General features: G+C 35.7%; 2 protein-coding genes across 10 annotated transcripts; both read right to left on the bottom strand.

Annotated features, from left to right (window-relative positions):
• Positions 1-26,966: 26,966 nt before the first annotated feature.
• LOC149528227 (uncharacterized) lies at positions 26,967-70,242 on the bottom strand. Of its 9 annotated transcripts, none has more exons than XM_089811056.1 (9): positions 70,094-70,242; positions 69,181-69,280; positions 66,161-66,392; positions 65,882-65,954; positions 65,606-65,785; positions 28,134-28,231; positions 27,853-27,944; positions 27,521-27,697; positions 26,967-27,396 (listed from the first exon to the last, which is right to left on the bottom strand). In XM_089811056.1, the coding sequence occupies exons 1-9, from the start codon at positions 70,119-70,121 to the stop codon at positions 27,363-27,365; spliced, it is 1,014 nt and encodes a 337-aa protein (XP_089667182.1). In that variant the 5' UTR covers positions 70,122-70,242; the 3' UTR covers positions 26,967-27,362. The 9 variants fall into 9 exon arrangements, with proteins under 9 accessions (XP_089667182.1, XP_089667179.1, XP_089667185.1 ...); XM_089811053.1 differs by having other exon boundaries at positions 26,967-27,275; XM_089811059.1 differs by having other exon boundaries at positions 66,215-66,392.
• Positions 55,556-57,541, bottom strand: LOC149528228 (uncharacterized). Its single transcript, XM_089811052.1, has 4 exons — positions 56,780-57,541; positions 56,336-56,634; positions 55,796-56,193; positions 55,556-55,690 (listed from the first exon to the last, which is right to left on the bottom strand). The coding sequence occupies exons 1-4, from the start codon at positions 57,517-57,519 to the stop codon at positions 55,670-55,672; spliced, it is 1,458 nt and encodes a 485-aa protein (XP_089667178.1). The 5' UTR covers positions 57,520-57,541; the 3' UTR covers positions 55,556-55,669.
• Positions 70,243-72,089: the final 1,847 nt, after the last annotated feature.

Below are 72,089 nucleotides of genomic sequence, written 5' to 3'. Positions count from 1 at the left end.
ATGTTGTAGACACCCTCCATAACCTTCCTGGCCTTATTTCTGGTCACAATAAAAACCAAAGAACACTCACTTCCTTTACATAGGCTAATTAGGCCTATTAGCTTCTAGGTCTAGTAACCCTATTTTGCACCAATACCCTAAATTCCTCCAAACAACCCCATGAATAACCTTAGGAATTTGAAAGCTATCCCCTAGCACTCCAAGATTCCAAATTTTCAAAGCTTCACAACACCCATAACCCCATTCAACCTTAAACCCTAGTTTCTAGCATGTTTTATAGGCCTCCAAACCAGTCAACACTAAAAAGCCTCTAGAACTCTTCAAAACTCAAACCAACCTTCCATTCCCCTTGTACTCTCAAGGTAGCTTACTAGGGCTTCGAGGAACATTATTCGTTAGACCCAGCTTGATCATGGGTGTGCTTTGTACCAACTTCCATAAACTATCTAGGCTCACATACTCCTAGCAGTCAGCCTAGGGCATCACTCCATGGCTTGGAAACCAATCATAAAAATGCAAAACAAAACCAAAACAATATGTACACTACCTAACCTATCACCCCACCAAGTTGTTTCATGCATTTTCCACCGTGGGTGATTAGGTTAGAGCCATTTTTGTACAAACAACCCTGTGAAGGTAGTTCTTAGGCCGATCAACAAGAAAATGTTATAACTTGCAAACCTGGGGACTTTGACACAAGTTTGAATATGAAAAAGAACCAAGAAACACTAATCTACAAAAATCATAAACTTGATCTATGTGCCAATTTGTACACAGTTGCACTACACCATTAAGCAATGCGATAAATTGTTTGTACAGTAGTCCCACACGTACATAATCTGATGGTAAGACCTTCCAATCTTCAAAATATGATCTTCCATGCTCATATACTCGAGCATGGGTAGTTACAACCTCCAAACTACCATTTGCAATTTCTTGCAAAATATGCAAAAGTTGCTCAAGCAACTTTTGAGCAATTTTTGCTCCTTAGGACTTTTTGGCCAAATGGGTCCAACTAGGACCATTCTAGGACCCTAGATAAGATACCTAGGACCTATTAGGCAATCAAAGACCTTAATTACCCATCCCTAATCATATTTGAGCTATTGAGAAACTTTTGGCGCAATGAGCAACTTTTTAGCAACCTAGGACCTAATGAGCAACTTGGCTCTTACATTTGGATTAGTTGCACTCCAAGGACTTGTTGGTGCTCAAAATTTCTTTTCCATTTTGAGTACCTAGTCCAAGTTTTGAGCCCTTATGGACGCTCTCCATGCTTATATACCCGACTATTGTATTAATGCCTAAGTGGTGTTTCATGTTTCTAACATCCTTCATTCAACCTATCCATATGTTTTGTAATGATAAATTGACATTTTGAACCATTCTGCGAAGTCTCGTTTTGAGCTAGTGCCAATCCTGCATTTTTTGCCGAAGTGTCAAACAGTGACAGGAGGGCATGTTCGCCTTTGAATATATTTTACCCGATTAAGATGCATGACTCGCCACTTTGAGAATATTTAGTATGCATAATAGAGAACCTATGTTCCAATTTTCAAGTCATTTCGAGATGTTTTGTCTAGGTTTTGAACCTCTCAAAGTTGGTCAGTTACCTCTATTGTAAATCTGCATTTTGTTCATAATTTTGGGTAGCCCTGTTTGACAGACTATAAGTTTTGACCAGTTGACCTAAATAAGAAAATTCTTTTTGCATCATATTTTAGGGCTCAAAGACTTTGTATGCTCCAGATTTGAGCTTATGATGAATCCATTTGATCAATTTTCAAATGTGATTCCATTTGCAAGTTTTAAGGTTTCACTAGTGATCAGAAGTGCAGATTGATTGGGAGCCCTGTTTGGGATGTCATATCTTTGAGTTCGTGATTGGTGGGACTGAATGGTTTGTTCTTTTACAATTTACTCTAAAAATACTACAAGTTTGTCAATTTTCAATTCTTGACGAATCCATCTACATATTTTTTTGGGGCCTTTCCTTTTGCAAAAAATACTATTTTACTGATGTTCACTGTCCTGCAATTCCAGGTAACCAACTTCAGACCTTCACCGAATGTGTCTCGCGATTCCTCATGAGCCCAAAATGTAGAAGTACATTCTCCTCATGACAACAAACTAATACCCCAGTTTTCAGATCCTCAAGTGCCCATTTTCCCAGTTTTCAAAGTCAATTCCAAACGCATTTTCTAGTTTTCTGATAGGTTTATCTGCAGGCAATTTTGAGTGGGCATATTCGAAGGTCAATATCTTTTGATCCTGATGTCGGCATGTGACAAGATTTTGTAGGCCTGTTGAATGTGTCAGATAAATGATATATCCAGAGTTTCAGAGCCCGACCAGGTGTTTATGATAGTTTTTAAAGCCAGGCAACAGGCCTCTTGACACAGATTTCACAGTGGTGCAGAAATGTTTTAAAATAAGTTTTAATGATCAATCAATGGTCAAATTTGATTTTTGATAGTTCGAGATGATCGATGGATCATTTTGCAGAATCAGTTGTTCAAAAATTAAAAAAAAATTTAGCCGGACCCGCTTTGGGGCCCGACTGATTTCATCAGTTGCTCAGAGTCTTGACAGTAATAGCTTTGCCAATGTTGCCTGTAGAAGTGATTGAAATAATCTTCGACTATCTGATTTTAAAGGTGAATTCATTTTAATATGTTAGTGTTGGTGAAGGGTCTATGCTTTAATGATAATCTTTATTCTAAGATTGGTACACACCTTTTACAAAGGCTTATATAACAAATTATGGCATTAGCTCTAATATATATGCATTCTCCTGTAGATGGAATCATGTATTACTCTCGAACTTAACTCTCAACCTACATGTCCAAATTTGTGCCATATATTTCGGGGTATGATACAAACTAAATCTCAAATGTTTTGAAATAAATACTTGGAGAAAGAGAAAAGCCCATGGTGATGTATGAACCCAGGAAAATGTAATAGTCTCGAGAGAGGAAATGGCAAGGCACGTACTATATTTTACTTTGAAGCTGGATACCTATGATCAGAGGCACCATCAGAGTAGATTTGCCCACATAACAGGGGTAGAAGGTCCGCGACTTTGGAGGTAATACAGAGGGCAATGTCGAATATGGGAAGTTTGAACCATTTTTATATGCCTTCCAAATCTTCTAGCCACCTTTTCCATTATCTTCATGGACCACGAGCCATGAAGAGTTTGTAGCAGACAGCCCACACATAATTGAGACCCCACATTCTGAAGCATCCACAATATAATAGAATACAGCAGAGGCGACATCTTTTCAGCTCACTCCACGCCCACCCACAGCAAGTGCAACCAAACGCAGGCAGAGGAGGTGTCAATAGAGGCTCCACGTTTCTTTGAAGGAGAAAAACATTAGGTAATAAAGAGAAAGCCGTGGCTTTGAAGGAGAAAAACCACTTTTCAATGCCGCTAACCAGCATGAAGAGTAGTCGGTAATGTCAGAGAGGAGAAACAGTCCACGGGATGGGCCAAAATGGCATAGCCCCACGTTTTGACATAAAAGGGAGGCCACAGCGTTGGAAGCATATAGAGGAGGATGCCAATTGAAAACCTTGGCAGCAGGGGACGCCAAAGGGAACTAGAACAGCTATAGCAAGGGTCTTTATTCTAGTTTCACCCACAAGAAATGGGCGCCCCACGCCAAGATGAAGCGGTTGCACTCCAAACATCAGCAACCCATGGTAGCAAGTAAAAAAAGGGAGGCTGCGATTTGTGAAGGAAAGGCTGGGAACAGCCCACGTTTTTTGAGAAAAGCTGCAGTTACAAGAGGCAGCAGAGGATGGAGACACCTGTAGCAGACAAGGCAAACACTCCACACCTAAACAAAAAGAACGCCTACGGCTCATAGCATCCACGTCTAGGGGGGAGCTTCACCCACTGAGTCAAAGATATAAGCGAAAGCCGTAGATTTGGCAGAGGTTCCACGCTATTTGCAGGGGTATACTCCACAACAGAGGAAGAAGGCGGATATGTCTGCTGCTTTATCCCACATTGTTCACAATAGTATTTTTATAATGTTTAAATTCGTGTGAGCTCGATAATTTGACCTTTTCAAGACATGCTCCTTTGTGGAATCCACTCAGCGTGTGGTGGGCCCACCCATAGGCTGCCGCGAGATCAGCAAAATTTTGAATGCCCATCGCGTGTTCAAGGAACAAATTTTGAGGATGCCCGATGTTACGATGGATCGTAAGGTCGGGGATCGAAATATGGAGACCCACGATCTTACGAATTTGTCGTATGATCATAGAAGGAAAAAAAAAAGGCCCCCAATGCTAGGATTGTCGTAGAGTCGGGGCATAAATTTTGAAGCCCTCCGATATTTCGATCATTTCGTAAGATCATAAAACTTTTTCCAAATGCATAAGATGTTACTAAAACGGTCGCCGTATGGTCGGGAGAGTCAAAATTGATGGCTAAGATGTTACGAGAGGCTGGTTTGAAGAATATATTCATTATAATGTTATATATTAAAATGTTTATCGATATTACGATTAATATCATAGTTTTAAATTTTGAAGTATTTCAAAGCGTGGGTACATTTCAACATTTGAAAATTTGACACTTGGCATTGTGGAATTGGAGGAAAAAGGAAATGATTTAAAAATCAAAATCCTAATTGATTTGAACGCTCAAATTTTAAAATTGAAAGATTTGAATTATTTTTAAAGTTTATATAGTTTATACTATGTGAATTTTTAAATTTTTTCCTTTTACATGCTTTGTTTAGTCCGGGAGGCAGATTTTTGAAATGGTCTCAGAAGGGCGTTTTTAATCCGGAATGTATAGTGTAATATACAGTTGGAACTGGAAAAGAGTGAATTTTTCATTTTTGAAGTCAAATTTTGAGCGGATATAAGCTGGAAGCAGCTACAAGAGGTTTTCTAATTTCGGGGGCTTCATAGTGAAATGTGCAAATTTAATGTTGCAGATGAAATTGCAATCAGATATAGACATAATTTCATCAAATTTGACTTCTCCAGCAATTTGAACGATGAATTAAATATTTTTTGAAGGTGGTTGAAGAAATTATGTTTTTTGGCAACAACACAAGTGAATTTCACGGCAAAGGGCAGAAGTGACATGTTTAGATCAGATTTGAAGCTTCAGTACAGTTTGTGATGAATTCCTGATATTTGCTCTATGAGATATTTTGCAAATCAAAAGGGAATGTATCAGATATTTTGGCATCATTTATAGTTTTCAAGTGTAGGCAGTTGAAGGAAGTTCAGTTTTAGCAACTTCAAATTGAGGATATTTTTAGTGGGACAGATGTCAATTCCATATTACATTTCCTAAAAGATCCTCTCTCCTATATATCTTCCTTTGTTGTTGATTGTAGGGGTTCCAATTCTTTGGAAATTTTAGGAGGATTGTGAGACCAATCTGGTTCCAATTTCCTGAGATTTTTCTCATAGTTGTGATACCATTTTCTTAGTGCTCTGTTGTTATGAACAGAATATTGTATTCCTTTTGAGGTAGTTGTTATATTACACAGTCATTCTTCATGTATTTTCTAAGTTTTTATATGCAGATGATGTATTGGTTTCAATGAGATTAATGCAAGAGTTTCATTTTTCTTAGTTTCATTCTGATTCTCATCTCGTTCTTCTGTTATCTATAATGTTTTGTGTTTGAGAACGAAGAGCTTGAACTCAATTACAATCCCTTAAGGTTGTATGTCATGGTGAATTTGTTATTGGAACAAAGATCTATGTAAGTGCTTGTTTACATTGACAGTGTTACAGGTTATACCAGAAGGATTTCATCATAAGTATGAGAGTTGTTATAAAGATTGATGTTTATTTGCAAGTCAAATAGATAGATCATATGCCTGAATATATGAGTATAGTTTAGGTATCCATCTGCATGTTAGGGTTTAGTTGATGCCCAATGGATAAGGGACTGGTCAGCTTTAAGGATACATGTTCTTTGTTGTTGCATACCAGGGTTATGCTGAGAGATCAAAACTTAAAATGAACATCAATTTCCCTTTTTATGTATTAAAGAGCTAGAAGTGTAGGTCATGGCTTATTTGTGGTTACTTTCTTTGGTTGTAATTAGCTACTGCAATCAAGAAGTTTATTGGCAGATCATAGAAGATAATTGGCCATTTTTGCTATAGGGGATAGTCTTGCATAGAAGAATATCAAGTTAATAAGATGGTATCCCTTAGGTTTGCCTGCCTTGGCTTAGCAAAGCCTAAAGTGAAGTGAGTCCTGTTGACTCTGTTAATTGGTCTAGAACTAAGATTTAGCCTTGCTAAATATAGGATTTAGCTCATCCTTAGGCTTGTCCCTGGTCTTTGTTTCCTGGTATCAGGTTTAAATCTACCTGATATGTTCTCTATCGGAAAGAACTCCAACAGGACTCTTGAAACTTATTAAACACACACACTCCTAACTAACCTCTAATCACTCCAAAAACCAAAATTAGGGAGCTGTGCTACACCACTTACAATGTGGACCAACAAATTATATCAGAGCCTAGGTCCTCTAAAGCAAAGAGTCTAACAAATCGAGGAAAAGATCATGATGTTTAAAAGAGAAGCACCAAAGTTTTCAAAGGAAAACTATAGCTCGTAGTGTAGAAAGATGAAGTTGCATCTGAGAACTCTTGGAGATTCCTACTAGACCCAAGTGGTGGTCAAATGCGTAGAACCTACTTCTCCACTCATATCTAGCTAGATCAAGGAGACATATACTTTATGTCACCAAGTACAAGTCAATATGCACTAACTCTATGTTGTTAGTGCATATGGACTTGGACTTGGTGACATATACCAAGTCAATATAAAAAACATAAGAGTGTATTTGGTGACATATACTTTATGTTGTTTATTGATGATTTTTCTAGAATTATGTGGATTGTTTACTTGAAGGAAGAGGCATAAGCCTTTCATATGTTCAAGGCCTACGAGCAAAGGTTGAAAGGGAGATCGGTAAGGCATTGATGTGCTTGAGATTAGACTAGGGTGGTGAGCTCACCTCACAAGAATTTAAGAGCTACTACCAAGAGAACGAGATTAGAAGGCATATGTCAACTCCTAAGACACCACATCATAATGTTGTTGCGGAGAGTAGAAACCAAACAATCATAGATTGTGCTAGGATATTGATCATTCAGAATAATATTGCACAGATCTACTTGAGTGAATCTATAGAACAATGGTGTACACCTTAAACAGGATATAGGTAAAGAAGGGAACTAAGAAAACTTCCTATGAATTATGGTTCAAGCATTCACCTTCAGTGAGTTGCTTCAAGGTATTTGCAAGAAAGTGGTACACCAAATGAGATGAATACTAAGGGATGTTTGAGCCAAAGAGTGATGACGTTTTCTTTTTAGGATAGTAAGTCGAGAGCAAAGCGCACTGGTTATCTTATGTGATGGTGTTGTCACATTGAGGATAGCTGAAGGAATTCAAATTTGAATTCTTTCTTGTTGACGAGGAAGGTTTCTAAGCGGAGCTCTTCAAGATGGGGATCTCAGTCCTTGGATCATCTCTTTCTGTTCTTTCCAATAGAGTGGTTTGCATTGGTTTTCCACCTTTTTGGTCCCACCATATTATCCACTTGATCCATAAGTCTGGTCTGACGTCTAATCTGGGCAACTACAGGACTATTATGATCAGGCATACCTTTGTCAAACTCTATGCCACAACGCTACATATCACTCTCACGAGACAGTTGGAAAATTTGGGATGCAGGGCTAGAGGTCAAGTAGGTTTCAGAGAAGATTTTCAGACTACTGACCATATTCTCACCCTTAGGGCCATTATTGAGGATGCTCAACACCACTCTGCAAAATTTTACTACTGCTTTGTTGACTTTCACAAAGATTTTGATTTGGTCCCTGAGCGGCGTTATTTTAGCAACTCGGAGATATTGGTGTTCCTGAGATTCTTCTCATTTGCCATCATGAGACTTTATGAGAGTGTTGTTGGATGTCTTAGGAATCCACAGGGCCTTATTTGACTTCATTCATAGTTCTATAGGTGTTAAGTAGGGTTTCCCTCTTTCCCCTATGCTTTTCAACATCTACATTGATGGGCTTAAGACTTTTCTAAGGGGTGTTTCACATCCTGAGGATGGGTGTTACCTTCACGAGGTTCGGGTGTCCACCCTTCTCTTTGCTGACAATGTGGTGCCTCTATCCTCCTCACTTGATGGGTTACAAAAAAATTTGGATAGTTTGGCCTCCTTTTGTGATTCTTAGCAATTGGTGGTCAACTTGGGTAAGAACCGAGTTATGATTTTCAATAGCTTGAGAACCTCATATCACCGATTCTTTTTTAGTGGGACCGAGATCGAGAGAAGCTCCAGCTACACCTATTTGGGAATTTTATTTTTAGGACCACGTTTCAGTTTGAGACTAGTCATGATGCCATGGGTAAATAAGGGGTTGGGTTCACTGGCCTTGCTTGAGTGATAGTGCTTCAAACACTATTTCCAGAATACTACGTCTAAGATGTCTATCTTATACTCCCTAGTTAGACCTACTGTCCTTTATGGTTCCACCATCTAGGGACCCTCCCTCTTGACCACTGATTGGGCTTTGATGGAGAGAGTTTAGACTCTCCTTCTGTGGCACCTCATCCATTGTAAGCCGACTACTCCTACCAGTATGATCTTAGCCAAGTTCGGTGCTCATCCCTTCAAGCTCTGCACAATATTTGATCTAGTTTGGTTACTTCATAGACTTAGGGGTTTTGCAGACTCTATTGATGGCAGATATCGTTATTCTTACCTGGCTTACTATTCTTCATCTTTGATTGTTGTCTCGGATCTAACTGGTCATGCTTGTTGTTGGTATGCTCAAGTTTCTAGGCTCCTCAGCATTGTTGGTATTGATATTGATCACCTTTCCCCTTTCCAATATTTATTGGATGCTCCTACTCACCTCCTTCCCCCTTGGTCGAAGTTGAATAAGATTACCAGGATGGACATCTACAAGAGGTATATCCAAGTGAATTGGGTCGATTCACCAAGGGGTTTATGTCCTCATATGGCCTTCTATGCGAAGCATTTTATTGACATCCAGGATGGTATCATTGTTAGTCTCTACTACTCTTCTCGCTAATGACCCCATGTCCTACGCATCCAGCTGGGTTCTTTTAGAGCAAGTTCTCACTGTTTTTGTATTCAGACAGATCATTAGACTAGCAAAGTTGAGAGGATTTGTTAGTGTTGTGACATGGATGTGGTTGAGAATGAGATACACTTTATATTCTATTGTCCCATATACTATGCGATTAGAGGGAGGTTTTGTTTCTTATTCAAAGAGTGCAGGTCATTGTCCTCCTTTTTTCAGGTATGATGACTAGTGGTGCCTTGCTCTTTTTTTTGCAGGAGGCTCTTCATCTTCAGGATTTCACCCTTTGGGAGTTGTCTGCCTCTAGGTATACATCTCTCCATCTGCTTATCACTTCCTTCAACCGGGTTACCTCTCTTAGGGGAACCAAGTAGCCTCGATGCTCATCCACAGATACTCACACCAAATCGAGGAGACCATGTAGAGACCACTTGCACCATCAACAGTAGCATACCTCCTCTACTTGGCACAGGCCTTAGATTTCTCTACACATAGCTAGCTATCCCTTTGTTTTGAGTTACTTTTTCATGGTTACAAACCGCTAGTTGTGCAATTTTGTAACCCCCATCTTTCTTTTCTTCTTGCTTATGTTTTGTTTTGTTTTGTTGTACTCAAACACCGTTTGGTGGTCTGGCTGCTTTCTAGCCCTTGTTTGTATTCTCAGTCCCTTAGACCCGCTTGTGGTCTCCTGTTAGACATTAATAAATTATCTTATCTTATCTTATCTTGCAAAGCAAGCCATCATGGTCACATAACATCCATGACTTTTGTTCGTACACACTACATCTAACAAGAACAATGCATGACAATAACAAGAGGACAAGCTAGAAATAGGCTTGAGGAGTCAAAGTTTGAATTCGTAGATTATGGTTTCAAAGTAAAGCAAGAAGATACCATAAAAGAAAATGATGCTTCAAGGCAAAAGGTGGGATTACAAACTACAAACTATAGAGTGAATAGAAAGAGTGACACAGAGTAGAGTTAAGCGTAATCTCAAAGTGAGAAAGATGACATTGAGAAGTCATGAACAAAGTGTCAAGAAGAGTGTGTTGTGGAGAAGCCAATGAGCTTGATCAACAAAAGTGATGAAGCATACAATTACTAGGAGAGCCAAGCACATGAGCGATCGAGTTTGAGTTGCAGAGTTGAGTGATTGCAAAGCAAGTTACAGACAAGAAGCATCAAAGAGACCTATATTCATGCTAAGTAAAAATAGGTATTCAAGTTAGATCACCCATCTATTATTTTCAAATCACTACAACAGTAAATCCTATTGAGGGTGGACCCTAATAGGGTCTTTGTATTAAATCACCTAGCTAGGTGGCACATTAGTTTGTGTTATGAAGTCCTTTAACTAGGTTATTCTTAATTGGACAAGACTTTCATAGGTCTCATCTAAATATCTTAACAAGGTGGCACCTAGTAGTGTCTTTGCAATTTTCTAACAAAGATAAGCTCTTGACTAGGCACACTTCAAGAGAGTGCAAATTTTATGAGGATTGACTCACACACTATGGTGTTTATCCTAGTTGAGTTTCCACAAGACAAATATTGTTTTATGTGATGTTATGATTTTCTTTATTGATTTTCTTGATCTCAACCAATTAAGTTATAGCTAGCATTAGTCTTTAGACTAGTGTAAAGATAGATAGGTGAGAAAAAGTTGAAGTTAACTAGAGTATACTGTTTCACCAGCCCCCCTCCTCTCAGTATACTTAAATGTGTGTGGACCAACATATCTACAAAGCGTGGGCTTCATCAATAGTGAGGAAGATTCAAACTTGTAATATGTTAAGATTAATGGTAAAATTTCCATATTGTTGTTGTATGTTGATCAATTATTTCCCACAGGGTCAGAGAAGCTCATATCAACTACAAGCGAGATCTTGTTGGACAACTTGAGATGAAGGATTTGGGGTGATGCACTACTTTCTAGAGAGAGAGAGAGAGAGAGAGAGAGAGAGAGAGAGAGAGAGAGAGATTCATGGACATGAGAAATACTTAATTGATATCTTGAAGCAATTTAGGATGGAGAACTGTAAGTCCATGGCTAGACCACTTGTGACCAATTGGAAAAAGATTGATGCTTCTAATCAAATAGACCCTACTTTATACAAATAATTTCTATGATCTCTTATGTATGTAGTCAATACTAGACCAAACATTTATTTTGTAGTGAACTATGTTAATCAATTTATGGTTGAACCTAAATGTTTGCACTAGATAGTTGTAAAGCATGTTTTCAAATATCTTTGAGGCACAATTGATTATGGATTGAAGTATGTTCAATAGGATGGAGTGAAGCTCGAGGGGTTTATTAACATAGATTGAGTAGGCAGTGCAATTAACATGAAGATCACTTTAGGGTACAATTTTAGTTTGGGATTGGGAATTCTCTTGGTACAACAGGAAACAAAATTCAATTGTATAGAGGTGTTTAAAATTTGTGTATATGGAAGCCAACATGGCTACATGTGAGGCTATCTAGCTTCGAAAACTTCTAGTTGGGCTCTAGATTCTACAATCATTTACTATAATAAGAGTTGTGTCAAACTCTCTGAGAATCCAATATTTCGTGACAAGTCAAACCCCATTGAGATCAAGTACCACTTTAGCATAGATTGTGTGGAGAAGGGTGTAGTGAAAAATCCAATACATTCCTACAAATGAACAGATAGAAGACATCCTATAAAAGGCTTTGGTGAAGAATAAGTTTGTATTTTCCTTAGGGATAAGTTGGGTGTTTTACAAATCATCTTCCTTGCTAAGAGGCAGTGTTGATTTTTTTGTTTAGCTCAGAAGGTGGAGTGGAGTTTCTTTAAAGAAACTCGAGTTGGATATTTAGCAACAACTTTGGTTTTTATTCTTAAAAGGAATATTCCTAAGTTTGTGAGGTTGAGTAAATCAAAAGTGATTTTATATATGATTTAAAGCATAAGAAAGAAAGATTCTTTTCTTGCAAGATAATTAAAGTAGCTCAGCTCTATATATGTAAGATTTGTTGTAGCAAACTTATAATGGATTGAGAAAAGAATGTCAACTTTTGGGTTGAATAGAAGATCCAACATTTGTAGGTTTTCCCCCATACCAGGGTTTCTTGGGTATATTTATTTTATTATTTTTTTGTGATTGGCTTTTGTTATTATTTTGAGTTCTACAGTTATTTGTTGTTAATTAACCCAAAGTATTTATTGATATAAATCAAATAGATTTCCTATTATTGTGTAATTAATTTGTAGCTAGATTATGAGAACACGAAATTGGCTCAGTGAGAAAATGTGAAATGATTCGACAGTCTGAAGGAAGGTAAATTAACTTGTGCATTGAGCTCTCCTTTTATTGTCCACCTTGGAACAACATGCAAACAACGGTCAAATCTTAACTGCCAAGTCTGATGTGTTGCGTAAATCTCTAGAAATTCATAGGTTTAGTCCTTGTTTTGCCTGCCTAGTGTGTTCTTTAGGGTTGATTTCCATAAACACTACTTCACACTCTCTCCCTTCCAATCAAATGGGCCCAAATATGTTTTTGTTGGAGGGAGATCTATCTTGGATGTTTCATCTTCTAATCCAATGTCATTGCATAAATCTTTAGCAATTCACAAGCTGAGTCCTTGTTTTGCCTGCCTTGTGTGTTCTTTAGGGTTGATTTCCATAAGCACTACTTCACACCGTCTCCTTTCCAATCAAATGGGACCAAAAATGTTTTTTTTGGAAGGGGATCTATCTTAGATCTTTCATCTTCTAACACAACATCATAATCATGAATTTTTTTCTTGACTTTGAATCTTAGATCTTCAATCAAGGTATCTTAGGAATACTTCTTACTAGATTTCTTCTGAACTCTTGATGGTTTATCATGAACTCCTTATTAGCTCCCTAGCAAAAGGCCAATGTCTAGCATATTATACTTATAACTTGTTGAGTGAGATTTAAATTATTTTTATCAGCTCCAAGAACTTCTCTTTAGATATTTTCATGGTAGTGGTGACCTATATGGCAAAAGATCAATGTCTAGCATATTTTTCTTTTAAATTGTTGAATTTTTTTTTATCATCTATAAGAACTTCCCTTTGGAGATTTTAAGGGTAATGGTGACATGTATAACAATAAGTTGAAAGAACTGTCTTTGAATATATTTGGTAAGCAACCTCTTCTTACATTTTGAAAAACAAATAAAGAGTTGTAACAAATAAAATAGCCAAAACATTTTATTAACTTTATTTAGACTTGAACTACTAGAGAGTATTCTTTAAGCCCAAAATTTTCAACTCATAGAAGCTTGACAATTTATGAAATAATAAAAGATAAATTCTCTAAAAGAAACATTTTTAATTGTAAAATTTAATTATGAATTGCATTAAATTAGAAGTTGATATTTGAAAATTGAAAATGTAAGTACTCAAAAAGTTTACAAACTGTGACTTAAACAATCAACAAACCCAAATATAGTTTTAAGCTTCAATAAATTACCATTAACCCCAAGTTCCCAACTCAAAAAAGAAGAGCGACCAAATTTCTTTAGAAAAACCATTAAGAAAACATGGTTAATACTCTAAAAATCTTGTGAATGGCACATATGTTATTATTAAGGCTTGAAGAAGACATATACAAGCAATTTCTTCAAGAGCCACAATCATTTGAAGCTTAAATTTTTAGGTTCTAAGACCTTAGACCGAAGATGATTGAAGAATTTAGACCAGTATTAGGACTAAGTTTTAAAATTAGCACACATCACTTCCTAGAAAGAGTGTTAAAAATAAGCTTGAAACTCAATTTTGACTGGAACATATTCAAATTAAAGAGGGAAGTGAAAGATCCTGCAAGCTTCTCTATCCACAGAGTAGGTTTTCTAATGAACTCACTACTTAAAACGAAACTGAGATCTCAAATTGTTATTTTCAAGCAAAATAATTTTAGTCATTTAGGCCTCTTTTGCTCCAAAGTCTTGAAGAGCAATCTTGCAATAATGTTAGTTTTATCCTTATAAAACAAGTTCCACCAAATAGATGTAGAACATAAGATCTTATTGTCATCCTTATTGTAGATGGACCAATTTCTTAACAAGCTCCCAAGCTCTCCAAATACTCTTAATTAGAATCCAAGTGGGTCACTAAGAATTTTCCAAACAAGGAGTCATGAAGATGAAGAACTATGTAGAACTAATTTATGAGCATCCTAGGTGTAAGGGCAATCTTGCATCACCCAAAAATATTGTCTAATTTTTTAAAAGTGCTTATCTTTGTGAAAAATTGTTATTTTTGGAACTTGCTATTTCAGTAAGTTGTTTGTTTGAGCTTAGAATGTTCTAATTTATTTCCTAGAGAATTACGTTGGTTAAATCAACCTACCAATAAAGTTTTATATCAAGAGCAAGTCCAGTTTTGAAAATATTAATTTATTTATTCCTACAAAGGAGTAAAAAAGTTTTTTTAGAGGCTTCAAAAGGGGTTCAAACCTCAACTAGCTAACACTTGACAAATAGATGTTATAGAGAACTTCCTTCCATTTTTAAAATTGGGTTATAATGTCAAATCAAATCAACAAGTTAATAGTTATGGGCTTCGAAAGTTACACTAAATAGAATAGAAAAACGAAATTCTTTTAAACACTCGTTTGAGTTCCGAAATTGATTGAGGCCTACTTCACTATAAGAAAAGATTAAAAGTAATATTATAGGGATAGTCAGCCTTGAAGTTTAGGGTTAGAATTTCTAGAATCTTCTAGGGTCATTAAAATTATCCTATATAAAGAAGGTTGTGGGGTTATCTAGGGGAGTTTTGATGGTGTATATGATGTCTCTCACTTGCAGATTATTGTGATGAAAACGTCCATGTAGTTGTTACATGTCATATTTATGAATATTGTAATTCATTTCATATAAGATGATAGAAAGAAAGTTTCATGTTCTTATAATTGCTTGGCAACTACAATTTGTTGTTTATTTATCTATTATGTTCTGTGTGTTTGTGTTTGTAAGGGGAGTTCCCTTCATAAAAAAACATAGATTGCTTTGGAGAGGGCAATTGAAAGTTATTTGTCACGAGTGCTTTCCAAGGTTAATTGCCATCTAATATCTTTGAAAATCTACTTAACAATCAGGACACACCATAGCGTTGCCTATCCTTCAAACCTAAGCCACTTGCAATTAAAAATATTATTTAATGAATGATTGAGGAGGTCATTCTTTATTAATTGCTTTAAATTAATTTACTTTTAAATTTGTAATGTTAGTTGAAATTTCCACCTTTTATTTTGTACAAAAGTGTGTTACAATATTATTTGAAATCATTTTATAAAAAATAAATCATAGAAGTCATGAAATAGCAATATCATAATTTCTTTTTAGATATAACATCCAATTAAAAGAAAAGAACTTGAAAATTCTAAGAGGGTGGAGCAAGAATATGTTTAAAGTAGACAAAGGTACTAATGAAGATGTAGATAATGAGCTAGACATAGACGAGGTGATTGTCCCTTACAAAGATGACAACATTGAGAGCCTCATGGAAATTTGGTTAGAGGCATAGAAGATGGTGGTGCAAGTGTGGTGGTTTTCTACATTATTGATTTCATCTTGTTCTAAGGCTACTAACTGCAGACATGCTCTTTCATGGGTGCTTTTGCTTCCCTATCCTATAAATTCTTCGCATTTGGATGTGGATGGTATCCTATTGGTTATTATCATTCCTTGTGTCATGGGGGGTCTTGAGTGACCTCTCTTTGTTTTAGTCACTAGGGCATCCATGGACACAAATGGATTGAGTCTACAAGATGCAAAAAGCTCATGAGATAGTTATGAAGGGGAGTTGTTGAGGGTCAATGCATTGTAGTGGTTAGGCATGTGATGTTTGTTGACCCTACTATGTGTGGGATAGTTGCTTGGGCTACAAGAGTGGATTCCTAGATTACCTTTTCAATTGAGGATTTTATTGTTGAAATTCTTCCTTAGGTTCTACCTATTGTTGATTTTATTCCTACACTAGTCATGTGGATGGAGTTGACACACCAAATCATCACTCTTGACTCTCTTAATCATAGCTCAATTTCTTAGTTTAGGAGCTCACTCATTGGAAGATTGTGTGGTAATCAACCCTACATTAGTATTGTTAGAAGATAAGTACTTGAGAAAATGGAAACTAAGGGGATAGGTTGAGGTGGTTTCTTCATTCAATATTTTTCTCTTATTTTCAATTACTGATCTAGATAATTTCTCAAGGATCCTTCTAGAAGGTCCCTCTACAAATTCCTATTTATCAATCAAAAATGTCTAATTAAAATATTTTGCAATATTAATTAAATGTTTTTGAGGTACTTAAATATTATTTATATTGAAGTTAAATGAAGTTATGGTAGTTCTTAATTAATATCAACATTTTGTTAGAGTGCATAAAAATATAGTAACATGGAATATAATATTTGATAGAGAATTAATAAATAGGAAAATTAGATGTAACAAATATGCAAAAAAATTATTTTTATGTTTAATTAATATGTCAATATTAGTAACATCATCATTTCAATGCTTCATATAATTGTTTAACAATTAATTTTTTAAATATTATCAAATACAAAACAAATCATTTCAATAATGGTTCACAATAAATATTAAACAAGTTTTTATTATTGAAATGGAAGCCTATACATGATTCAACATGATTGCTTGCTCATTTGCAATGCTAGAGTGGAGTTTATGTCCAAGTTTATCAATTGTAAAGAAATAGCCAACAGTGGAGTTGTTAAAGAATCATTCAAAATATAATATGCATAAACCTACAATGGAGATAGGATACATCAAGTCCTCCTTTAAATTCAAACTAAATGAAAAGGGTGGAAAATTGAGAACAGATTTCAAGAATTCTATTTTGAAAAGAAATAAGATTAAACATTGTCAAGCGAAATGAAATTAAGAGATTAGTTGTCAAAGCCTTCATGATGACGGGCTATGTTTAAATCTTGCAGAAATAGGTTACATGGTAAAAAAGCATATAAATTTAAAATATTTATTAGGTAAACTACCACATTCAATTTTAAGTGTTGCATATCCTAATGGAAGAGGCCACATGCAAATCTTAGGTGAATTTAAAAGAAGAGAAACTCCTTGGTCATAGTATCTAAGCTATAGATCACTTTGTAAAGAGATAAAGCCTAATAAAAATTTTAAAATAGGTCTCATTTTGTAGGGTCATTTGAATATTTTCTCAAACATTATTGGTTAAAAACTTTAAGAATACTCAATTTTGACATGCAAAATGATTGATGATAGTTTCTTGCACGAGAAAAACATTGGACAAAAGAAACCAATGAAGGTTTAAAAGTATAAGGCTTTATGAACCATAAGAGCATGACTCTCAAGGAGAACATGGAAGAAAACCTACAAATCCAAAAAGATGTGCCAGAACGGATTTGGACAGCATAATAAAGACATGAGGGCTTGTGGAAAAAAATTCAAAAGACGTAAAAGGGCCCTTGGTCTTCTAGTGATGTTGAATGACTCACAAAGGGCCCACCAGGGATGAAGTCTTGTTGAGTGCAAGGACCCTGACATCAAAAAGGAATGAGGTCGGGATCGTGCCCCAGGCAAATTTGGCAGAATGAATGCCCCTCAGTCCTTGGCTCTTAATCGAAGAGGCCACCCATAAGGCTGAACCTTTAACAAATAAAACTCAAAAGATGAGGAGTCAAAAGAAAAGAAATAGAACAAAAAGCAAGATAAGTCAAATAAGATGCTAAGCCAAAGAATTTCAGAGCCATCAATTTTAATGTGCAAAATAAGTGATGAAGGTCTCTTGCATTTGGGAATCATAGGATGAAAACAAACTCATCAAGATTAAGGTATACAAGGCTATCGGAACTACAAGATCATGAATCTCAAGAAGAGCATGGAAGAGAACCTAAGAATTCAAAAATCATGTGCAAGAAAGAATTTAGAAAGCATAATAAAGATATGAGATCTTGTGGAAGAAGCTCAAATGACAAGGACCGAGAGTCAAAAGAAATAGAACAAGAAGCAAGTGAAATAAGATGTTGAATCACCAAAGGTTATGACATATTACCATCTCCATCACTATGAAGCAAAATCATGAAGACATGATGCAAAACATTACAAGAAAACATTGCACATGTACTTAGCATCAGAATAACGATTATACTTGGGAACTAACAATGCAACAACTATAAAAAGTTGTTTCAATGTAAGAGTGGGCAAAATTGTAGACATATATGGATTGTGTATCGATAGCACAAATGCGTCACCATCAAGATAATAACTAACGAAGATCTCACAAAGATGTATAGATGACTTTTTATGGCACTAAATATCTATCATTTTTATTAAGCCATTAGTTTAACTTTTTATGTTTTTAGGACAAAAAATGTTAAAAGAGGACCATGAGTCAAGTCATTGCGGAAAGAAATCTCTAAATAATGCAAGGGGTCAAGAACCAACGAGCATGGCTCAGGTCTTTTTGAGTAGCTTTTCTAAGATTACGCAAGTGGTCTGAAATTTCTAATGTGATTTAAATTATGTGAAGGGTCACAATATGCTAAATTGATTTATATGTTTAGGTTCTTGTAGGCCTTCTAGAAATGAGTTATATTCTATTATCTAGTTATATTTTTATAGACAACTTGGCAATAATCAGAACAAATCATTATTTCCACCAATGCCATTCTAAAGCTTCATTTCTCTATTGCCTATGAAACCATGCAATGAGGGACACACCATTGTTGTATAGATATTGCATGATTTATATCAAGCATACATCCTACATTTTCTGAATCCAATTATTGTAGGGAGCAAGATACTTGTCATGTTTTATAATGTTACTTGAAGAGCAAAAATATGTTTCATAAAGTAACTAATCTCTTAAGTCATCAAATAGCTTCCCTTAAGACCTGTTTCGTAAAGTAACCATACTCTTAACGTTAAGTCATAAAATAGATTTAGAATAGGTTGTTTCAACTTTACAATGCTTGCACTTATCTTTCAATATCCAGTGGGTATCACTAGCACCACAATTGAAAAATTAATTAGCATATGTTGCAAAGCTCTTAAATGAGGTGCATGTAGAGTTGAATGGGATGTGGCTGCAAAGTCCTTGGCTTGTAATATAAACACTTATTATAAGCTTCAGTATAAAGATAACATAGTCTTTTATTTATAAATGATTATTTGAGTTTGTTGGTGTTTTAAAACTACTGAACAACAAAATGCTCAATACTAAAGTGATATTACTCACACAACCTAAGGATTAGCCAATTCCTATTAACAATTACATGTGTAAACCATTTGGACCCAACTTCAACAAAACCAAGGATGGCTTTCTACTCTTTAGGTTCTACAAAACCAAGGTGGATATACCAAGGGGATGATTTAGGCTAGATACTACTATATGAGAATTATATTAGTTTCATTTTGATTCTCATCTTATATCCTCAAACACATACATGATTTTGACATTTTAGATAAAATACATCCCATATAACAGATTTGGTCACAATTATTCTATAGATTTGCAAATATTCCCAACAATAGTGGCTAACTAAGGCTAAAACATTCCATGCAAACAAGTGTTGACCACCTTTGAAAATCTTCAAGAAAAGTAAAATAAAGTTGATTGTGATTTTAGATTTGAAACTTCTTCATGATATACCTATCTGCAGATTGAATTAATTTGATCAGTGTCTATTCCATTGGAATTCAGAATCTACTCCAATTTATAGATCTAATTTGTTGCATTACAACAAATACTATCAACAATTCTTACTGGAATTCATCCTTACAGACATCCTTTCTATTATCATAGCAATCTCATCAAATTCATCAAAGCCTTTACTTAATTCATTGAATTAATAGCAGTAATAAATTGGCATACAACCTAAATGAATTGCATTCAATAGAACAAGCTTTACTCATACAATCTCAAAATAACTAGGTAACAGCAAAGGAGACAAAATTCAAGAAAAATTGATATCGAGACAACTCAAATTTGTATTAATTTTCCTTGAAAATTGTATACAATTGTAATAAACTCAAAATGACTCTAGGAAGAAACACAAAGATCACACAATAGTAATGTATTCTAGGAAAATTTACAGAGGAGATACATCATAAAGTTTACTCAAAGACTGGACCGAAAACATCCTAAGTATAAAACTAAAAATGCATTAGAAATCGGACCCTTCTCTAGCCCTGGAATCTCACTTATATAATGTGAGATGCAACAAGCTTCAAGCGTAGAGAACTGACAAGTGTCCTTTTACAAAAGATATTTACAATTTGCTGCCACAAAAAGACAAAATTGTGTGTAACAAAAAAACTTAAATGTCACTATATTCTTTTGGTAGGCCCCTTTTCTATTACATCTCTTGGAACGATGAAGCTTTATGATTTGATTCTCTAGTTATTCTAAATCTTTGGAATAAGTGGCTATGAGGCTTGAAAGGTTGTGTCCTCTTCAATTACCAGCAAGTCTACTTTAACTTGGGGATTCTCTTTGTCTTCATCATCAACTGTTAAAGTAACAATTACACTTGCATCTTCTTCTGCCTCGTCACCTTCTTCCATCAATTATGTAGACATAAATTGTTCATTCCATTCATTGTAAACAATGTCATCAGGCCAATCAAAATTTAGGATATCCCTTTGTACAGTTACTAAAGAATTTCCAATTGCTTCTATTTCAACAAAATCTTTTCTAATGGCATTGTAAAATAGCTACACTTTAACCAATTCCTCATTGGTCATTGCCCATGATAAATGCCCAGTTTCATTTATTACATTATTAAATCTTTGACAAAATATTTCATCCAGCTCCTTTTTCCACTCTTCCTTTTCCTTTACTTTATCAATAGTTTTGAGAGCACTAGGAAATAAATCAAACTTTTCAGCTATGTACTTTGAGAAACAAATTGTCACTCTTATTTGAAAAGAATCCTGTTTGTCATCAAAATTTTCTAACTTTTCTAACAAATCAAAAATCTTCTCTATCTGGTGACAAGATAGCTAGATGATAGATACATACATGATGGTAATATCATTGTTTCTCTCAGTCCATTTCTGTACAATGGGTTTCATACTTTTTCCATTTCCTTTCAATTCATCCCAGATGGCTGCAGTCTTTGCCAACTAGTCAAAAAATGTTGGCCATTCTATCCTATCAATTAAATACATTACACCTGTCTTATTTTCTCTTCATATTGATTATTCAACTCTACATGCAGTGCATATAACTTATTCTTTTCTTCTTCAAATTCCTCTGCAGTGTAGAATTGTGTCCTCTCGGGAGTCTCTGGTATCTCAATAATAGGAGTTGACTTAAAGGGTTCAATACGTGGCCTTGGGGGGTATACAATCCTAAATCTACTAGACTCTCCCCACTTCTCTTTTCCCAAATTGCTTCTCCATTTGAGATACTTGGTTTTCCAATGATTGTATCTGTTTACCCCTATCTTCATATGCTTTCAAAACTTCCTCAAATCTAGCATTGAGTTGCACAAACCTATCATCTTCTTGTCCAGACACCACAGTGCCAAATTTCATCATTTCTGATGCCATTCCAAAAATTTGTTTGCTGCCAACCTCACCAGCCCTGAATACTGTTAGTGCACCAGTATGCTCTACAGTAGAGATTTCCTGTATTCTGGTTTTATCTCTCTTCTCAATTGACCAAATTACTAGGGCTTGGTGGTCATCACTGAATTTAACTCCCCTATGGGCCTGCAAAATTTCTTCCTCTATTTTATACTATACATCCTTTTCATGTCTAATTGAATAAAAAATCATAGCATTAGCTATCTCCCACTCTGGCAAAATTAAGACTCCTGGCTACTTAACCAATTGTCTCCTAGCCTCAGGTGTGAACTAGGCAAAGTCACTCAAAACTTGGCCTTTACCTCTTCCTAAATAACAGAGTCTAGTTTGCCAGGTTGCTCTGTTTTTATTTTCTCACATGTTTTCACAAAAATTCCTATATTTTTTCTCCACAAAAATTGTGCAAAGGCCCTAGATTTAACAAAATTTTCATCATTAATAAATTTCTCAGAAGCCTAAGCAATTATTGGATCTATCTCCTTACCTTGATAGTCAGCAATTGTAAGGTCCAAGGAGGGTGCGGGAGGCTCTTGTGGTTCTCCACTTTCCAAGTCTGTGGTGGTAACAATGACATCCCCTTCTCCACCAATTTGTCTAAGTTGTTCCCTTAAGGATGCTTCATCATCTATCTGGATTGGGGTCTAGCTTGGGGAGTACTCTTCTACATGAGAAGAGGATCCTTGTTCCAACTTTTGTCTCTTTGGGGCACTAGCTGCAAATGGGCTTTCTGGCCTTGGTCTTCCCTGAAGGATAACTGTTGTACATGTTGTACCATCACATATCCTACCCTCTTCTGCAAAGTATATTGACCAGGAGCTAATATGTTTCTGCTATTTATTCTTCTATGTACCTCTACAGCTCTGTTTGGATAAGTTTTGGCATATGTAGCCTTCTTCTCATTCATTGTTTGTATTATAACAACAAAATTGTTCATCAATGCATGCATTTTAGCTCCCCCAATATTTTTTATCTTTCAGAGGATCATAATTAGGGTCAAAAGCATTAATGAATTCCAAAGTCTTGCTAAATACTATCCATTTCTCTTTCCTTAATTCCTGCTCCTGTAAAGAGAGAATATTTCTAATAATATCTTCAGGAAAATATACTTGTTGCACCATACAAGAAGCTTTTATTCTTTCTCTTAAAACATCATAAAATCCTTCTGGATCAATATATCTCGCATGGGACTCTGCCATGTTATATCTATTCAAAAATGAACTGAGATGCCTCCATCCCTTTTTGACAAAAACAAAATCATGGGCCACAGTGACTACAGGGAAAAAGGTACATATTATAGTCATTTCTCTTTCCTCTATGGTCCCAATCCGCCATAACAACTCTACTATCCCTATCTTCAAAGGCACATGGAATGATAGCACATGAGGCTTCCCCAAAAAGCTATATACTCTAATCATTGTAGAAACATTGTATGGGATTATATCCCCCCAGTTATGACTAACCAAAAGCCCCTTTGCATGGTCCTTGGGTCTAGCCAATTCTAGCAGTGGTTGTGGAATCCTAGGGCTATCTCCTATCAAGAGCAGTTTGAGCTTGGATGCAAAATATCTATTAAAACTAACAAAACTGGCATCTCTAGCCTCTGAGGTCATGTCAACACTCCACAGCTGAACTGGATTCTTCTCTCCATCTCTTGTAACTTCTAACTCCATACCCTTGGAGAAAAAGGTGACTCCCTTAAAAAAACATATATGCGTGAGCAATGAATACCAACAAAAAGGTTTGTTTACTTTTCCTTGTGCTATTCCCATCAGACCATTATGAATTTCTTGTGAAAGAAAAGTAGAAAAATCCAGAATACTACTCATTCCAAATTGCAGTGTCTAAGCCATAATAAGAACAATAGAGCCTTTAATATGCTCCTCCTCATCCATTGCAAAAAATTTGCACAAGGTGAAATATAATGCCTAAGCCCTAGGGTTGAAATGTTTCCTCATTAATGGTTCTGGTGTATGGGCTATAACCAAAGGCAATGTACCAATCCTAGCAAAGTGTTGTTGCAGAGGCACTATCCTCAGATATGTCCTCTGCGCATCATACCTTGCCTGAAGGTCATCCATGTCAATTGTCTCATGCACAGCACGATTAGGGTTTAGATTGAAAACTTCACTAATCAATTCAGGTTAAACCTTAAAAAGATTGTCTCCGGCATAATTCTTTACAAAACCTGTCATATGATCATATTTCTTTGCTAAATCAGTAAGCAAATCACTGTCAAAGAAAACCCCAGGAACTACAAGTTTCCCAAAATCAAACTCCCAAACACTGCTTAAAGGGGTGTCTAGGTTTCTCTTAGCAAACCACTTCTTAAACAATTCCAATCTTCCCAAAGAAACTTGGGCGTCTCTTACCCAATTGGCTCTATCATAAAAACCCTCAACTACAACTAACCTAGAGTGCTTTGGAATATGCTCCCTTCCCTTGGTTGTTTCATTTACTGACAGTGGGAGTTGTTCAAGAAAATCAACATGCACAGCCCTCTTAAGATAATCAGTTTGTCTTGAGAATTCCTTTCGTGGAGGCATTTTCTAAGCTTTTAAACCTTCACAACACCTAAATCTTGCTTTACAGAGGTTATAGAGTACTTACCTGCCAGATTTGTGCTTCTCTTCTGCGTAATTTTCACTACAATCTACTGAATTACTTGGTAAAATTTCTATGCCCTAGCTTTGGAAGTTCTTTATGCTCTGATAACCTTTTTTACGCTTTGGTGGTTCAATAATGGTGAAATTGTGAGTTTTATTCATGCACTGAGATCACACGAATGAACTCTGGGCAGTATTAATTTCCCTTAGCCGTTATTTGCATATTGCATTCAAATTTGAATCTTACTCGTTGATTTTAGTAGATCGGACGGTCCAAATTCAAAAAAACAGACTTGCTTTATTGCTTTAAAAATATGGCCACGTGTCAAACAGGCGCTTCCCCGCATTGCTTAAACTTCTGATCATTTGAAATTGTGGGCAAGCACTGGCCGTTGATCTTCCTCCAGATCAACAGCCAAGAGAAATAACACACTTTTACGACAGCAAGTGGAAAATGCAATACAACTAGCATAATAAATATTATGATCTGGCACTAAGTATCTCAATTTGGTCACGACTGGTCCCACTTTGCCAGATGTCATGTTAGTGCTTTCCCGCATTGTTTAAACTTCTTGCATCTTGAAATTGCGAGCAAGCGCTAACCCTTGATCATAGATGAATCAACGATCACAAATTATTGTACTTTGATGATACCTAGTCAACTGCATTGACCAATAGAAAGTCTCCATGTGAATCGGCGCCTTCTAACAAACTTCCACGCAAGCAGGTCCCATATCATCTTCTAAGAAATTGGTCATTGACGTCACTTTTGCCATGCATCAAGCTGGTGCTTCCATGCATTGCTTAACCAATGAGTATGTTCAAATTGCAAGCAAGCGCCAGCTGTCAATCTCTTTAAGATCAATGCCGGCAAAGCTTAAACCCTTTTGACAGTCTAAGATGGAGGTGTTGACATCACCATGGACACGTGTCCACATGGCGCATACCCGCATTGCTTAAAAGTCTTGCAAGTTATTAATGCGGGCAAGCACCCTTCGTTGATTTGACCAAGATCGACGGTGGATTGCAATCTTTGTCTTGTATGGTCCAATCAGCTAGTTCGACCAATGAAACAACTCCTTGTAGCCCTCGTGCTCTGACAAGTCTAACTGCAATATTAATTGTTGGAATCTCAGCGCCCATGACATCATTACTCCAACTTGGCATACACGTCACATTCGACCAATGAACATGCTTGAAATATTACAGTTTTACAACATGGCATGATGCAACAGTCTTCGCAAAACCTGGTCCCACTTGGCCACGTGGCGCAAGGGTGCTTGCCCACATTATTTAAAGGTTGAACAGTTTCTTATTGCGGGTAAGTGTTGGCCACTCATCTTTAAAAGATCTACGGTCATGAATATTCAATGCATCTTCGGCAAACAACCCTTTTGAATGGCCCAGCTAGCGGTAAACATCAGCATCTTCTTTACAGCTTGGCATCACTCAATGCAATACCCTGCATACCTAGTCCCACCTTTGCCATGCATCAGATTTGCAATTCCCCGCATTACTTAATATTCATGCAACTTCATAATGCGGGCATGCGCTAACCACAGATCTTACACAAATCAACGATTAAAAAATCTTGCATGCTGACCACATCAAGTCAACTGGATGACCAATGAGACACTTCACTTTAATCCAACTCACTTGACAGCTGCCACGGAAGATATGTCATTATTACCCTTTGAAAAGGCGAGCCCATGATGTCATGTCGTGCTATGCTTCTTGTTTGCGCTTCCCCGCATTATTTAATTCTCGCACATTTTCTCATTGCGGGCAAGCACTGACCTTAGATCTAAACCAGATCAAAGGTGCATAAAATCTTGAACATAAAGTAATACCTTCACTTAAAAGATCAACCAATGACATTGCAGGAATTTTAGAACGTGCACTAATGGTACTGATAGGTCTACAAAAAGGTTCTGACCAACTCTAACAAGTCATAAGCTTTGCGGCGCATTGATATTCTAAAACAAGCAAAGGCTACGTGGCGCAAAGGCGCTTGCCCACAATAGTTAGGAGTCTTGCATTTCAGTGATGCGGGAAAGCGCCCTCCGTCGATCTGACCAAGACCGACGGTGGGTCGAAAAGGTGCTGCAGTAAAGTCTTTCAATTGGAATATTCGTAATAACTAGAATCAAAAGCAAGGATATAAAAGGTTTAATCAAAATTTATGAAGTCATCCTTGGGCAATTTTAAAACTTAGGGTGAAATCTCCCGCCTAAAGTCATTTTGAAATTTTTTCAAAAGTTTCTCAAAAGCTAGGGTAAAACAAGATAAAGCACTAGGATTTTAAATGAATTTTACCTAGGGTCTTAACCTAATTTCAAAATTTTCAAGGCACATAGTCAAGGTTTTTCACTGATAAATGCACAAAATAGGAATGATGAAAAACCAAGCCAACAGGGTTAAACTCCAAAAGATCATTAATGATAAATACATATCTGGGGGCGCCCATGAACAAGAAGTGAGCTAAATTTTAGTTTCAGTTTTCCTAAGGAAATATACAGCAGCTGAATTTCAAGTTTTCCCTTGATTTCTATAAAATAGAACACCTTAGGAAAAGCAGTATTATTTTTGTGATTTTTTGAAAAACCTAAAAAATTGAGAATTCAATATTGTTAAACACTTTACCAGCATTTTCAAGCTTCTAGCAGTTTATAGATCCTTCAAATTTTATATTGTAAAATGTCAAGAGAACTTAGTGTTTCTGTAAAAGGTTGTTTTTTTAGGCATTCCATGTTACACAAAAGTATGTTTTGATATCAAGTTTAAGCTACGGAGGACTGCGGGTCTGTAATAGTTTTGAAGCTCCAGCTAGTCCACTTAATATGGCACCTTCAACATCTGGAGCAACACAAAAGTCACCACAAACTACCAGTCTCTTTTTCTCAAACCATAGGCACTTGTCATTATCTGCTAGTATAGATGTTGGGAATGCACTACCCCTGCCAATAGTTGGAAAAGTTTTTAAAAACAAGAGAAATTCATGGTCTTTATGATTTTTTGTTTTTTTTCAAAAATAGGTCAAACAGTTAATAGTCATTTATAATCATCGATGTCTTCAACCTACAAGCATTTATACAAACATTAAATTGGGATGAAATAGATAAAAAATAAGAGATTGATAATTCAAACCAAAAATAGTTATGAAAAAAAGGTAGAGATTGTAGTCACAGAAATCTATACTCACCATCGGTGCGCTTTCACGAAAAATGGACAAGGTATATTGGGGGCTATTTTCTGAAATTCCTGAAACAACTCATTTGTCACATTGGTCAGGATATCATCTGAAGGTGGCTTCTCTAAGCCAGTTTTGCTAATGATCTCATTAGCATACTCGGCAGTTGAATGTAAAACCCAGCACTCCCTGAGAATGAGAAAACTCTGTCATTATGGAAAATATAAGTAATAAGATCAATCCTGTATAATTTATATTTTGCTAGATATCAGAAGTAAAATGGTGATACCATTGCTACCTTCATGTGCTAGTGCCAATAAAAAAATGTGTTCATACTTCCTAACCTGCCACTCTTGAAACGCCCTGGCTTTCTACTATCACAGGCTGCCCAGCTTAAAACCTTAGAGCCTACTATGGTACAACCACTTACAGGAATCTGCAAAACGGGTAAGTGGTATATGTTAAAAAGGGCAATTAGATTTCTGAACCAGCACCATACCAATAAGAAATAAAAATAATAAACAAAATACTATGGACATCTAATTATTCATTCATAAGATGCAGAACGAAAGTTCTTTTGCATTTAATCTGCAACTGCAATACTAGAAGTGCATCAAAACCCCACCGATGTCAGGGGATGGGAAAATGCCAACATCACTGCAAAACAGGAACTTGCCATAACTGTTCGCAGTTTTGGAACTAAGTCTGGTACCTCAGCACTTTCTGTTAAGTCAACATGCAAAAATTATTTTGTAAGAATAATCCCATTAATATTTGAGCCAGCTGCTAGAGATGATTGATGTAAATTAATAGCAATAGGCAACATTGTAACTACTTAAAAAGATGACACATGCCATGCATAAATGTGCATTTTAGAGCAATGGACAAAATGGATGGCGTTCATCAAAAATGGAGAAAACTGAAGAATGGTTAGATGCATCATAATAATTCACAGTGCAAAAGGAAAAATAATGAGGTTTCTGAATATTGAAAACGGTGTCCAAAAATTAAACTAAATGGCAGTATCTGACTATTGAAAACGGTGTCCAAAAATTAAACTAAATGGCAGTATCAAACTATGGATAAACAGAAATAAAATTCATCTTTCTCTGATTCCAGTGATTTCCATTTGCTTCTCTGCCACTTGATGACCTTGTGACTTTCCGCCCAACATTTCTCCCCCTTAGCAATTGTGAACTTGATTCTACCATGAGATCTTTCATCTGATTTTAGCTACTCTTACTGCGATTCAAGAGCACTCATTTTGTAATGTTCCTTGCCTAGTCGGATCAGAAAACCTTAATTTATGCTGAAGGAATTTCGTCAAACACTTGGACTGTGACCTTTCAGATTAAATGTAGAACCACTGAAAGAACCCGGTTTGAATAATGCCACCAACTTTGCTATGAAGGTTTACCAAAATGGAAATCACTTATAAAAGTAACGCTTAAACATTAATGATACCAGCTTAAGATGTGTACGCCATTGTCTGAAATAATACAAAGTTCATAGAATGAAGACACACAGCTAAGCTATTTACATGAAACAATAAGTTATCAGTCGTCCTAGTGCAACGATAACATAGAAAAGAACCTGGAGTGAGATGGTTGTTTAATCTTTTAAGACGTCTATGCTTCATGTTCCTTTCTTGAACTACCCAGTCCGACTGTGAATATATCCCGTGAGCTTGAGGTTGGCACTTCAAGTCATGATGGCCTGGGACTACAGCTACTCTGGAAATGATTACACCTGCTGAGGACGACCACGTAGCTATCTGCGTTCATGCCTAACTTCATGCACACTGGAATACCCGATAGCAGTTATTACCTCGTTCCACGACTGTCACAGCTCCCTCCGTCCTCACCTCAATTCCAGTCAACGGTTCTGTTTTAAATAACCAGTCCCAGTACCCCGCGTGATTCTTATCTGTCGGTCTAAACACAGCAGGTTTATCAAACCTGGTATCAGCCTCTCTGCACTCTCGGCCCTGTCTTTCCAACCCGTATACCACAATGCCTGTAGATCACGTGTTCTTCAACCAGCTTTTCTTTATCGTTTAATATTCCCACCTTTCCTTAACCCGTCTGTATTTTTAATATAAAGAATACCAGTCCTGTTGTCTGCGGATTGATATAGCTACCAACTGGAACAAGAAAGACGTGCAAAGGAGTTAGTTCTCAAATACTGTGCCGTACCTGTCTTGGTCACTGGATTTTCAATCACTTCTTTACCTTGATGTGGAACTCCAACTTCTAGGAATCAATGTAGAAATCTGAAACTCAGTTCTGAAACATGAATATGAGTGCCAAATTTGCCTCCAGCCTCAAAATCTTCCTTAAGGGGTTTCGTCCTTAGGAATTATCCAGTCACAATAAAGCAACCTTTAGGATCTGTAGATATAACATATATTCATGGTGTCCTTTCCCAAGACAGAATCTCTTATTTATAACCTCGAAGTGAGGGAAAAGTGTTGAAATAAGAGATGTGGGATAAAACACCAATTTCGTCTTCTAGTTAAGTTACTTTAAAAATGAATGCCTTATTAAAACATAAAGTAACTTTATTAAAGTACTTTAATATATTAAAAATGATGAACTTAAAACAAATCTTCCCTTGTGACTGGGAGGCATCCTTACTGGTAATGCCTATCCGGATGTCAAGATAGATTAACCAGGCGCCAAAAGAACTAGCACGAAAAAGGGGACATTACACATTTAACTTGGTATTCACACCTTTTATTGGAATATATCACCATTTCCTCAATGTAGTATGATTCCAGACATGCACTGCTGGCTTCATCCAGTTGCCTCACATGGATATCAACACACGTGTGCCTGATTTTTTTTACCAATTGTAGTACTTTGATCTGTCACAGTGGTTACTGATAGCTCCAAAAATAAAGAAAATGAGTAGCTACTTCTTGATTCCGTGCTCTGTATGTTCTCTGACCAATTGGTGCCAATGAACCTTACAATGTTCCAGAAGCACTGCCCAGTCCTTTATATGTGATTCCAAAATATGTGTGGTAAGCAGATATTTAAGCATCTGTTCAACTGTTGCCTAAGATTGTATCCTAGATCACTAAAGTACATTACATATGCAACATATGTCCTTGTTGAAGCCAATGAATACATGACACTTCCAATCGTATCTGTTAAGAATTTGTGTTGGTGCCCCTACAATTTGCAGCTAGACAATCTGACCTTCTATGAGAAAGTTCTCATTTCATCTAACTATAGGAAATCTTCTTGGCTTTTCTGAATCTAATAACTTTGTAGCCGAGTATTAGAGAATGCAAACAAAGATCTTTCATCTTGAACTCTGACAATACTCACCATAATGTCTTTGACTCTATAATCAAGTCTCAGATGACAGTTGCTACATTGTCTTTGACTTTTATCATCAAGTCTTCACTACAAGTCATGACTAATCAAAAAAATATAATGAACAAAAAGAGCAATAACTGTAAGGTAATCTTTGCATGTGTAGTAGATGGAAGATGCGATAACTTGAATTACTCCCTACAAATGCATATTTTTTAATTTTCCCTAGACACTTAGGGGTTTATTATATCAATCACGTTTGCTTTATTTGGTACAATAATTTAAGGGTATGCACACTGGGTGTTCTCTGCCTATCTTCTGGTACAAGGTTGCCTTTAGACAATCCCATGTGAATTCAATTATTTATATCCACTGTAATGATATCCATTTGCTGAAGTTCCAAATTGTACGCTGCACACTTCTGTAATAGCAAATACAAATCTAATTGAAGTCCATTCCCAGAAGTGGGAAAAGTTTCTTTGTAGTTGATGCAATCAATCTAAAAGCATTCCCCTTCTTCCAGTTTGATTTTCACAACATATTTGCAGCCAATATCCTTTTGGCTAGAAGGTAACATAACGGTTTGAGCTACCACTACCATATACATGAGTACTCCTCCTAGGCCTTGTTATTGTATGCATCATTGTTCTCTCAAGCTTCCTAGAAATTCCACAGTTCATCAATACATGCAACCAGTATAACCTCCCCAATCCTTTGTATAACTGACAATGCCATGACAATGTGTACCTAATTTAACACTATACTGTATGAAAGACGGATTTTGGAAAAGCTCTGTAAAATATTTTGAACATCAGCATTTTGGATCAGACTCCACAATCCTTCATCAAGATGAAAAAGATTTGAAACTTTACTGTCTGCCAACAACATGTATTACCCTGATTTTGACTCCAATTTACATTTTTTCTGCTTCACAATGTCTAAATATGCATCGTAGGAAAACACTTTAAGATAGCCATCGTCAAATTTCTCCCATTCGGTCTCTACTCTAGAGTTATATGTTGCAGGATCCAGTGCATTGGTTGTCTCTCGATCAGATGGTTGACTCTATTAACAACCTGGAAGTAATCTAAAACATTTAACATGGTCTTCACTTTCTCCATCAATATTCCATTTCATTTATCTTTACTGATAAGAACTGTTCTTTCAAAATTTTCCTTTTCTTAATAAGAAATGTTCTTTCATCCATATTATCTTTTCCTCCCAGAATCATAGATTTGCAGAATTTCAGATAAAAACTGCAAGCTTTTAGGCTATGGTCCCATGAAGAGAGGCAACCTAAAATTTCTTTGTGGAGTGCTTCTGATAATTTACTAGTCTTTAATTATAAGGTGGTCCCATAGATTATAGAAGCATGCAGTGCTAAAAATTGGAGGCAAGAATTTTTAGAAAGCTGGTAGTCCTGATGGAGCCTTATTTTACTCTCCATTTTTATCATAAAGAATGAACGAACATAATGAGTTGATGTTGTTGATGCATTGACAGAGTGGAGAGATTGGACAAGTTATAATTCCAAAGTCTGGAGGTAGCAGCTGCAAGAAACTCTTCATAAATGCAATGAGTGTTTTTTAAAGTTTAATTTACCTCTGCAGGAGGAAATGATTGAAACTCAGAAAAGCACTGAATGGATTTATAAATAGAGTATATGCATTAACCAAGATTTGTGACAACCAACATATCATATTCAGTCAAAAGAAAATGAAAAACATTGATTAAGAAGGGATTCAGAGATTTATGTTCATATGCAAGGGAAGATGACAGAGGCTCCTATGCAATGCTATCACTGCAATCTGACAATAATTTCCAGAAAATATATTGAGCATTGTAGACACAAAGACAACTTTCAGATTGCTAAAGAAAATGATATATACAATGATAATCATGATATGCATATCATGACTTTAATACCAATTGATTATAGAAGAAACAATGTGGTACAGAGGACAAACTAATTCCTTTGTTAAGGAACAAAGAAAGTATACACAAAATTGAGTGGAGATTAGTGGCAGCACTAAATTGTAATAAAAATGGAGTTTTCAAAGATAATAATACATACGATGATAGAGAGAGTGAAACCAGTAAGAATCGAATATATCAAAGTAATAGTTGCCATGAGTCTGCAGCACGATATAATGAGAGCTAACGCAAAATAGAAGAGGACTATGAATATAGGAAATTATTGATGGCGATCCCCAACAGCAAATCGTCGTATTTGTCCAGATCGAAGCAAGCAATATAAGATAGTATAAAAGGTTAAGTTTGTGCCCAATGGCAACCAAATTGATGCAGGAGTATGGAAGACAATCAAATCATATGCAGTTCCAGTATACAGGAATTTTGTGTCATATACTACTAATCTGTATCTAATGATACTTCATGCCTCTTGCAGGTATGAATAAAAATAAAGAGGAGTTCCGGCTCAAATGCAAAGTATGGAGTTCAAACAGAGTAGAGCCTGTGCGGAAGGAGAAAGGATGAGATGTCAACAACACCTCCCCTGAAATGAATGAAATTTCAACAACGCAATGATATATTTATAGAAGTTGTGTCGTTCGTGTATTTCCTGCACTCATGAGGTAAGAAATATACACTAGGAAAGATATTACCACCCGAGGAGGCTTTAGGAGTATGTGCGATGGAAACTACAGGCACCGCCAGTTGTATTTTAGCAAAGTTAAATTATATTAAGTATTTTACATAGGTTAGTTATTTTTTTAAAAGGGATGCGATGGTTGAGGACATACCTCTCCATCCACTATAAATATAAGAACTAAAATCTTACAATAGATGTATACTCTTTCTAATTTTTATATACTATGATGCACTTATGATGTATTATATTCTCCGATTGGCGAAGAAATGAATTCTTGAACAAAGCCTATGGATTGAATTATTGGGTGAATTTTGTGCAATCCAGATAAATTCGCAATAGATGGATCATCTGTAAGGCATGTCTTTCTTGATTTTATTTCTAGCATAATTATTTATTTTAAATTTTGGAGTTGAAGTATTATTAAGTTGTGTCCTTGATAAACATTTTATTTAATTTCTATAAATGTTTTAAAATACAGATAAGTGGACTGGGTCATTATTGCATTTTAAACTTGATAAACATAGATATTGTCAAATATTTAATTGTTTTCATATTTATGTCTAGTGTGTCTTCATATCATAGGAGTTAAAGTGCATCCTAGACTAATTTAAAATTGCATTCATATAATTGATCTGTTGTGTTTGAATTGTTAAAATTGTTTATAGTTTAAGTACATTAAACTTTATAAAGTTGTATGTTTCAACTTATAATATTGACTTTGATTGCCCATTTAATTAAGTACTAGTCTTTATATTACTCTTGATTCGTAATCCATATGCTGGCAACTGTTTCATTTCTTTCTATTGAGGAATTAATATAATCATTTGTTGTGTTCATTCTCTATTTAAAATATTATCACATTTATTATTCTTAATTCGTAATTTGTAATCTTAAAGTTTTTTATAATTCTTGCCATTTTGAAAGTTTTTCATTATTTTCGTGTTCTAATCAATCTACTATAAGCATCCTGGGCTCAAGTGTTTTGTTCAGGGTTAGGTACACCCACCTTGGTTTTGCAGAGCTAGAAGCATAGGAGATATGAATCGCATCGATCAATCCCGTCAAATTGGCCTTAACCGGTTGGATACCCCAACATCGAGTAGGCAAGGCTCGTAGGATTCCAATCTGCGGTTTTGGGAACCAACAAGTCCAATGGAGTTTTTTACCAAAAAATAATGCTAAAGACTTCCAAATGTCTTCTAATGATACCAATTGGTACAAAAATATCAAAGCTCGTGGGAGAAATTTCCAGCCCCGTCCCTAAAGGTAGAAGCTGGAGATCTAGGTAAAAGGTAGCAGAATAAGGTTCCAATTTATCATTTAGCAGTTATTTTTTCATCTCATGGGGCATTCCAGTCCATAAAATAGATTTTTAAGCCCCTCCATGGCTAAGCTTACTTTTAAGTACTTTCTTCTTTTCTTTAAATTGAAACTTGGAGGGGAGGTAACTCCAGAAAAGGCTACAATAATTTAGAATTCGTGGCCACAAATAGCAATGACTCCAAACATTGTTGAGAGCCCAAGGGTACACTTCTATTATTTAGGTATGCCTACGTGTCCTAGATCTTGCCATTTGAATGTCCAATGTATACTGATATTCAACTGTCTCGTGTGCTAGGGCAGATTTCAGATCTATAATAAATATACCCATTGGCTTAAGGTAACATGAGTTTCTGTTACCTGATTTTATCAATTTTATTATAAACAATTTAATGTTATTCTGTCTTAAAAGTGAACAGAAGGATGACTGTTATCTTCTTAAAATTATAAAGAATTGTAAAAATTCCCGTTTTTTCCACTGCCTTCAAACTCCACATCGTTCTTGCTGAGTCTCTAGGTTTTGAAAAGCATACATGTCTGAGGCTTCTTAGGATTGCCCAAGTTAATCAATGGCAATTTGGTTTTAATTTTGATAAAAATATCAGGTACACCATTTAGTTGGCCGAGGATCAATGTGAGATCCCTTGGGGTTTATATAATCTTGAATGTATTTGAGTAGAAACCACAAAATTACAAATTACCAGCAACAAGACTAAACAATGCAGTCGGCTGGATTTCTTTAGGCCCATTGCTCTTTGTAATGTTGTATATAAAATCATTAGTAAGTTGATTGCAAAGAGGCTCAAAATTTGGCTTCCATATTTGATGTAAAGTTTCTGTAAATTCTGAATTTCCAATACTGATATAGTGCCTTTACTATTGCTGAAGATGGTCTTTATCAATACCAGACGATATATTAAGTCTTCTTGCTGTGATGTACAGTTCTGCAATAATATTAAGTCATATGAGGCAGTGAATGCTAAAGGAGCAGAATAAGTTTCAATGTGTGTCCTTTATCCACAATCACACCCTACATAAATATAGCAACCAAGGGGCATGTCCCTAGAAGGGACATGTCCCTCTCTAGGTCGGCCTGAATTGTTTTCTTGAGATTGGCGTCTAATGGAGGAAGACATTTAGTTAGTGATTAAACTAACCAAGTTGATCAAGTTTAGTCTTTAACAATATTGCCCCAAGGAGACACCGATCACAACTAAAGAAAAGACAATTGTATATAGGCCTTTATAGTAAGGGATTTCATGCATTATCAGATCTGTACGATCTGTAGAATCAAACCAGTATGATGTCAGAGTTACAGAATTAACATTTGATATTGGATGAGCAAAGGGGTTTGTTGCGGGAAGACAAATTCTGAATGGGCAGGTGGTTCCTTTAGAAGCCATTCATTCTATAGCAGTGTCTAAGGAAAAATGCATGTTCATCAAATTGGATATGAGAGATAAGTGGCACTTTTTGCAGAAAAATCTCATAGCCTTTGGATTTAATTAAGAGTGGGCCAATTGGATGATTGCTTTACTTCTTTGTCCTTATTTAGTCATTATCAATAGCGAGCCTTCTGACTAATTTGGAGCTTCCAAGGGCCTTTCCCAAGGGGATCCTCTCTCCCCCTATTTGTCGATTATTATGGCTGCGGTTTGGGTAGATTTATTAACTCTCAGTTTCCCAAGGGTCGATTCAAGGTTGGAGCTAAGGTAATGGGTTTCCTTACATATTCCCATTTGCAGTTTGTGGATATGATACTACTCGTATAAAGGTTTTTCTATTAGGATTAGGGAGCACCGAGATGGGGGAGGGGGTGAATCAATGCAATACTATTCTTAGATTTCTTAAACCAAAACAACTTTAATCCACAAACAATTGAAAGTAAACTAAGCAAGATAAACAATATGAACATCATAACACCATGAATTGTTGTCAAGGAAAACCCTATTAAGGGAAAAACCCCAGTGGGGATGATACCCACAAATATCTCACTACTGCAGTAGTAAGTACCCTGTTAAAAGTATAAGTACAAAATGGGGAATGCACCTGCGCTCAAGCTTACATCCTAGAGCTCACTGCTCAAATACATAAACCAAAATACATCAAGGCATACAACCACTTTTCATAGCAAAAAAGGACTTACAGTCCAGAATCAAACTGACCGGTAGCATTAATTATGCCAATACAGTTCCAATGAAGCTCTGCAATAATATTGCATCACAAAACATCAGTTTTCTCAAAATCATATCCTTCTATTCGATCTCTTACACATTTGTTCATCGCATCCAAAAACCCAATCTTATATACGAGATCATAAGCTCAAAAACATAACTCTGTTGGGCAAAAAAGGATAAATAATGAAAGGTGTATCCTTTCAATATACCTCAATCAAATCACCCAATTACAACTTGCTATGCAAGTATTATGTCATCCATACTCGTCCATATCATGTGAAATCATCAAACCGATACTCTACATCAATTTACCAAACACACTGATTGATCTTGTCGAACTGCTATGTTCTTGCCAAAATATTGTTAGGACAATATTCATTTGTGACACACATACCAAAACTCCAGAATCTGCGAAGACCGGATAAGACATTATGATGTCTACATTCATGCTCTACAATTGCAGCCTCTAACTCTCTGGCTGTGTCATGCACTCCTTCTGGTACTTAGTCAATTACATGCGTCCAATCCTTTGGTTATCATACAAAACTGAAATGCTGCCAAGAATATTGAATGTAGTTTCCATCAATGACAACATATCATGCATAAATCAAGTAACCTTGCCAAAAATCTCCCCCTTTGGCATTGATGGAAACACTTAGTGAAAAATAGTTAAGTGTCCATCCAGAATGCCAAGTCTCCAAAAAATGATTTTGTAATGCATTGCTTTTGGTACTTGGTAAGTTACATGCATTCAATTCTTCGATAACAATATAAAACTAAAATGTGGCCAAGAATACTAAATGTAGTTGCCATCGATGACAACATATCATGCATAAATCAAGTAATTCTTGCCAACAATCTCTCCCTTTGGCATTGGTGACAACACTTGAAGAAAAATAGCGAAGTGTCCATCCAAAATGCCAAGTCTCCAAAAACTGAACTTCCCCTTAGATATGCATTTATTTTTCACTATTCCTCTCCCCCCCGTTGACATCAATGGAAAAGATGGAACCAAACTCCAAAATTTCTTCCAATATCCTATTATGACCGCATGTGTACACAATGTGTATCATACTTATGAAAATTTCATTATATCAGAAATATTGGTCTTCAATGCTGTCAAAATCTGCAATCCATGTTTTCCTTAGACTCTCCATGATTTGAATCTGCCCATAAGTTAAATAGGTTGTTTCCTCAGCATGTATAACATCCAGTGGGGCCGGTGCATTATTTTATTTTAATTTGCATCTTTAAGACTTCTCTCCAAAATGTCCAACTTAGAAACTATTAGTTCCTCAAGTCCGTAAACCTTCCTAAATTCCTTTTTCTCTTATCCTTGAGGCTTCTTTTGTTATTATTTACCTTTACCACTTCTTCCATATGATCACAAGCAAATCCCTTTGATAAATCAAATCAAAGTGCTTTACTTGCTCTGCTAGTCCTTCTTGACTTCCCTTTATGATTTTATCAATGTCAGCACTGCTAGAAAATGTATTTATGTACATCCTCAAAATATTATTGGCTTCCAAAATAGCTTCCTTTAGTTGATGAATTTCAGTAAATAAAGATTTCTTGTCTTTAACAATCAGTGAGTGTCACTCTCTATGGGGTCATGGTGACTATTGATGTGGATTTCATAGCTGATATTACTGTTCTTCCGAAGAATTGGATTAATTTCTTCATGCAGAAGAAGATTTTTGAGGCTGCTCTGAAAAAATTTCCCAAAACAGAATAGGAAGAGGAGAAGTTGGTGAAGGTGAAGGACTTCTTCAAATTGGACCAGATAAAAGGAAATATGGAAGGAGGTTATGTCCTCTATTAGGCCTTATTTCATCTTGGATGGTTGTTTCTCAAGTGTATATAATTACCACTTTGTGTTTCTCAATCATTTTCACCATAAAAAAAGGATTTCCCTTCCTTCCTATCTGGCGAAATCCTTGTTGCGAAGTCTTAATGCTCGCCGAAAGAAAGCTAGTCGACCTATCTTGCATGAAGGTCTCATTCTGCTTATTGCTGAGAATTATAAGGCCCGTACTCCGGTGGCCTCTATGAGCACAGTGAAGGTAAAAAGAAGGCTTAATGATATAGCTTTGGAGGTTGGTCCTAAGAAGAAGGGAAGGAAGGGGTCCATCCCGGGAAGAGCAAAAAGGTGTCCTTGATGCAGGAGCATCCTGTGTGCAAGGGCAATCTTGCATCACCCAAAAATATTTCTATTTCCAGTTTTGTGTTTTCAATAAGGGCTACTCCTGTACAAAGTTGCTATTTGTAGAAGCTCGCTAATTTTAATAAGTTGACATTATGTGCTCAAATTGTTCTAATCTCATATATGGAGGTTCATCTTAGACATATCAGCTATCAGATGAGTTTCATTGTCATATCTTATATATTAGTGCAATAATTATAGATTTTTGGTATGAATTTTGGCTATCCAAACTTCACGTCCACCGATGAAGGCCTAAATGGGTCCGAAATGAGGTCAAACCTTAACTAATGGATGCTTGCGCCACTGCTTACAGTAGAACTTTTGTCGAGGATTCGAATGGGGTTATAATCGCCCATCGGGTCAACAATTTACTAGTTATGGTCTCCAAAAGTGGACCCATCCGAAAATATATTTTGTAAATTGTCTCAAACCGATCCTATGTAATAAAGTGTAGTAATATAATATAATATGAGGTTGGTCAATGTAATGATCCCATATTTTGGCCTTCACATTCTCCAAAGTCTCAATAGAGGATAAGAAGAAATTAAATTAATTTCTTATAAAGCCATTCAATTAAAATTAAAAGGTGGCTTTATATTTAATTAATTTAATTAATTATTGTATTACAAAGGAGATGCTTCTAGAGTGTGTATTAATTATTGGAAAGGTGGAAGCCTCTAGAAGCACAATTAATTATTGCAAGAGAGGAGTTTCTAGAGAGTGCATTAATTATTGGAAGGGGGAAGCTTCTAGCACTTGCAATTAATTAATGTTTTAGTTCTTTCTAGAAGGGTGAAGGAATAGGATAAATAGGGGTGAGAGTCTCATTGTTTAGCATGGGATTATTGTATTGGAGGATTATGACTTGCATTTGATAAGAGCTTGGAGGTGTGAATCACACTCTCTTTTTGGCAATAGAGGACGTTCATTCTCTCTTGTAACATTCTAGACGTCATTCCCTTAGGGTTTGGCCTTTGGAATACATCTCTTTGTACTTGATTGTAGCATTTTTAGAATTAATATAATTTCAGCAGTTGGATCAGCTTTTGGGCATTCCTAGGTGTCCATTACAGTCAACCTCAAGGGTTAGGGCTTAGTGTCTAGAACCTTCCCAGGTGGTGAAAAATGCCTATATAAGGAAGGCCCGTGGGTTGTCTACAACAGTTCTGGTTGATAGTCACAGCTTTGTCTTGCTGACTGTTGTAAGGAAGGTGCCCATGTGGGTTTGCATAATGTATTTTTGTAATTTCACATTTGCGGTGATAATAAGAAGCCCATATTTTGTTCTCTCAATTTGTGTTGTTTCTCTGTTTATGTTGTGTGTTGTGGTATTATGGGGAGTACCCTTCATCAAGTGGTATCAAAGTGGGAATTCTTAAGTGCGTAAACAGATTGTCGATTGTGAGACAATATGCACCAGGACCATGGTTTGGGTTGAGCGTGTAGATAGATCGCTAACTGTGAGGCAGTTTGCACTTGGATTTTAGCAAAAGCACGAAAATGCTACTACAAAGAGAGTGTAATGTAGGAGGTGTTACGCCTGAGGTTAGAGCTCTCCAAAGGCAAATGCAAGCATTGCAACTACATATGTATAGAGGATTGAATCTTGTTGTAAGAGATGAGAGTGAGGATGAAAGATAAGGACACATTGATCAAGAAGAAGAGGAATTTTGAACCCAAAAGAAGAAAATATTTTTAGGGTCATTTCCAAGATTGAGAAAAGACCTAAGTTTGATGTTCTCACATTTTCGGAAAATCTTAACCCAAAGAAATTGATCGACTGGATCAATGAACTAGAAGAATATTTTGGGCATGAAGATATTGAGAATCCTGATAGGGCAAGTTTCTAAAGGCCAAACTGAAGGGTCACGCGAAGATCTGGTGGCAAGAGATTCAATTGAAGTTAAATAGAAGAGGGAAAGATAAAGTCACCAGATGGGATCTAATGATAGATAAATTAAAGTGACAATTCATTTCTGTGAATTATGAGCTTGATCTACTGAGGAAAATGCAAGGGTTGAAGCAAGTAGGAAGATCTGTTCAAGAGAATATAGAAGAGTTCTACCAAGGTCTCATCAAAATAGGCCATGCAAAAGCTAACAAGGAGAAAGTAGTCTATTATCTTCATAGGTTAAGGCCAACCATTCGGGAGGAGCCAAGTCTAGTTTGAATGACCACTATTAAGGAGGTGTATCAGTTTTCCCTAAGAGTTGAGGAAAAGTTGAACAAAATATTTGATAACAAAAATATTGGTAGAGGTCGTGGTGGAAGATCTGGCAGACGGTCTTATGCAGGGCGAAATGATGATCAAAAGAAGGATAAGGCTAGCAGTAGCAATCAGAATCAGAGGGGAAACAATCGCTTCTATGATCAGAATAATAGAGATTAGAGAGGAAGAGGGTAAGGATCTGGAAGAGGAGGTTTTCGTGAAACCTATTTTCACTGTGGAGGAGAAGGGCATAGGGCCTTTGAATGTCCCCAGCATCAAGAAAGGATAGATAGGAGAACCGAAGACCAGGCCTAAGTTGCACATGTTGATGAAGATGTCAAATCATCACATTCTGAAGATGCTGAAAAATGAGAATAACTAGTTAACAGAAGAGTCCAATTGAGTGGTGAGAATGAACCTGATCAAAGGAGGGTCTTGTTTCGCACAAGGTGCAATTGTGAAGATAAGTGTTGTGATGTGATCATTGATGATGGAGATACTGACACTCTGGTGTCAGAAAAGATGGTCATGGAGTTAAAGCTCAAAAGGTAGAAACATGCGCGTCCATACCGTATTGCCTAGGTGCAAGATGACCACAAGGTCATGGTCAATGAGCAGTGCCTAGTAAAGTTCAAGATTGAAAGCTACTAGGATGAGGTACTTTGTGATATCATATTGATGGACATATGTCATATGTTGTTTGGTAGGTCGTAGCAGTTTGACAAGCATGTTGTACATGATGGTTGTGCGAATACCTACATGTTGACAAAGGATGGAGCGAGGCATAAGTTGAAGCCATTGAAGGATACAAATGAAAAAGTATGTAGTGTTGTTTGAATATGTTTTATTGATGGAAAGCATTCCTAGGGGGTATGAGGCGTGATCATATGTGTTTTGTTGTAATTCCAAAAGATGGTAAAGAAGTAGAAGAGGTACCTACAAAAGTTGCAGATTTGTTGGAAGAATTTTTAGATATTGTGTTTGATAATGTGCCTAATGGATTGCAACCGGTAAGGAAGATCAGTCATCAGACGGACTTGATTGCAGGAGCCAGCTTGCCAAACAAGGCAGCACACAGAATGATCCCAACAAAAAGTGAAGAGTTGAACAGACAAGTGCATGAGTTGTTAGAGTTGAAAAGACAAGTGCATGAGTTGTTAGACCAGTAGTATTAGCACCAAAGAATGGAGTAATAAATGTGCACAGATTCTCGAGCTATCAACAAGATCACAATCAAGTATAGATTTCCATTGATGTGGATGGATGATATCATGGACTGTTTGAGTGGAGTTGTGTATTTCACAAAGATAGATTTGAAAAGTGGGTACCATCAGATTTGCATTAGAGAAGATGTGTAGAAGATTGTTTTCAAGACAAGGGAAGGATTGTACGAGTGGTTAGTCATGCCTTATCGCTAACCAATGCACCGAGCACTTTCATGCAGCTCATGAATGAGGTACTAAAGGAGATTTTGGATAAGTTTGTCATTGTTTACCTAGATAATATTTTGATCTTTAGTAAGACATTGGGGGAGTATTTGATGCATATTATATGTTTCCAGCTTATCACAATCTGTGATTTGAAGAATGTGTTCTTTAAGACTTGCAGAAAAATATCATTTGATTCTTATTTCCAATGGCATAAATAAATCATGATTTCATAACATGGTTACTTGGCTTTTATTTGCCATAAACAACTCTAAGAAGGTCTAACCTATGATATTATGCAAGATGATTTGCATCAGGATATAAATTGTAGCTTACTCCCATATAAATCGGAATGCTGTAACAACTGATAAAGAAATCATATTGCAATGTTTGGATTTTGGATAACCACATAACCTGGAAAAAGAATGGAGTCTTGCTAGACGCTCAACCCGCCTCACTCTTTACAGAAAAGATCTTGACCGCTAATTCCCAATATGATTATTGTTCACGATTTCAGAAGAACATCAGTATAACAGGGAAATCATGGAAGGGAAACAATGCAATGTTTACTAAAATGGTAAACTGCAGAGATATCGCGTGCTATGAAAAACATGGTCGGGTATTATGAAAGAAGTCGAGGTGATAAACAAGGAAGTCGGGTGATGGAAAAATCATGTCTTCTACCTCTCTCGACTTCATAATATAAAGAGGTTATATGTCTCTTTGGCTTTCAAGAAGCCGTAACATAAAAGAAGAGACTTGGCTCTTGGATGCCAAATAAATATGCCAAGTGTTCAATCAGTTTCTAGCAAGAAAAATAAATAAATATGGAAAAAGATTGAAGGTTATAAATCAAGAATAATTATAATTTATATCTATCTACTTGCACGTAGATATACTTATGAGGTGGCATCATATTAGTATAAAAATAATATTATGGTGTCACTTTATTCTTATATCTATGTGTACGTACATAGGTATATATTATAATGATGTGGTGGAAAGATCAATCAAAAACCTTTTGAGGTACGTATTATTTTTAATTAAATTAATTTATGTTTTAAAAAGTTTATTTAATAGCTCATGTGGGTCCATCAATTGCATCTTGAAGTTCAAGTTGCTAGGTCCTTACCAAGGCAATTTAAGGTCATACCTGTAAACCTGATAATTGGACTAAGCTAGTATCCCATTCCGTTGATCCCGTTTAGCAATGCTTCCCCCTTCATCTTCTCTACAATCACCCATGCAATATTTCCACGATAATAACAAGTTCCATAATACTTCAATAATAACATTTAATATAGATAAAGAATTTAATTATTAACCATAATTCCAAAATCAAGCAACTGCTAAACATCTCATGACAAATATGGATAACGACCATCTTCATTAAACAATTAACATAATGAATACAACAGATATATTTAACTACCTTCTTCACATGATTATGAAAGAAAATCCATTTAATCTAATGGCTACAACAAATTTTAAAATTAGGTCAAAATTTGGGATGTAACATGGTGAGGCTACATGGTTTGCCAAAGAGTATAGTTTCTAATCAGGATACCAAGTTTGTTGGGTAGTTTTGGTGTACATTGTGGAAGAAGTTGAAGATAGATTTGAAGTTTAGCTCATCACATCATCTACAAACTAATGGACAAACAGAAGTTGTGAATTAGAGTTTGGGGAGTTTGTTGAGATGCTTGGTTAGAGATAAGCCAAAGAGTTGTGATTTGATTTTACCACATGCAGAATTTGCATACAATAATTCTGTAAATTGGAGTACTAGTAAATCACCATCTCAGATTGTATATGGGAGCAATCTCTGAAATGCTTCTAAATTGAGGCAATTGGATAAAAGAGAGATAAGTAGTGCTAAAGCGGAGGATTTTTCTAAGCATTTGAACAACATCCATGAGGAGGTGAAGAAGCACATTACAAGGATGACTACATTGTATGAGGCTAAGACGGATGAGAAAAGAAGGTCTAAGGAATTTAAGATTAAAATGAAGTCATGGTTCATTTGAGGAAGGAGTGATTTCCAGTGGGTACATATAATAAGCTGAAAATGAAGAAGTTTAGACCATGCAAGATGCTAAAAATGCATGATTTTGGAAATGCCTATGAAGCAGACTTACCGGCTAAACTGAATATTTCACCAATATTTAACATTTCAAAATTGACAGAATATTACGAAGGAGGTGATGGAGATAAAGTTGCAAGAGCACAGTGGAGTATTTCAGCTACAAAGGAGATTGCAGAGATATTGGATAGTTGTGTTGGAAGAAGCACAATGAACAAAACCTATGAAGAGTATCTGGTCAAATGGAAAGGGAGGTCAATAGAGAATTCATCATGGCTAGCAAGGGAGGAGGTTGACAATCTTGGTTTTTCTCTGACTACCTAAGGCGTGACAAGTCACTTCTCAAGATACCTCAAGTGTCTAATGCAAGAGCATCCTAGGTGTAAGGGCAATCTTGGATCACCCAAAAATATTTCTATTTCCACTTTTGTGTTTTCAATAAGGGTTATTCCTATGCAAAGTTGCTATTTGTGGAAGCTTCCTAATTTTAGTAAGTTGATATTATGTGCTCAGATTGTTCTAATCTCATATGTGGAGGTTCATCTTAGACATATCAGCCTGTCAAATGAGTTTCATTGCCATATCTTATGTATTAGTGCAATTATTGCAGGTTTTCGATATGAATTTTGGCAAACTTCAGGTCTAGCGATGAAGACCTAAATGGCTTCGAAAAGAGGTCAAACCTCAATTGATGGATGCTTATGCAATTGATGGATGCTTGAGCCATCACTTGCTGCAGAACTTTGTCAAGGATTTTGGAATGGGGTTATAATAGCCCATCGAGTCACGATTTGCTAGTTATGGTCTCCAGAAGTGGCCCCATCCGAAAATGTAATTTGTAAATTGTCTTGAGTCGGTCTTATGTAATAAAGTGTAATAAAATAATATAATATGAGGTTGGCCGGCCTCAAGGGTTAGGACTTAGTGTTTAGAACCTTCTCGAGCGGTGAAAAATGCCTATATAAGGAAGGCCCTTAGGCTATCTAGAGTAGTTATGGGTGATAGTTACTGCTCTATCTTGCAGACTATTGTAAGGAAGGCGGAAGGCGGCCATGTGGGTTTGCATATTGTTATTCTGTAAATCCACATTTGCAATGATAATAAGAAGCCCATATTTTGTTCTCTCAATTTGTGTTGTTTCTTTGTTTCTATTGTATGTTGTGGTATTAAGGGGAGCACTATTCATTAGCCCTTGGGTATGGAGATTGATACTAGGGATAATTTAGATGATGAGGTCGATGAGAAGGGGTCTCTCATGATGATGATGTGTTATATAATCCTACTAATAGTGGTGGTTGTGACTCTAAGAATGGTGGCTACTCTGTGAGCACAAAGGAAATTTTTGTTAAGAACAACCAAAAGAAAAGCATGATCTCGAGGAGTTTATCTACTACTAATGAAGACAGTGTTGTTGGGAACTCCAATGCAAGGATGAATCAAGACAAAAACAGTGAGAAGGGTGACAATGTTGCGGAGGAGAGAAAAATAAGAGGTAATAATAATGCTTATGTGACTGATTTGGCTAAAGTTATGTGGTTATTACTTCTACCCCTATTGTTGAGGAGAGGGATAAGGTCATGGCCCATAATGAGATAAAGGATGTCAGTCTCATTGATAGTGTCAACCAATTTTCTCAAGGGTCAATTGGGGATAAGGTTTGTGTTCTTGAAAAAGAGAACAAGGTGATTTCAATGGAGGAAGAGAATCAAATTAACAATGTTACTCCCAAGGTTGAAGCCAATGTTCCTGTGATTAATACCCTTAACACTATCTATCCTCCTGGTATAAATGTTCTTGTCATTAAATAAGATAATGAGGCTAAGAAGAATATTGACTATGGCCATAATGAGGAGAAGAATACCCTATCTAAGGAGATTGATAACCAGATTGAGGAGGAGTTGGAGAAGAATACCCTGTCTGAGGAGATTGATAACCTTGACATTGCTAAATAATTGATCTAAATAACTCAAAAAATTGTTAAAATAGTATAATATTATATTAAGTAACAAAATTATATTAAATATCATAAAATTGGACTGAAGTTCAAAAAAGGTAAAAATTCACTGAAATACGAATTAATGGATGAAATTCAACGTATGTTGTGACTTCGGTTTCTTGTGTCCCTCTTGGGAATCTGGTCCTTAATGCTTTATATGTCAAGATGGTGTATGGGGTTTTTGGGCCCCTCAAAACCTGTTTTTACCTTAAGCCAAAACAATCAATGAGTGTAAATGTTATAATATTTGTGTACTAAATTCCTCTTGAACTCCGTCTTCTGCAATGCTCTCCAAAGATTCAAAATGTACATCAAAACTGTTCAAAAGATATTCTAACTGGTCAAGAATAGATATACCTTGGTTTGTCTGAATATTAGGCATTATCTTGCCAAGCACATCAACTACTCTGGAAAGAAGTTTGCAACCATTCTCACTTTTGCAAAATGATAAGACTACCACTTTCATTAGCTCAACTTCTTCCATAGAGTTCTTTTTCTGTTGAATCAGATTTACAAGGACCCATTGACTTAGAAAGTATGGAAGAAGTTGAGTTAATGAAAGTTGTAGTTTTTCTTTTGAATCAGATTTACAAGGACCCATTGACTTAGAAAGTATGGAAGAAGTTGAGTTAATGAAATTTTATGAAACAACTTTCATTAACTCAACTTCTTCCATACTTTCTAAATCAATGGGTCCTTGTAAATCTGATTCAAAAGAAAAAGAATCTCTTAGCAACAATGTATCTGACTTACCTGTATATGGATCAATCTATGTCTAAATGTGCCCACCTTCCTCCTGTTCCTCCAAATTGCCTTCTTTTGTTTTCTCTTCTTTCTCCTTTGCTCTTGGATCATTTTTCTCATCTGCTCCTCCAGTGACCTCGGTGTCCATTAAATCAGTATCATGAACATCTTCACCAATCTCTTTTGTTGGTTCATCTTCAACTTCAAGAGGTTTATCTACTGAGTCTCCTTTGCCAGACATCATTTCTCTTAACTCTTCTTTTGTTATTATATTTTTCGGATCAATAAAGGAACTTTCATCTTTCCTTTCTTTCTGTTGACCATCATCATCCAATTCATCAAGTGTAAAAGGCACTCCACCAATATATACATTAGATTCCTGCACTGTACAAAATAATTGATCATCTGCAAATAATCTGTCCTCCTTCTTAGTCCTTGGCTCTTTCTTCTTTGGTAAAACTGGTCTCACTTCCAAAAACATTTTATTGCTAATGTCATCGGTTTCTGCAATAACTTATTTTGCCTTAGCATCCATCAACATGTTACTCTTGGTTTTGTAACAAGTTTCTTCTTAGCTTCCTTAAGTAAACCTTTCATTTCATCATTTCCATCCACAGGGAATATCTTAGCTATGGATTCTTCCCTTACTTTCTTATCTTCCTCAAGAGCTAATAATCTTCTCTCTTTCAACTTAGCATTTAAATGATCAGGTATCTAATCCTTTATCTCAACTAATGTTCTACTAAATTTGTTCTAATGAATAATCACACCTTGCTCTAGTTTCCTTCCCTCAAACCTCATCAAATACATGATAATACGTATTCAATTCAACTAAAATACAGTTCTTAACAACTTTATTCAGGATATTGTCTACTGCATTCTCACCTTTGCCTATGCTCGTAGGTATATCCTTCACAATTATTGCTGCAGTGGCACCTTCGGCCCTCATCTTCTTTTTAGACTCATCCGAATTTGTAGAAGAATCATCTTTATCTTCGTTTTGCCTCTTAGAAAGTCCTGTACTCTTTTGCTTCTACCTCTTTAATATCAGCTCAGACTAAGATTTCTGAGTTATTGCTTTTGCAACCTTTGGTGAAGAGGTTCTTTCAGTTGTCTTCATTTCAGGTGGTGTTGTTGATGCTTCAGTTGTGTTCCTAGTTGATCTTTGTCTAGGTGGTGGTGAAGTAGCTTCTTTCTCTATATCAATCGGTACAGCTTGTGTTGCACTGCTCTTCTCAGTTTCCTTTTATCTCTTAACTTCTGTTATTGCTTCTTTACTAATTCCTTCCTTTAAGCAATATTATCCACCATCTCCTATTCCTTGCTCCTTGGATCAATTGACTTTGAACTTTCAAATACTTTTTTTTACAAGTACCAAATCTTTCAATGTTTGGGTCTCTAGATTTGCTTTATTAGAATATTTTAATGTTTCTTTAATGGTCATCTTAGTTAGTCTTTAGTTTATTAGTAGTTTATATTTTCGTCTTTAGTTCACGATTGTTTTTTTTAGAAACATCATCTTTGTAAATATATATAAGGAGCTTTCATTTCCTTTGTTTAATACAACCACAACAACATTGATTTACCATAACATGGTATTAGAGTAGGTCAATGGGATTTCATAAAATTTGGTGACTTTTTTAAGGAAAATTCAAGCCTCCTTTGATCTGGATTTTCTTCTGAAAATTTGCTTTTCCCTTTTAGAAATAAAAAACATTTTATGAAACTTTTGTGGTTCATCTTCGAGGATTTTGTTGGAAATCGCAAGCCTGGTTAAGGGTGTTTGATATCATGATTTCTTGGTTGCAACAAAAGTCTCTGATTTTTTAGGGTTGTATGTATTTGCATATTTGTGGCATGTGCTTGCATGTGTTGGTTTACCATGCAAAGTATCATGTTTTGCTGCCCTTAAAGATTTTTTATGGGATTTCATAAATTTTTCCCTTGAAAATTTTTCTAATGGGTTTTCGTAAATTTTTCTCTTGAAAATTTTATGATTCTATAATTTGCAAGTTGCGTGGGATTCCTTTGTGGATTCATAATTTTTTCCTCAAAATTATTTGGTAAGTTTTACTATTTTTCTTAAAAAATGAAGCTTTGTAATTGATTTTTCACCTCAAAAATCATGTTGGATTTTGATCGATTTTTTTCCTCAAAAATCATGGCTTTTTGCAATCCATTTTGGGGCATCATGCTCACTTGCAAAGTTTGAAAGGTTTGTTGATTTTTCCTCAACATCGTGCTAGGTGTTCTCAATGTTTGTCTCTATCTCTAGAGAAGAGCAGCTGCATATCCAACATAAGGTTGGATGTTTTATGTTGAACTCTGATTAGATGCTTTGTTGATTCTAGGAGGGTTAGTGGCAGACTAATCTCAGCGGTAGAGTCAGTTGCATGCTCTTGTCTCTTGTTGCAAAGCATTCTGAAGAAGGGGGAACCCTTCTCTATTTCATTTTTTTGGATGGTTTCTTGCTCATTAACATTTTGTAGATCTAGGAAGGGTCTCAGCAGCAGCAAAAAATTTTAAAGAATTTGTGACCGAAAGACAGCAGTTAGACAATGACCAATAAGCTTAGTTACCGGATTCGTGCCCTAGAGGCCGGATCCGGATTCGGGTCCGATCCGGATCCGGATTCGTGCCTGGATTCGTGCAGATCCGGGCAGGATCCTTGTTTTACACAGTGGATTCATCCGGATTCGTGGGCCATGAATCCTGACGAATCCACTGTGTAAAACAAGGATCCTGCCTAGATCTGCATGAATCCAGACACGAATCCGCAAGGATCCAGCATGAATCCTCAAGGATCGACAGGTTCAAGTGAGTCTAAATTATTTAATATGACTTTTTTAAATATATTTTTTGGCTTTCTAGTGCTAAAATGACCTTTTTATGCATTATATATACTAATAAATGAGAGAAATAAATAAATATATATATATATATATATATATTACTGATCTTGCCCAAGCCCCAACTAGTTATATATATATATATATATATATATATATATATATATATATATATATATATTTGTTACTAGTTGGGGCTTGGGCAAGATCAGTAATATATATATATATATATATATATATATATATATATATATATATATTCACGAATCCTCCACGAATCCTAATCGGGAAAAAAAAAAATCACGAATCCACGGATCCGATTCACGTGCCCGAATCGGATTCATATCCCGAATCGGTAACTAAGCCAATAAGGGAGGGTATTAGAATATTTTAATATTTCTTTAATGGTCATCTTAGTTAGTCTTTAATTTATTAGAAGTTTCTATTTCTGTCTTTAGTTCACAATTGTTTCTTTTAGAAACATCGTCTTTGTAAATCTAAATAAGGAGATTTCATCTCCTTTGTTTAATACAACTATAGCAACATCAATTTACCATAACATGCTTAGCATTTCTTCAACATATCTTTCTACAAGTTTAGGTTCCACTTCATAACCCATAGGCATTATCCACAAAGTTCTAGGCTCAACTGGCTCCATACAACATGCATCAATCTCAACCATGAAACAAATTGTATTCTTATACTTTTCAACCAAGCTCTTCAGAATTATCTCTCTTCTACATCTATCTCTAAAACATTTTTAAGTAACCAATGATTAACTGGTCAATATCGTCCTTATGCATCATATAGAATCTACTAATTTGTATGGCTATAGGGATGCACATTTTCCATTTAACATGTGATATACTGAGAACATAATTCATTAGGTAGAAGAACAAATGGATGATCAATGATCCATATTTGAATATTTGTGCTTGGTCCTTCTTGATATTCCCAAGATTTTCCATCAATTGCTCTCTCAAGATTTTACAGATATCTATCTGAACATCTTCCTTCAACACTATATATATTTGACCAAAGATTAACTGATCAATATCCTCCTTGTGCATCCAATAGAATCTGCTAATCTGCATTGCTACAGGGGTGTCCTTTTGTAATGCAACATATGATATACCATTAAAATTATTCATTAGATAGAAAACATGGATGATCAATGATTTTTGTTTGAATATTTGTGTCCGGTCCTACTTGATCTTACCAATCTTTTCCATCAGCTTCTCTCTCAAGATTTCACAAACATCTTCTCAACATCTTCCTTCAACATTATCTATGCACAATGAATGATGGTAGAAGAAATAGAATTCATTCTTCTCCTATGATAAACTTTATATCCAAGAATCATTGAAGCAAATTTTACATCAACCTGTTTAATATCATTGACTACCATGGCTCTTTGATCGCATATAGATTCGCTAAGTCTCTCAACAATATCTTTCTTTGTTGATCTCAGTGCTTATCCCTCACTGACTGCATTAAATCTAGTGATTGCATGAATTAACTCTTAAGAAATCTTTATCAATTTGTTTCCAAGCCAAAAAAATTGATCATGGATTCTATTCAACACAATTCTAACCCATTCTGGTTCATGAAAGAAATAAAAGTCCTTGTACTATGCTAAGTTAATCTACTCAACTTTCATGAACTCGTCCTTCAAAGCTCCATCAGCACACAATGATTCATATTGCTTACGAATTTCATAATCTCCCAATTCTTCAAGCTTACAATGAATATATGCAGATTTATCCTCTACATGCAAAACTTCGTGGGGCACATGAGAAAATGCGTATGGATCATTTTAAGTAGATTTAAATGGATTCTTCTTCAATCATACCTAGGTTTCTCTAGTGCATTATACTCGTGAATTCAATGAGTGCTGCAAAGATAAATAACTTTTTATCGTCGTTCTGGGGTTTGCTCGCAAATTTCGATTGGAATGTCAACTCGTTGTTAGATCTCCTTGTGCTTGGCTAGAAGCTCGATCTCAAGATAGAAAAGTGTCAAATGAAGTTATAAAATACCCTTGTGTCCTTTAATCAATCATACTTCCGTATTAAATGCCATTTGTACACTAGTTTTCAACTAGAACCAGTGAATTGCATTTTGTTTGTGATCCATTATATAATCATGAAATCATCTGCAATTCCAATCATAGATTAATAATAACATTCTCCAGCTCATGTAACCAACACAACTTTTACTGATACCACTTCTGGGGTAACAAAGATTTTTTGATAAAAACTTGCCCTTTGGTAGCTAATGATGAGGGATCCACACCAGAAGCTGGCGCGATTTGTCCTAATGCATCAATCTACTTTTTCATCACCCAAGTCTTGTACTTCTCCTTTCTAGCTTCATTAGTATCAATTGCTTTTCCCTTATAATCATTTCTTGCACTATTCTTCTTAACTGAACCATTCATTCTCATTCCAATATTGCTATATCTGCAAATTTTAGCTATGTCCATAATTATTTAACAAATAACATTCTAATTCACATACCTCGGATTTGTTTGATTAGTCCTCAATCTACAATTCCTTGCAATATGACCGAAGTTGTTGCATTTAAAGCATGTAGGATTACCTCTACTAAAAGGTCTTGCATTAGGTCTAGCTTTAGAAAATGGTGTAGCGAGTGTACTGCTCTAGCATTCTCTTTCCCTATGACCAAATTTGTTCAATGTAAAACATCTTCCATTAAATCTTTGTTCATTTTCTTGCCTTAAGGTGTATTCTTATGTTGCTAAATCTGAGCTTCCTTTTCTTCTTCAATTTTAGAACATTCTCCTTTATCATATCCCAAACCTTTCTTATCAATAGGTGCTCTTTGACTTGCAATTTGTTCATCAAGCTTTGCGGTGCTAGATCTAAATCTTTCTTGAATTTCTCTAGCATCAATTAGATCTCTCCTCAGTATCTCATTTACCCTTTCCACTTCTTGTTCATTATGTCTAGATTCCTCAAGAAAAACTTGCAACTGTCCAACTTCACTCGTGTAGCATTCTTAGGTTTTAGCCTTCAGGGATTACCCTAGAATCTTCTTTGCTTCTATATCTTCAATCATCTTGATTGCCATTGCTTACATTTCATTCTTTAGATTATCTCTTTCTTTTACAATTTGTGCATACTCCTTAGGTTTTCCATCGGTAGATACGGAGACATTGCCTTTATGTGATAATTGATCTACAAGGTCTTTTCTCTTGTCCCTGGATTGCCTTAATTGCTCTTTCAAACTTTCAATGAATCAGTCAACTTCTTTCAACTTATCTTCCAAATAAAGGATGCAAGCAATGGATTTGTCTAGATCTTCAAGCATATTCAAAAATTGAATCTGACCACTATTAGGTGTTGCCATCAAGATCCTCCTCAAGCTGTTAAACTTCTTCCACACAACTAGGCTCTGATACCAATTGTTAAGATTAGGGAGCAGCAAGAGGGGGAGTGGGGGGGGTGGTGAATCAATGTGGTAGTATCCTTTGATTTCTTAAACTAAAACTGCTTAAATCCATAAACAATTAAAAGTAAACCGGGTAAGATAAACAACATGAACAACATCATAACACCATGACTTTTAATTGAGGAAAGCCTTGGAAAAGCCTAATGGGGATGATACCCACAAACATAGTTGGAAAACTCGCCAAATGCAAAAACTCGCCAAGCCCCCCAAAAGTTTAATCGGGAAAAACTCGGCGATTTAAAAAAAAAACTCGGGAAAAACTCGGGAACCTAAAAAACCGCTGAAATTTAATTAAAAATACATTTATTTTGCAAAATTTAATGAGAAGATGCATCTAATAAGTTAATTAAAGACAATACAAAAAAAAGAAACAAAGTTTAGATATATATAAATGCATAATGCGTACAAAATTGCATTCTCATGCAGAATGCTCATGGTAGGAAGCAAAATAGTAAATTACTAAATAGTTTCAATCTGTCAAACTAGAAGTAAATACTAAAAGTCTAAATACATCAATACAATGTGACAATGCCAATCACATCTTCCTCTTTCCACTTGCACTAGCAGGAAAGCGAGGGGGTCTAGTCCTAGAAGAAGTGCCCCGCACTGGGATAGGGCGTGAGCTGCGTGACTGTGAACTCTGTGGCTGTGCCCCCTCGCTCGACGTCCCTACTGACTGGCTCGGCGTCCTGGAAGAGGATGCATCTCCTCCTAATGGTAATGTCTGATCCTCGTCTGAATCATCATCATCCTCGTCCTCATCCTCAATGTCATCCATAGTGAACTGAAAATCAGTGTCAACCTCCCCCTCCATGGCCTGCCTCTCCAAATCAGCGATCTCATCTGGTGTAAAAAATGGACTTGGCTCCTGTGCTGTCCAATCAGAATAAGGATCTATCTCATCTAGATCAAGCGGACCAGGTAGTTCTAAGAGCTGTGACTTTTTTATGCGCAACTTAAGATTATAGTGCACATAAACAAGGTCATTAAGCCGTTTTTGAGTCATTCTGTTTCTTTTCTTTGTATGGATGGACTCAAATAAGCTCCAATTGCGCTCACAATGGGATGAGCTACAAGGTTGGGATAGGACTCTGAGAGCAAATTTCCTTAAATTGGGGGTATTGCCACCCCAACTTGCCCACCAAGCATCTGCAAAACAAAATTTAAAAAGTTATAAAGCAATAAAAAACAAAATCAGAAGCACAACTTATCAATTAGCAAAAGTTTTAATGTTTGACGCTTTACCTGGTGCTTGAGTAGATCTTGCTCTCTTTGCTAGCATAGAAGAGAACAAAGGACCCCTTGATTCCACATAGATTTGTTGTTCGGTCACAATAAGGTCTCTCTCCTCTTCACTTGATATCATTCTCTCAATGCATTTAGAGAGACCTTCCATGACCTCTCCATTAGGATCTAAGTAGGAATCATCAGCCCTAAAACAAATAGAAAATGATATCAAGTCTTACTACACAACCTTAAAAAGTAAAGTAAAATAAAGACTTATTAAAATCCCAACTTCAAGGACAATCAATTATCATAGTACCTGAATTTGGGATTGAGGAAGTAGCCTGCTGCATGAATAGGTTGGTGGAGCATATTGTTCCACCTCTTATCAATTATTTCCCAAATGGGGTCAAATCTGAGACTGTCCCCGTGATAGTAACTTCTAACAGCCTCTTTCGCCCTATCCATGGCCTCATAAAGACCTCCCATTGGGGATTGTTGCCCATCACATGTGCGCAAGACTAGAACCGGGGCAGAGACATCTACATTTGAAATTTGAAAAATACAAATTAGTTAATAACATAGTAAGTTATGAATTGAAAATGAAACTTGAATAAACTAAAAGTCTAAAAATATAATGAAGTTACCTCCACAATCTCCTTAGCCTTTGCAAAAAAGCTATCATCAAAGACTATTCGTGCCACAGCTTCTCCTTCGGGCTTCTTTGAGTAAGGTGAAGCAACCCAATCAGCACACACAAACATTTGCTTCAAAGCCAATATGTGGTCAAGAATACTTTGCAACATCAAGAAGACCGTTGCAAACCTTGTCATAGCAGGTCTCATCAAATCTTTGCCTTTAGTGGCTTTTCTCATCAAACTGAGAACCCATGGGTGATTATAGATATATTTCGTGACTCGCCTAGCATCTTCCACAACTGGACTCACCCAATCAAGTTTTCCTATGTCCTCCAAAAGAAGGTCAAGGACATGTGCTGCACAAGGTGACCAAAAAAGTGTGGGATGCCTCTCTTGGAGGATTCTACCTAAAAGATTAGCAAAAAATCAATAATCAGTAACAAACTTTCCATATTTAGTATTTACAAATTACATCAAATCTAAATTGAATAATACCATAGCATTACATTCATGATTCATATTGATTCAAATATAAAAAATTAAATCTACCTGCTGCCACATATGCTGCTGCATTATCTGTGATTATTTGCACCACATTCTCTATTCCCACCTCCATGACAACATTCTCCAACATTAAAGCCAATGTGGCTGCATTTTTCACTTTGTTGGAGGCATCGACAGATTTCCAAAACACCACATCATCTTTGCAAGCAATCAAGAAGTTAATAATGGTTCTACTTCTTCCATCTGTCCACCCATCAGATAAAATGGTGCAGCCATACTTCTTCCACTCTTTCTTTTGGTCTTCTATCAACAATCTTGCCCTACCAACCGCTTTGTCAAGCAACCTACAAAATTTAAGTGTAATATTAAATAAAGTGTAAGTGTTAGTAAAAAATTAGGAAATAAGTTATAACAATTAAGATTTAAAATATAACAATGAACTAAAGTGAATCTCAATTATTTACAATTACTAAATAGTAAAATACTAACCTTCCACTCATATCCTTGCGATTAGGCGGCTTGTACCCTTTGCCTGATATTGTCATTGCATTCACCATATTGACCCAATAGGGACTATCAGCGGCATTCATTGAGATATTGTTGAAAAACCAAAAATCAGCTGCTGCAATATCAGTTTGCTCATGCACCTCCTTAAACCATGCAGTGCCCTCTAATGATGGCTGTGCTCCAGGTGTGTTCCTGGGCACAAAATAACCACCTATCCCTGATGGGGATCTAGATGGTGATGATGAAGAAGTAGGAGATGTAGAAGAAGTGGAACCGGTAAAAGAGAAATTTTGTTTGCGGATCCGTGGGCCACGAAGAGATCCTGGTATGTTCTCAAGTGCTTCTTCTTCCTCTTGCATATCAAAAGGAGCTCCTTCAGATTCAGCTATGGCTGCCCTCATAGCTATTTTTGCCCTCTCCCTATTCAATTTTTTCTCTTCAGCAGCCGCAAGTAGGGCATGGATGAATCTTTTTTCTTCATCAGTTACCTTGAGACAAGGATTTGAGTCATGTTTCTTTATGCCTGCAAGGTGGTATTTGAGGCGGTTTATGCCTCCAGAAATAATTCTCTCACAGGGAATGCATATCACCTTCCCAATATCATTTGGATTTGGAGCTTCATAGGCATACCGCCATGCCTTATCTCTTGCATTTTTAGGTCGAGTGCCTATATATCCAGATGGGCATGGTGTTTGTGGCCACTCTTCTTGTGGGTTTGTCATTTTTTTAATGGTTGATCGTTGCCCTACACATAAATATATAAAGAAATGAATAAACAAAGTTAGAACTTAGAAGCTAGGGTTTCAAATGATTCAAACTTCAAACTTGAACCATATCCTTAGCAAACAACAAACTTCAACCATATCCTTAGAAGCTAGGGTTTCAAATGATTCAAAATGATTTTAAATGATTTGAAAACATTTACAAAAAACAACAAAAACAAAAGAACATTTGTTATAAAACTATAAAAAGTTTTCAAACTATGATAAGATGAACATACCTGGAAAGAAATTTGTCTTCTAAAATCGGTTAGAATCCTCTACGGTTAGAATCCTCTACAATCCACTCAAATCCGCCTTGAATCACTTGCAATCAGCCAAGAATGCCTCCAAACCTTCTTCTCTTCACTCCTCAAGGTTCTAAACAATGCAAATACAAAGAATGAGAAAAAACACACTCACTGCCGCTTAAATCCTCACAGGCCGCGTTCACCAGTAAACCGCGAGTTTTTAGGAAAAACTCGCCGAGTTTTTGCCGACTACTCGCCGATTACTCGGCGAGTTTTTACCAGTTTGCCGAGTTTTTAAATCGGCGAGTTAACTGGTTAAAAACTCGCCGAGTACTCGGCGAGTTTTCCATCTATGCCCACAAATATCTCACTATTGTAGTAATAAGTACCCTGTTAAAGGTATAAATACAAAATGGGTATGCACCTGCATTCAGGCTTACAGCCTAGAGCAGACTACTCAGATACATAAACCAAAATATATCAAGGCATACAACCACTTTACATAACAAAAAAGACTTACAATCCAAAACCAAACTAACTGGTAGCATTAATTATGCCAATACAATTCCGATGAAGTTTTGCATTAATATCGCATCACAAAACATCAGTCTGCTCAATATCATATCCTTCTATTTGTATCTCTTACGCATCTATTCTTCACATCCAATAACTTATCTTATATATGAGGTCATAAGCTCAGAAACATAACTTTCTCAGTAAAAGAATGATAAATAATGAAACATGTAATCTTTCACTATTTCTCAATGAAATCACCAAATAACAACTTGCTATGCAAGTATTATGCCATCCATATTCTGCCCTATCATGTGAAATCATCAAACCGACACTCTACATTGATTTACCAAACACACCATGTTATAACCCTGTCTGCTTATAGCTTAATCAAACAAAGATTTCTACTACTGATCAATAGTCAGGGATTTCATCAAACACTTCACAATCATCAGTTCTTGTCGAATTATATCAGAATTCAGATTAATCTAGCAATTGGGATAAAATTCATTTCTTTCCTATTTGTTTCATTTCACACAATCCGCTAAATTCAATTACCCAATAAGAGAATTTTAAATATATATAGTGAAGAAATAGCAATACCAAATGTTAAACGAATTACCAGTAGGCCAGTTCTGAATTGAAACCCAATTGCAATCTTTTATTATATAACCAAATGACTTCTACATGAAATACATAAGAAAACTTGGAACCTGTAATCCCCAGCTATTAAAAGAATTGCAGTAGGTGTTCACCATAAGCCAATCTGATTGCAATCCTTTGCAGGTCTGAGAACGTGCAATTTGCCAGTAATGATAAGCCTCCCACGGGTGCTTGATGAATGATAAAGACTAGCATTTTAGCTGCTCCAACACTGACCAATTGTACAGAAATCAAACCAATTAATGCTGTCACAACCCCACAAAAGCATTCATGTTAACTCTAGCGCTGATCAAGTAAGGGAAATGCACCCAGAATGTAGCGACTATAGTCCTGTCAAACGGCATAATATCTCCCGGTGTCCCAATGTCAAATCAGTACCAAGTCGCAGCAGATGCGTCTAGGGAAAAACAAAAATTCTGGGTGCCAATTTTTACCATCAATCTCAGGTTTAGATGCCTATGCACAGGTCCCAACTCCCACCATTCTGCGGATGACTCGATGATGCCAACTAACAGTGATTCCCAACACGTGCAATTTTCCCCAGCCACTGTAAAACACATTAAGGGAAATCCCTCCGGATTCAAAATGCAATAAATCCAATGACACAGACTGTAGATTGGAATAAGGGATAAAATGATATCCAAGGACGAATGCCCCCCGACCACAGTTAATGCAGAAATAGGAGACAATATGCAAAACTCAGACGTCCACAATACCTCAATTGTGGAAGAAAGATCAACTTCAAACCCTTATACTTCAGCAAGGACATAGGAACCAACCCCAAAAAATGTCACAAAGACGAAAAACAAAATAATCAATCAAATAATTGGATGCCTTTCCTTTCATAATGAGCCCGTATTTTATAATCTCCAAAACCACTTGTTTCCCAAGTAAAACTCCACTCAACACAATATTAATTAGAAGTTTCCATTAGATTCTTTTAAATAAACAACGATTCCTTGCCCTTTTGTATTTAATACTTGACTTGGCTTATAATTAATTCAATAAATGGCCCCTTCCAATGATAACTCGCCCTCAAGGGAAATTATAAAATTAAATTATAACTTTATAATAAGCCATTTAATGAATTAATAATAATTTGGCCATTAAAAATATAATAACTCTAAAAATACTCATCATTTAAATGTCATTTGAAATAGGGGTCACACCTATTATTTCTCCATGTGACCAAATGCACTTTCCAAAAAAAGAAAGGGTCCATCTCAATCAACCCCCAACTTACAACAAATAGTAAGTACACAAAACTAAGCCCAAACAAAGTACACTCTGAGCCAAACAAAGACCAACCTATAACTTACTGAATTTTGGAGAAGACAAGACCCTTCCCAAGCCAAGCCACTGCCACAAAAGACCCTCTATTCACAAAAATTAGCCTACGAGGATCACAATAAAAGGCTAATCTTTGAAACTCTGATGCTGACAAAAATGGGTACATTACACACCGACTGACCTTGCCGAACTACTATGTTCTTACCATAATATTGTCAAGCCGGTATTCATCTGTGAATATCTTACACATACCAAAACTCTAGAATTCGTGAAGATTGGATTCGCCATAGCATGATGTCTACTTTCATGCTCTACAATCGCAGTCTCGAACTCTCTATCATCTATCTATACCAAGTTGTTCTATCTAACAGTGTCCTACATTGCTTCTAGTACTTAGTCAATTACATGTATCCAACTCTTTGTTAATCATACAAAACTGAAATGTGGTCAAGAAGATTGAATGTAGTTGTTACATCCCAATTTTTGACCTAATTTAAAATATAGCCGTTGAGGTTCACATGAAGTTAGTTGACGGTTAAATTTGTTATAATCCTACGAAATGGTAAGATGGTTAGTCGTTATATTTTCATGTGAAGATAGCGTGCTAGTGATTATTTATCACGAATTCATGAATTGAAAAGGCGGTTAGCCATTATGATTATTTATGATTAAATAACTTGATTGGTAATTTAACTGCGGAGAATTTCCTTGTAGGAAGCACGTTGAAGGGGTGGAAGCATTGTCAGAAAAGAATTAGGCACAAGAGCATCATCATCATTGGGCAAATGGGTTCAAGATACAATCGAGCTATTAAATAAATAATTTAAAACATAAAATAATTTAATTGAAATATAATACGTACTTCAAAGGATTTTAAACGATCTTTCACCATATTATTATAAAATATAGGTATATATGTACATATAGATATATAAAAATGAAATGGCACCATTATATTATAATAATTTAATAACGTGATGTCACCTCATTAATATATTTACATGTACATATATAAATATAAAACAATAATAATATTCAAACTATAATAACATTCGAATTATAATAATATTCGAATTATAACCTTCCAACTCTAATTCCAATTTTATTCTTCTTGCTTTTAACCGATTAAACACTTGGCATGATAAATTGGAAAATAATTTTTAAACTTGCGGAAGCCAAGAAGTCACGATTTTATTCTTTTTAGATGGAAGCTGTGAGAAGAGACGGATATATATTTTCATTCACCTGACTATTCCCTTGCTATGTTTACTTTTCCAGTATTATTACTGCCTCCCCATAATCCGACCTTCATTATTTTCTCTTGAGTCGATTCTCTATCCTTTCCAATCTGCACTTTAAATACACAAGTAGCGCCATAAACTCGGCTGTAGGTGTTGATCTCACAAGGTTTAAGTATCTTTGCATTGTAATCCCTCCACAACAACTGAAGGAGAGCTGGTTACCAAGTTGATTTGCAATACTTCAGGATAGACCCAAACTTATATCAGGTCATGTGAAAAACCATTCCAGTTCATGTTATTCCCATGATATTTTTACAAGTGATTTCTATAGCTGTAGATATAAGTTACCATCACTTATAACTTTAGAGAGTTGGTTAGCAATAAGCATATTGATGTGTTATAGCATGGATTCATAAACCATTTGCCAATAAATTTTAAAGTTGGCTGATAAATATTTATGCAAGTCTCTTTCTTTAAAAGAAGTGCAGATACAAAATCGTTTAGCAAGATCCAGACACCTGACTTTTATATGTTTCAAGCACCCGTCTTTTCCATGTTATCAACCACAAATCATGAGCAACATTTATACTGGGAACCAGCGTTCAAGATAGGTTGTTGAACTTTCAGCAAAAACTCCATTCGTCTTACGGAATATATTAGGTTATGTGATTAACCCAAAACCAAACATTGCAATGTAACTTCTACCAAATTTGCTACAGCATTCCGATTTATATAGCAGTAGGCTACAGTATTTACCATGATAATATCTTGTTTGATATTTGGTTTGATATTACAGAATCAATTCTCTTTAAAATAGATTAGATCATGGCAAGTGAAAGCCAAGTAACCATAATATGAATCCATGAATCTTTATGCCAATGGAGCTAGAGTTAAACAATAATATCTGCAATCTTTAAGAATATTTTTCTCAAATCATAGATTGTGATAAGTTGGAATATATGTATATATCAATCATGAATTAGTTAAGAATCAATAGACAAAGTCGATTGCTCTGAGATCCAAGCACCTAGGATTCACTGGCTGTATAGCCATGGAAAAGGTGAAGAGGTGAGATGGAGTCTACAATGACATAGAAATAAAAGTGAGAAATGATACATAAAATCTGGAATAATATCATTTAATAGCGCATGCATGATTCATGTTTATTGTATTCTTCTACTGTTAAGTCGAGTGGTGTGTTTAGATACCAGGATGCTCAGTGGATGACAAGATGTTCCATGTCGATTTCGAGTAGGGAGGGTCTTTCTCATTAGAGATTGTGTGAAGATAAGTTATGGTCTTAAGTTGGGTGGTTAAGCCCCTGACAATGTTTCCCCTCTTCACAAGATATTAGAACATGCATCTAATAAAGATAAGTTGAGCAATTCAATCAATTGTAGGTAACAAGTATTTTTACTTTTATGATATTAGAAGATAAGATGGATTAATTTATATCGTTGAATTTAGTTATCTCCTTTGATGTAAGCAATCTTTCTCGTCAATGTAAATGGGTAACCTGTTAGATCGAATAATCTTCCAACGGAATATGGATTGTTATTTTAGTTTTTCATTTATATGAGTAATGATTATGGGCATATCTTCTAATCTTATGTTATTGCCATAGTTAGCAATGGGAAGAAAAGAAATGATCCAGTGGTATTTGATGCCTTAATTGATACAGTGGCATTTGATGCCCTAAATGATCCAATGGTATTTGATGCCCTAACCGATATAGTGGTATCTAATGCCCTAAATGATCCATTGGTAATTGATACCCTAATTGATACAATGGTATGTGATGCCCTAATTAATATAGTGATATTTAATAGTAATCGTCATTTGATTTTGATATAATAGTATTGGATGATAGTCGTCATTTGATATTTAATATTGATATTTGTGGACTAACCTGGGTGTTTGCAGAAGCATCCCTAGATTGATTCGGTCTCGAATTCCATGGTATGTAGATTTTAATTTCTATAGTAAAATTTATTGATGGTGTTTTCAGATGTTACTTATGAGTTTTCTGTTTAAGTAATTGTAACTGTTCATCTCATTCACATGAACATAACTGATATAATTGTCTTCCTGTGAAAATGAAGTAATAACTATATTTATTTGAATATGTTAGTTGTTAATTAAGACCCGGAAAAAGTGGATGTTACAGTAGTTGCCATCAATGACAACATATCATGCATAAATCAAGTAACTCTTGCCAACATTTTTGTCTACATGAAGTTGGATTTTTTAGACAAATGCTAGACATTTATTTAACTGCTTCAAGACACAAAGTAAAAGAGCTCAAATCTTCTATCTATTTTTTTAACACTTTTGAGCCTATTCAATGAAAGATTGCCAATATTTTAAGGTTTCCAATTAGTTATTTTCCCTTGATTTATCTAGATATACTCTAACTATTGGAAGGCAACATAGGGATAATTGATTGTTTGAGTCATCTAGCTTTCATCACCAACATTTTTTGTATCTAATAAGTGTTTTGGAGAAGAGTTTTATTACCATTGGGTTTTCTCCTTTACTTTGTTTATGAGAGATTGAATTGTAAATGGGTAGCCTAACATGGCCTAGTAGTCGGGACCCATGATCATCTTCATATTTTGCATCATTTGTAGCCTAACATGGTCTAGTAGTCAGGACCCATGATCATCTTCATATTTTGCATCATTTGTAGTATGATCTGCTACTCCCTAAGTTGCACTCAAGGGAGGATGTGGTGTTAAAAAGGTATTTAACCTGTCTATTTCATTAGTAGGTTCTATTCACATGTTAAGTTACTTAGGTTCTAGGGAGTCTTTTCAAAAGTCTTAGTTGTCAATTAGATCTTATCTTTTGATATTTAATTCTTCATTTAATATTTATCAAGTTAGTTGTCTTCTTGTACCAGATTAAGACACATGTCACAAACTTGTCAGATCTTATTTATCAACCTTGGCTTTATAAGAAAGGCATCATATGTACATCTTGTGATGTAGTATACAATTCAATCTAATCATTGTGCCCATAATCAGACATTGTTTTTCTCTTGCTTCTCTTTTGTGGAAGGCATCTTTTTTGGTTGGCCGGGTGATCCTAGAGGATTGAATCCATAGGCGACTCTGATGTTAAGAAGATAGGAAAAACCAAGCACTCAGTTTGACTTTTTACAATTTAACTTTGAACGTTTGTCAAAATCCTCTAAAGATGCCCTATTATGATCATTGTTAACAATTAAGATATAGCATGTTATGAGCCTAACTGCATACCCTAAGCTTCAGATTGTAGCATGTCATCATGTTTTCAGATATGGTGAACATATGGCTCAAAATCACTGATCGATGAAAGGTAAAGTTACTATGTAATCAATATAAAAATTAAAAGATGGCTGGGAAAGCTGCATGGAAAAAATGTTAATTAGGATAGGACTTAATATACGCATCCATCAATGACTTGAATACACACAAAAAATATGTCATAGCTCAAATCTTTAAAGTGAACAAAAATTGTAGCTAGGTTTGCATGGTTCACATGAATTTTTTGAGGTTCAAAGTGAACAAACAATGCATCTTTGTAGTCAAAGAAAATCATAGCCATTATCTTTTAATTCAAAAATTTGGTGAGAAATTAGAAGCAATTGAAGGCTTGTTTCAGAGTAGCTAGATGAAAGTTAGAATAAGATGTTGGTCACAAGCATACAAAACAATTTCAAACAGCAGTGATAAATATTTCTACAAAGAAATTTCAAAATAGTGTTGTAGATTAGAAATCACATCTATGAGGCACAGTTTTCTTCCATTACAATTGGTTAACAAGAATATAAAGCATTACTTGCAAGACAAAGATCAAATTTTACCTCCAAGCTATCTTTGGAACTAAGTGATTAGATCAGTACTTTCTATTGTTGATTTTCTTGACTTGCTGCAGAATCCAATGCCTGCTTTATGCTTTAAGGAAAACTTGGAATTCTTTTAGGTTTTCTTCCAATTGCAAACTGCCCTTTTAACAGGCACTCACATCTTCAACAGATATCTCTGTTAAAGATGAATACAAATATGTCACACATATCTTTTGGATGTTGCATAAGGGGAACAGGCATACCTAAAGGGGGTGGAAAGGCATTCTGAACTGTGAACCTTGGATATGCCAGATATTTGTCTGATGCAACCACCGCATCAAACTTCCCAATGCTTGCAAGATGTAAATCTCTCAAATCCCATAACCCATCCTTCTCGCCCCACTGTAATTTTGCAACTGTCACTCCAAACTTAGCTTCTACCCCTGCCCAAGATGTCCATCATAATTACTATAAAATGCAATAACAGGTTTCCAGACTCTGTAAGAAATAAAAGTACAGGCTTAAAGAAGATATGTTACCAGGCTGACTGCAGATAGATTCACAAATAGAGTTCATTCCTGGAACACCCACATATCTCTTCAATGAATTCCCCTGTTATAAATTACAGATAATTGAAAAAGGGAACAAAAATGCTTAGATCCATTGAATTTATAAAAATTATATCAAAGACTATGACTATTCAGGGGGTTAAACTGTAAACAATTCATGGAAATTTAGCCATAAACAACTTGATATGGTCGCAAACACTTTTGCCAATTCAAATCACTCTCACAGAGTTGTATATGGCCACCCTCAACTGCATTAATGTAGTTCAGTGCATTGGATAGTCTTTTGGATATGCAGTTACCAACCAGCTCTGTGATCAATTTTCCAGAGCTTACATCAAAACTTCCAAATAGTCCTTTCCATTCGGCAAGCAGACCGGCAGCTTCCCATTTATCAACTAAATCACAGACACTATGATCATTTACTGTAAAGTAGGAAGCACCGTGATCGAAATAGACTTCCATGCCATCTTCTGTCTTCTCTCTAACAAGGAACAATAGTGCATAGTTATTCGAGGGTCAAGGTCAATGTTCACAAATATAAAGGAAAATAAGCATAGACTAACCACCGCATATATCATGCATATGTCATTGAAGATAATACACATGGAATAAGATAAATATATACCTATCGCCTAATAGAAAAATATAGTAAGTATTTTTATGTTCAAAGAATTATTTGAAAATGGAAGCATAAATCAGATGCCTTGATGGAGCTTATTCATATTTAAACACAAACTATATTAATTACCGTGCATTTGCTCCTCAATCATGTAGGTAGTAGCTGAAAGGCTTAATAGTAATGGGAATCAAACCTCTGCAAGATGCACCCAGAGAAAAACTAAAGATAGGGACTGTTATGTACCAAACATGATGCTGCTGGTTTGGAATACATTTTCAAGGAATTAGCTTCTGTGGAATACATATTCAATTGCTGAGTGCAATGAATAAGCTTTTCTAGTTATACAGAGACATTGAATGAGATGAGAACGTGTCAGTATCACTGTTGAACTTAATATTGGGTTTGATCCCATATGGGATGTTGTCTTTGGATATTTTGAGATTGGATCCTCTCAAAATGTACATTTTACATGAAAATTGCTTTCCTTCATGAATAGTGGAGCAAAGTTTCTCAATGTTTCTCATTATAATTAGAAAATATAGGCCAGCCAAGATGGTTTGAGGCGGATAGAGAAGAGATTAGACATAAGAAAGCAAAATGGTAACTGATGTTTTCATAGAGACTATTGATGAGCAGCCCATGGACCAAGAATTCCATTCACGTCCCAATTAGAGCAGGGAGCGGATATGCTAAAGATGCAATATTTTGGTGGAGAATATTTGCCAATTGGCTATTTTGACATGTTGATTTTTCATTTGCAAAAGAGAACTTTTCCTAAACTCAATAGACCATATGAAATCTTGGAGAGATTGCAAAATAATTTTAGATTATCACCAAACTTAAATGAAGCTAAGAATTTATTATTTTAAACAATTATCTAACATTTCTAAGATTAAAAAAAAAGTGTGCTTACATATTATATACTCCAGACAATGTTATTCTTGCCTAATGGATTTTGTGACTTAATCCTTCACCTCCACCTTACCTTTGGACCCGTATTAGCATAATGTGAAAGAATTAAGTTTTAGCACAATAAGAATGAGCTAAAGTGGTAAAGTATTAGTGAGTTCTAGCACAATAAGAATGAGCTAAAGTGGTGAAACATTAGTGCTTTAACAGAAGAACCCAAGGTTCATACTCAAAGAACATTCATAAGTGTTAAAAAAATCAATAAAATGTAAAATCCAACAGAAGAACCCAAGGTTCATACTCAAAGAACATTCATAAGTGTTAAAAAAATCAATAAAATGTAAAATCCAACTGACTAGGTGCAGCAAGTGCAATGAACAAGGATGGTTTAGGTCCTAGGTGGTTTGATGGAAGCAATCCCTGTAGATCATGACAGCAAAAGATGGTAGTTATCATAAAGAAAAATTTGCTAATCAAAGAAGCAGAAGGTTAAGATACCGCTGGAACATGGCCCTAAGCCAGAGGTTTCTCCACAAGACAGAAGAATCGAATCAAAGAAGCTAGAGGTTGAGATATCTCTAGATTGTGGCATCTAAGCCAAAGACTACCTATCAAGGCAATTTCACCAAAAAAGAAATGAAAAAAAAATATCGAATCCAACTCACCAGGTTCAGCATATGTGATGGACAAGAATCTAAGTCCAAGGTGACTTTGATGGAAATAATGCCTATGGATCATGACATCTAAGTTAATGGTTATCTTAAGAAAAAGAAAAGAAAGGCTAATGGTTATCTTGCAAGACAAATTTGCCAAATTAAAGAGGTAAAAGGTCGAGATACCTCAAGAACATAGTTTCTAAGCCAAAGGTTACCCGTTGAGACAAAACCATTCAATTAACTAAGTTGGAGATTGAGCTATCTCTAGATTGCAGCATCTAAGACAAAGGTTACCCATCAAGATGAACTCACCTAAAACACAGCCAAACAAAAAAACAACTAAATATCACATCCCAACTTATAGAGGGGATTGCACACAATAGACAAGCACGGTCTAAGTCCTAAGTGGGTTTAGATCATGACATCTAAACTGATGGTTATCCTGCAAGATAAATTTGCCAGATCAAAGAAGCAGAAGCTTGAGATACCTCTAATACATGGCATCTAAGCTGGAGGTCACTCCTCAAGACAAACCAAATCAAAGAAGCTGGAGATTGAGATATCTCGAGTGTGGTATCTAAGCCAAAGTTTACCTATCAAGATAAATTTACCATAAATGAAACTGAATGTTGAGATACTTGTAGATCACGGGGTGGATGCCAAAATGTAATCTTCAAGACAGAATCACCAAATCAAAGAAGCCAAATGTGGAGATGACCACAGATTGTGGTCTCTGAGCTGAAGGTCACCCCTCGAGACAAATTCATCAAATCAGAGAAGCTGAAGGTCTCAAAACAAGTTCATCATATCACAGAAATTGAAGGTTTCAAGATAAATTATACAAATCAAGGAAGCCAAAGGTTGAACTTGAAATGCCTCTGGATTCCTGAACCATAGCATTTCAGCTGAAGGTTAATCACAAAGAAGTTTACAAATTCAAAGAATCTGAAATAAAATACCAAATGAAATTTCTTTACATTGCAAAAAGAACTCTTTTATTTGGTGATCGCACCACATCTACAAGTTATTAATAGAATACTGTTACAGAGAGAGAGAGAGAGAGAGAGAGATTTTCATGTATGTACCGGCGCTGAGACGTACGGCCTCCAGGGCCTCGAGCACTTTCAAAGATTGTAACTGCAACTCCTTTTTCTGCCAGTGTGGATGCACACACTAGTCCAGACACTGTCAACATAAGAAATTATTCCAAAAATTAGAATGCCCTAATAAAAAACATTGAATTCTAATCTGATAATATATAGGGCATTTATGTTAAACAGGATGAGCTCATGGTGTAAAAGTTCAAGAGTTTCAGAAACATGGCTCCAAGTTCAAATCTACGGAACATGATAGAGAGTTGAAATTGGATAAGATACAATACCCACCACTAAACTAAGTAAAATGACACATTTAATTCAAAATTTCGAACTGGGATGGAACACTACATCCATCTGTAAAAATATGCAAATTACTCTTTTCAATAGAAAAATGGCAAATAATACTCCCAAATTTCCTACTCTCAACCGCGTGTCGCACCCAAATTAATGAAGCTGGAACCAAGCCCCAACGAAATTAATCTAAGCTTTAACCTAAAAGAGAAAATTACCTAATTATGTGAGAAAATAAGAATTATATATCATATGGGATGTGGACAAGAGGCAAAGCGTCAGGGCTTCCAAAACAGAGTTCCCAGTTCAAATCACTCAGGAAGCGAGGTAATGCCGTGTTGAACCAACGGCGTCTATTATTCAATGATTGTTAAAAACAAATTCTACCAATTCTAAATCTGATTATTGGTTGTGGGGTGCCCAAAAGATGAAATTTTGCGAAATTCTACAACCAATTTGTGGGGTAAGATCTGAATTAAAGATGAGGCTGGATGCAATCGCATTCAAAATTCGCTATACGTAAAGCTCCCGCATGCAGGAGGTTTGCCAAAGTTATTCCAAAAACAGATACATTAACTAAAATGACTGGTTCAGCTCGGAGAGGCTCTACCTCCAGCTCCGATCACTGCAACCCTCATTTTTTAAAGAGATCTGTTTATTCCGTTGCAGGTATAGTCTTCCGTTTATTACGAGTAGAAGCGATCGCTTTTCCATATTATAGTTTAGCTTTCTGCCGACAATCCAGTTTGTATTACAGTTAATTCTGTTTATTATCAAGGTATAATATGTAGTGTGATCCTTAATTCTGTGTTACATTGTTCATGTAATTATGTATTTAGCATTCTATGATCGATCATGCACTATGATGCAAAGGGTATGATGGAAAGGGTGGTGATAAAAAAATGAAGGGTATAATATGGTTAGAATTTAGGATTCTACTTTTTTAATATATTTGATAATAGTAATAAATGACTTTCTTACGAGCTTTTATTTCATTTTTGTGTTTGATTTATTATTTGTAATTTTTGTGGGTGCTTTTTATGATCTTGGGTTCCAATTTGAATCAAGAACCTAAGATACAAGTTGATTCTTTCTTATGGTCTTAGGTTCGGATTGGAATAAGGAACTTAGTTTTGGTATAGAATGTTGGGATGAAATCTAATGTTCCTCAAGTATATTGAAGAGTTGATAGACTATCCATTGGATCATTGTGATCGTGAGTGGTTATCTTTTTCAACAAGACCTAATTTGATTTGAGATGTATCTTGAAAGGAATATGAAAAAGCATAAGAATGTGGTTCTCCACTTTGACATTACAAATATAAGAGCTACACCAACTATCTTGCAGATAGTTCTATTATGAAGCCTAATGGCATGGTGGAAATATATTGATTGTTTTCTATATGAATTTTGCTTTAAATAAGTGTAAGAAATAAGTCAATATCCTTAGCAAAATGGTTAACCAAATTTCTTTATACTTAGTCAAAATTAATTTTCAAATATAAGTGGCTTATATACATCAAAAGTTACATATGTACATGAGAGATACTATATATAACCTTGTGAGACATGTTAACCAAATGGTTTATATTATGTTAAATAGGAATTTGAAAGAATATTTACCAAATTAAAGTATAGAAGCAATTTATTTAAGGAATTTTATTTGTTTTAAATTGATTGCATAAAAAGTTTTAGCCATATGGACACATTTTTTTAGAGTCAAATAAATTATATTAAATTGGTAGTGCAAATACATGTGTCACATTCGATGAAAAGAGAGTTCTATGTCATTTGCGTCAAGATTGCATTTACTCCTATGATGAATCTTTTAGGTTTCATTGATGATTATCCTCTTTTTTTTGTTTGGGGCATAGGGGAGGGTTTACTAGGAGAATAGCTTGCAATGAGGGTTGGAACCCTAAGTGGCCACCAGGGTAACCCATTGTAGAATTGTATATGCCTTGTGTTGAGAAATGCATAGTATATGCCTTGTGTGGAAAAGTGCATAAACAATAACATAACTCACGTATATGTCTTCTTTGAATCCATTTTGTCAAATAACATAGTCTAATCATCATTAATAGTATCAAACAAATAATACTCAAAAAATAAAATAGACTTTTTTGTGGTCTCAATTCAACTAGACCTCAAATCAACACTACCAATAAAACTCTACATGAAAGCATCAAATTGACATAAAAAAATTCAATAGTTATGAAATTATCAAATTAATCATAAGCTAAGCTTGGAACCTTTAATACCCTCATGCATCTTGTGAACTCAAAAGGATATCTCACTTACTATATACTAGACAACAATTTGTATCACAAGGACAATCATAAAATAGATGGTTTAAAGACATAAATTTGGTACAAGATTCAAAAATTATAAAGATGGATAGAATGGAGTCAAAGACCAAAATTACTACTATCACAATAAAAACATATTAATTAACCTCGAACTAATTAAAGAACAAAATCCAATTTTCTAATAAATAAGTATGATGTCTATTAAATAAAGCTAAATCCTAAATTGTTAAAACTAACACAACAAAACACACTTACTGAAATTATCTAAAACAAGTTATCAACTTTAAAATTGATATT

This window comes from Cupressus sempervirens, chromosome 11, assembly GCF_028749045.1.
Source record: "Cupressus sempervirens isolate cs-2001-9-10 chromosome 11, ASM2874904v1, whole genome shotgun sequence".
NCBI classification, from domain to species: domain Eukaryota; kingdom Viridiplantae; phylum Streptophyta; class Pinopsida; order Cupressales; family Cupressaceae; genus Cupressus; species Cupressus sempervirens.
Note: the sequence above shows the minus strand (reverse complement) of the source record. Positions and strands in the feature narration are given on the sequence as shown.

Excerpts from the sequence above, each read along its gene's own strand:
- LOC149528228 (XM_089811052.1), bottom strand. The coding sequence starts at position 57,519 with ATGACAAACCCACAAGAAGAGTGGCCACAAACACCATGCCCATCTGGA. Across the intron at positions 56,635-56,779 it reads CGCAAGGATATGAGTGGAAG|GTTGCTTGACAAAGCGGTTG; the intron begins GTTAGTATTTTA and ends TAAATTTTGTAG. Across the intron at positions 55,691-55,795 it reads AGGCTAAGGAGATTGTGGAG|ATGTCTCTGCCCCGGTTCTA; the intron begins GTAACTTCATTA and ends TTTCAAATGTAG.
- LOC149528227 (XM_089811053.1), bottom strand. The coding sequence starts at position 70,121 with ATGAGGGTTGCAGTGATCGGAGCTGGAG. Across the intron at positions 66,393-69,180 it reads GGCCGTACGTCTCAGCGCCG|AGAGAAGACAGAAGATGGCA; the intron begins GTACATACATGA and ends GTTCCTTGTTAG. Across the intron at positions 27,276-27,520 it reads TTCGTGAAAGCGCACCGATG|GGGTAGTGCATTCCCAACAT; the intron begins GTGAGTATAGAT and ends AACTATTGGCAG.